This window comes from Lissotriton vulgaris, chromosome 1_1 (assembly GCF_964263255.1).
Source record: "Lissotriton vulgaris chromosome 1_1, aLisVul1.2, whole genome shotgun sequence".
NCBI classification, from domain to species: domain Eukaryota; kingdom Metazoa; phylum Chordata; class Amphibia; order Caudata; family Salamandridae; genus Lissotriton; species Lissotriton vulgaris.
Genome location: NC_141685.1, coordinates 1,160,372,772 through 1,160,444,860, shown reverse-complemented (window position 1 = coordinate 1,160,444,860; position 72,089 = coordinate 1,160,372,772). Strand labels below are relative to the sequence as shown.

General features: G+C 47.1%; 1 non-coding gene across 1 annotated transcript; it reads right to left on the bottom strand.

Moving 5' to 3' along the window:
- Positions 1-35,723: 35,723 nt before the first annotated feature.
- On the bottom strand, positions 35,724-35,795 carry TRNAC-GCA (transfer RNA cysteine (anticodon GCA)). The gene has a single exon. It is a non-coding gene; the product is annotated as a tRNA-Cys (tRNA).
- Positions 35,796-72,089: the final 36,294 nt, after the last annotated feature.

Genomic DNA, 72,089 nt, shown 5'->3' with positions numbered 1-72,089 from the left:
ATTTGGTAAGTAAGTTGCATGCAGAAAAAAAATCCTCTTATTAGCGACACTCCTCCATTGCAGCTGACGCTTCGTCCATCGATGTTGGTCACCACCAGAAGACACCCTGTAAAAAAAGCACAGCATGGACAAACAATTGAACATAAACAAAGCTTTGGGTACAAACCTATCCTTCAATCTTTGAAAGTGCATGCACTAGTGCATGCATGTCAGTGAAAAGTAAGTAGTACTTTCGACAACTGTGGGAGAAAGAATGCGACAGTACAGGGCGTGTGTGGAATTATTGATAACTATATTCAACATAAGGTCTCTGTTGCCAGATACCTGAGAGCCTTGCTGGTCACTATAAATCCATTCACAACACTCAATGGGGTTGGTCTGGAAGGTGTAGTAGATAGAAAAGGAGAAATTGCTCTTTTTCTAGGTGTCCCCTCACTCACCAGGGTTGCCCCTTGGTGACATGCTTCATCATTGGGGCCATCCCAGTCCTCTACGGGCTGGGGCGTGCTGCGACTTGCGAATTACGTAGGAGCACTTACAAATGACTATGTGTGGTGCAGATGTGATAGTGGAGGGGACTTAGTGATGTGTTAAAGGATCAATTTAGAAGCAGAGAGAGAGACAAGAAATGCAGTCACAGTCCTAGAAAAACACAATGGATACTGTATCTGTATGTTGTTGTAGTTGTCCTGTGGAATTTGGTAAGTAAGTTGCATGCAGAAAAAATCCTCTTATTAGCGGCACTCCTCCATTCCATCTGACGCTTCGTCCATCAATGTTGGTGACCAGAAGACACCCTGTCCACTCCCTGCCTGGCGGATGCTGAATTGCGGCTCGCTAATGTGAAGCCTGACTCCATCCTTTTTTCCCCATTGCACAGACTGAAACCCGGCCTGTAATTATTCAACGAAAAACAGGAAGTGATATAATATTACAACACCACTGATAAATAAATATAAGGTATGTAGGCTGTGGAGTGCAAAAACTCACACTTTGATTTTCCTAGTAGACAGTACAATATTTTTGACAGTGCGTACTCTGTCTGAGTCACCTTTTGAAGGATAAATAAGTATGGGCAAATTAATGTAGCGGATCTTTCCCCTCAAGCTAGGTGTACTGTAAACTGTGTTTTAGAACAAAATTAGATCTTCCCTGCAGTGCGCCCACCCAGACCCTTACTAAATCCAGTCGCAAAAATGTAGAAGACCCCCAATCAAATCGCAAAAAACGAGGCCTAGCAGAAAACTGGTGACAAAACGTACTTTGAAAGTAAAAGTAGGCCCAAATACCCCCTTACCCACCGTGGATTGCATTCAAACCACCTGCAAGCAACCAAGAAAAAGTATCCATAGCCAGCATCGCTCCAAGACTCGAAACCCCCCCCCACCTAAACACATGCAATCGAAATACTGCTAACCCTAACAAACCCTAAGTTAAGAATAGTGGCAAAGGATTTCTTTAACTATGCCAAATCCCCCCTTTCTCACCATGGATTTTCTTCAAATGACTTGCAACCAAAATTACACATTCTCACGAGTGCTCTAAGACCCCAGAACTCAGTTGCAAAAATGTAGAACACCCCGAAACACATGCAATCCTGCTGCTAGGGCTAACGAACCCTAAGTTACAAAAAGTGCCAAAAGGCTTTTCGGAGTGGATTTTGTCCCAACCACTTCCACCCGGTATTAGCACTTCCCAGGAATGGCCCAAGACCCGCCAACCCACCCGCCAAAAAGCATAACACCCCCAAACAGGCCAAAAGCAACATCTCCTACTTACAATATTTCTCGGCCTTCGGTCTAAACGCGCTGCGTAGCTAGGCCATAAGTCCGGTTTGCCACCACAGATTTCCTGAAAAGCAAATGCAATCAAGATTAGAGTGTCCCAGCAGTGCTCACGGACCCCGAAACTCACCCACAAACAGACGGAACCCCCCCTAAGAGCACCTCAAAGGCAAGCAAGTCATCAAAAACACAAAAAAAATTCCGCCTGGGATTTGGTCCAAACCACTTTTATCCGGTATTAGAGCTTCCCAGCAATGGCCCCAGAGCCGTCAACCCAGGAGAAAACGAGTAGAAGACCCCCAAACAGCCAAAGAGCAAAAGTACAAAAATGGGGACTTAGTCATTTTTTTCCAAATTTCCCAAATCACTCCGCGCGCGCTTTGCAGCTAGGCCCTAACTCCCCTCTGCCACCATGGATTTGCTTCAAACCTCTTGCAAAGTAAAGTATCCATAGCCAGCAGTGCTCCCAGACCCCGAAACCCACCCACAAACACCAGGAAGCCCTCCAAACAGGCCCCCGAAAACGCTACATTGAGCAAAATGTCAGAAATAGCAACAACAAAAAATCGGCGTGGATTTTGTCCCAACCACTTCCACCCGGTATTAGACCTTCCCAGGAATGGCCCAAGACCCGCCAAGCCACCCGCCAAAAAGCATAACACCCCCAAACAGGCCAAAAGCAACATCTACTTACAATATTTCTCGGCCTTCGGTCCAAACGCGCTGCGTAGCTAGGCCATAAGTCAGGTTTGCCACCACCGATTTCCTGAAAAGCAAATGCAATCAAGATTAGAGTGTCCCAGCAGTGCTCACGGACCCCGAAACTCACCCACAAACAGACGGAACCCCCCCTAAGAGCACCTCAAAGGCAAGCAAGTCATCAAAAACACAAAAATTTCCGCCTGGGATTTGGTCCAAACCACTTTTATCCGGTATTAGAGCTTCCCAGCAATGGCCCCAGAGCCGTCAACCGAGGAGAAAACGAGTAGAAGACCCCCAAACAGCCAAAGAGCAAAAGTACAAAAATGGGGACTTAGTCATTTTTTTCCAAATTTCCCAAATCACTCCGCGCGCGCTCTGCAGCTAGGCCCTAACTCCCCTCTGCCACCATGGATGTGCTTCAAACCTCTTGCAAAGTAAATTATCCATAGCCAGCAGTGCTCCCAGACCAGGAAACCCACCCACAAACACCAGGAAGCCCCCCAAACAGGCCCCCGAAAACGCTACATTGAGCAAAATGTCAGAAATAGCAACAACAAAAAATCGGCGTGGATTTTGTCCCAACCACTTCCACCCGGTATTAGACCTTCCCAGGAATGGCCCAAGACCCGCCAACCCACCCGCCAAAAAGCATAACACCCCCAAACAGGCCAAAAGCAACATCTCCTACTTACAATATTTCTCGGCCTTCGGTCCAAACGGGCTGCGTAGCTAGGCCATAAGTCCGGTTTGCCACCACGGATTTCCTGAAAAACAAATGCAATCAAGATTAGAGTGTCCCAGCAGTGCTCACGGACCCCGAAACTCACCCACAAACAGACGGAACCCCCCCTAAGAGCACCTCAAAGGCAAGCAAGTCATCAAAAACACACAAACATTTCCTCCTGGGATTTGGTCCAAACCACTTTTATACGGTATTAGAGCTTCCCAGCAATGGCCCCAGAGCCGTCAACCCAGGAGAAAACGAGTAGAAGACCCCCAAACAGCCAAAGAGCAAAAGTACAAAAATGGGGACTTAATCATTTTTTTCCAAATTTCCCAAATCACTCCGCGCGCACTCTGCAGCTAGGCCCTATCTCCCCTCTGCCACCATGGATTTGCTTCAAACCTCTTGCAAAGTAAAGTATCCATAGCTAGCAGTGCTCCCAGACCCCGAAACCCACCCACAAACACCAGGAAGCCCCCCAAACTGGCCCCCGAAAACGCTACATTGAGCAAAATGTCAGAAATAGCAACAAAAAAAATCGGCGTGGATTTTGTCCCAACCACTTCCACCCGGTATTAGACCTTCCCAGGAATGGCCCAAGACCCGCCAACCCACCCGCCAAAAAGCATAACACCCCCAAACAGGCCAAAAGCAACATCTCCTACTTACAATATTTCTCGGCCTTCGGTCCAAACGCGCTGCGTAGCTAGGCCATAAGTCCGGTTTGCCACCACGGATTTCCTGAAAAACAAATGCAATCAAGAATAGAGTGTCCCAGCAGTGCTCACAGACCATGAAACTCACCCACAAACAGACGGAACCCCCCTAAGAGCACCTCAAAGGCAAGCAAGTCATCAAAAACACAAAAAAATTTCCGCCTGGGATTTGGTCCAAACCACTTTTATCCGGTATTAGAGCATCCCAGCAATGGCCTCAGAGCCGTCAACCCAGGAGAAAATGAGTGGAAGACCCCCAAACAGCCAAAGAGCAAAAGTACAAAAATGGGGACTTAGTCATTTTTTCCCAAATTTCCCAAATCACTCCGCGCGCGCTCTGCAGCTAGACCCTAACTCCCCTCTGCCACCATGGATTTGCTTCAAACCTATTGCAAAGTAAAGTATCCATAGCCAGCAGTGCTCCCAGACCCCGAAACCCACCCACAAACACCAGGAAGCCCCCCAAACAGGCCCCCGAAAACGCTACATTGAGCAAAATGTCAGAAATAGCAAAAAAAAAATCGGCGTGGATTTTGTCCCAACCACTTCCACCCGGTATTAGACCTTCCCAGGAATAGCCCAAGACCCGCCAACCCACCCGCCAAAAAGCATAACACCCCCAAACAGGCCAAAAGCAACATCTCCTACTTACAATATTTCTCGGCCTTCGGTCCAAACGCGCTGCGTAGCTAGGCCATAAGTCCGGTTTGCCACCACGGATTTCCTGAAAAGCAAATGCAATCAAGATTAGAGTGTCCCAGCAGTGCTCACGGACCCCGAAACTCACCCACAAACAGACGGAACCCCCCCTAAGAGCACCTCAAAGGCAAGCAAGTCATCAAAAACACAAAAAAATTTCCTCCTGGGATTTGGTCCAAACCACTTTTATCCGGTATTAGAGCTTCCCAGCAATGGCCCCAGAGCCGTCAACCCAGGAGAAAATGAGTAGAAGACCCCCAAACAGCCAAAGAGCAAAAGTACAAAAATGGGGACTTAGTCATTTTTTTCCAAATTTCCCAAATCACTCTGCGCGCACTCTGCAGCTAGGCCCTAACTCCCCTCTGCCACCATGGATTTGCTTCAAACCTCTTGCAAAGTAAAGTATCCATAGCCAGCAGTGCTCCCAGACCCCGAAACCCACCCACAAACACTAGGAAGCCCCCCAAACAGGCCCCCGAAAACGCTACATTGAGCAAAATGTCAGAAATAGCAACAACAAAAAAATCGGCGTGGATTTTGTCCCAACCACTTCCACCCGGTATTAGACCTTCCCAGGAATGGCCCAAGACCCGCCAACCCACCCGCCAAAAAGCATAACACCCCCAAACAGGCCAAAAGCAACATCTCCTACTTACAATATTTCTCGGCCTTCGGTCCAAACGGGCTGCGTAGCTAGGCCATAAGTCCGGTTTGCCACCACGGATTTCCTGAAAAACAAATGCAATCAAGATTAGAGTGTCCCAGCAGTGCTCACGGACCCCGAAACTCACCCACAAACAGACGGAACCCCCCCTAAGAGCACCTCAAAGGCAAGCAAGTCATCAAAAACACACAAACATTTCCTCCTGGGATTTGGTCCAAACCACTTTTATACGGTATTAGAGCTTCCCAGCAATGGCCCCAGAGCCGTCAACCCAGGAGAAAACGAGTAGAAGACCCCCAAACAGCCAAAGAGCAAAAGTACAAAAATGGGGACTTAATCATTTTTTTCCAAATTTCCCAAATCACTCCGCGCGCACTCTGCAGCTAGGCCCTATCTCCCCTCTGCCACCATGGATTTGCTTCAAACCTCTTGCAAAGTAAAGTATCCATAGCTAGCAGTGCTCCCAGACCCCGAAACCCACCCACAAACACCAGGAAGCCCCCCAAACTGGCCCCCGAAAACGCTACATTGAGCAAAATGTCAGAAATAGCAACAAAAAAAATCGGCGTGGATTTTGTCCCAACCACTTCCACCCGGTATTAGACCTTCCCAGGAATGGCCCAAGACCCGCCAACCCACCCGCCAAAAAGCATAACACCCCCAAACAGGCAAAAGCAACATCTCCTACTTACAATATTTCTCGGCCTTCGGTCCAAACGCGCTGCGTAGCTAGGCCATAAGTCCGGTTTGCCACCACGGATTTCCTGAAAAACAAATGCAATCAAGAATAGAGTGTCCCAGCAGTGCTCACAGACCATGAAACTCACCCACAAACAGACGGAACCCCCCTAAGAGCACCTCAAAGGCAAGCAAGTCATCAAAAACACAAAAAAATTTCCGCCTGGGATTTGGTCCAAACCACTTTTATCCGGTATTAGAGCATCCCAGCAATGGCCTCAGAGCCGTCAACCCAGGAGAAAATGAGTGGAAGACCCCCAAACAGCCAAAGAGCAAAAGTACAAAAATGGGGACTTAGTCATTTTTTTCCAAATTTCCCAAATCACTCCGCGCGCGCTCTGCAGCTAGACCCTAACTCCCCTCTGCCACCATGGATTTGCTTCAAACCTATTGCAAAGTAAAGTATCCATAGCCAGCAGTGCTCCCAGACCCGGAAACCCACCCACAAACACCAGGAAGCCCCCCAAACAGGCCCCCGAAAACGCTACATTGAGCAAAATGTCAGAAATAGCAAAAAAAAAATCGGCGTGGATTTTGTCCCAACCACTTCCACCCGGTATTAGACCTTCCCAGGAATAGCCCAAGACCCGCCAACCCACCCGCCAAAAAGCATAACACCCCCAAACAGGCCAAAAGCAACATCTCCTACTTACAATATTTCTCGGCCTTCGGTCCAAACGCGCTGCGTAGCTAGGCCATAAGTCCGGTTTGCCACCACGGATTTCCTGAAAAGCAAATGCAATCAAGATTAGAGTGTCCCAGCAGTGCTCACGGACCCCGAAACTCACCCACAAACAGACGGAACCCCCCCTAAGAGCACCTCAAAGGCAAGCAAGTCATCAAAAACACAAAAAAATTTCCTCCTGGGATTTGGTCCAAACCACTTTTATCCGGTATTAGAGCTTCCCAGCAATGGCCCCAGAGCCGTCAACCCAGGAGAAAATGAGTAGAAGACCCCCAAACAGCCAAAGAGCAAAAGTACAAAAATGGGGACTTAGTCATTTTTTTCCAAATTTCCCAAATCACTCTGCGCGCACTCTGCAGCTAGGCCCTAACTCCCCTCTGCCACCATGGATTTGCTTCAAACCTCTTGCAAAGTAAAGTATCCATAGCCAGCAGTGCTCCCAGACCCCGAAACCCACCCACAAACACTAGGAAGCCCCCCAAACAGGCCCCCGAAAACGCTACATTGAGCAAAATGTCAGAAATAGCAACAACAAAAAAATCGGCGTGGATTTTGTCCCAACCACTTCCACCCGGTATTAGACCTTCCCAGGAATGGCCCAAGACCCGCCAACCCACCCGCCAAAAAGCATAACACCCCCAAACAGGCCAAAAGCAACATCTCCTACTTACAATATTTCTCGGCCTTCGGTCCAAACGCGCTGCGTAGCTAGGCCATAAGTCCGGTTTGCCACCACGGATTTCCTGAAAAGCAAATGCAATCAAGATTAGAGTGTCCCAGCAGTGCTCACGGACCCCGAAACTCACCCATAAACAGACGGAACCCCCCCTAAGAGCACCTCAAAGGCAAGCAAGTCATCAAAAACACAAAAAAAATTCCGCCTGGGATTTGGTCCAAACCACTTTTATCCGGTATTAGAGCTTCCCAGCAATGGCCCCAGCGCCGTCAACTCACCTGCAAAGAGGTAGAACAACACCCCCACAAGTGCTGAGTCTTTGTTCATTGGGCGTAAACCAGCCCTCTGCTTTGATGGAAATAGGAGTCTGGAGGAGGACGATAGAGGAGCATGTTCTTCTGAACTTGTGAACCTGAGGAATGCAGACTGCGGCACCTTCAAATCAATTAGCAAACAAGTGAAGACAGTTCTGCTGATGGGCTTGTTTTTGTGATTATCTGATTAAAGTTTGAATTATATTAACTGTGCACAACAAAGAAAGACAGACACACAGGAATAAAAGTGAATAAGGACGAAAAAGAAAGTTAGTGATTCGTTGTCTCATTTTCAGGGCTCGGTATCACGGTCCGTGAATAAGAATAAGGCTTCGTCATCATACTCTGCGAATTCAGGCAGGGTGAAGTCAGTGTCACCTGACAGAGTAGAAATTCCCTCATCTATGTTGCTGTCCACCTCATCTTCATCCGGCGCGCTTTCTCGTACTCTGAAATCTGGTGGTATGAGGTGCTGATTCATCTTGATCATTGTTAACCTCTACACATTTTTGGGCGAGAGGCGGCTCCGTTTGGAAGTTACAATGCCACCAGCAGCACTGAAAACACGTTCAGAAGATACGCTTGCGAGTGGGCAAGACAAGTAGTTTAAAGCCAGGTTGGTGAGCTGTGGCCATAATTCTTTTTTCCCATGCCAATACGCCAATGGGTCAGCATTAACATAGACCTCTGTTGAGTCATTCAGATAGTCCTTGACCATCGAATCAAGGTTCTCCTTCAAGGTTCCTCCTCTTTGCTTAGCTGTTGCTGTGACCTTTTGAGAACCAAACCCAAGCCGAGCTAGCCAATCCTCTTCAGCCTCCAATGTTACTGTTGCGTCTGGTGGTGCAGATGATCCGGTTGCCGGTCTCTTTAACGGCTGAGAGATCACTTGTGCCGCAGCCACAGGTGCAGAAGAGGATTGTTGTGACTGGGGATGGCCTGCTGATGCTGATGTACTGCCTTCTCCTTCAATTTGCTGCCGTTCTCTTTCAAACCTCTTGGCTGAGGAGGCTATCCACCGTTTGTAACTTGTAACATCTTCATCAGCAAAAGGAAAGAATGCTTGGCCTGCCAGCGCCTTTTTGTAGCGTGGATCCAGATTAGTAGCACAAATGTAATGCTGGTCTGAGTGGATCATTTTAAGACGTTCATCACCTTGTAGGTGCTCTAATAATTTCTCAGCCAGAACAAAAGAGTCTTGGTTTTTTTCATCTTTTTCAAACACAGAACACACCTCCTTCAGTTGGTGCTCCAGCATGTACAACAATGGGATAGCTTTTCCCAAATTACAGTCCTCCTTGCTGACTGCACGCGTGAAGAACTCAAAAGGACGAAGCATGCGTGTCAGGCTTTTAACTATGTTCCATTGCGCCGCACCCATCCTCAGGTCCTCCTTCTGAGCTGTACCCTGTGTTAAGAAATAGTGATCAAGTACCGTATACTGCTCATACAGACGCTCAAGCATGTAGAAGGTTGAGTTCCAACGTGTTACCACCTCCTGGATGAGTGCTTTCACTGGCATTTGATGTTGATATAGCAGGCTCCTCAGCTGCTTCCGGGCCTTAAAAGAATGGCTGAAATGGTTGCACATTTTTCGGCAGGTGTCCAATACTCTGTATGCTGCACTGTCTTTATTACCCAAGAATTTTTGGACAACCAGGTTTATACAGTGCGCCAAACACGGCACTCTGAAATAGTCACCCAGCTTCATGGCCTTAACTATATTGGCGCCATTGTCCGTGGAAACATAACCAACCTGGCGTTTTTTTGGGGACAGCCAGTTAAGGACCTTTGTGTTAAAGACATCCAAAATGTTTTCTGCTGTGTGACGTTTCTCCAAACCAAACATGGCTAGTGTTGCATGTTTCCGAGCAGCTTTAAAAACAAAGTCCGGGTCAACACCTGTGTTTAGCTTTGCTTTAGCCCCTGAAAAAAAGACCCAGTGTGCAGTGATGCACATGTAATCAGCGCCTGCGCCACTGGTCCACATGTCTGTTGTCAGATGTATAGTGTGAACAGCACTCTTCTGCAAAGCTGCCCCAATCACCTTCAGAACATCTTCATGTAGTGCTGGAACCGCAACTCGGGCAAAATAGAACCGGCTAGGAACCTTCCATTTAGGGCAGAGCGCTGCCACTAATTCTAGAAAACCAACCCCTTCTACAAAAGAAAAAGGGAGAAGGTCCAGAGCTAGCATTTTAGCCAGCTTAGTGTTATACAGACGCGTCAGTGGGTGGTTGCGTTCATATTGCGCTTCTGTAAACAACATCTTTTTAATGTTGCCCTGGACCAAGGATTTACGGGATGATGATGATATCTTTGACCCAGTTACGCTCGCTCGCTGATGAACTTTTTCGCATTGATGTCTCACTCTCTCCCACACTCTTAGTGTGGCTCACATGGGGTGTGCTGCTGACAGGGGTACTGGGTGTAAGTGAAGTGTTTGAATCGTCTTCTTCCTCCTCGTCATCATCAGATGAAAAATCAACGTTTTCATTACGTGCAATTCGGGCTTCCTTGACCGCATCTAGGTGCGCAAGCCATTGGACAGCGTGCGTTCTCTTAAGATGACCTCTCTGGCCTCCGGTACCATAGTTGGTACCAAACTTACCACGACTAACTCGAAGCTTACAAATGCTACAAATGGCTACGTTTTCCTTTTTTGGGCAAACACTAAAGAAGTCCCAAACTGGAGACTTGAAATGTCTTTGGGGGCCGGAGGAGGCGGCGATACTGGTGGTGGTGGTCCTGCTGCTAATGCCAGATGAAGTGGAGGATGTGGTTTGCTGAACTTCAGTACGTTTTGCACTTTCACCACCACTAATTGAGGTCGAGGTGGATGGAGGTCCCTTCTTGCGAGAAAGAAATATGGAAGCGGTAGGTGTTGGTGTACTAGTTAACTCCAAATCTAATGATTGTTGTGTTTCCATTTCCATTGCCTCCTCGTCGACATCATCATCACGCTCAGCAGCTTCTCAGGATAGGGTCAAAATGTCTCTTTGCTGCATGCCCGCTGGGGCTGCAGTGACCTTTATGATGACTGCCTCATCGTCGTCATCGTGAGAGGCTTCACCAGCAGAAGTATCCGTCACTTCTTGTTGAGCCTCATCACACTCCATAGCTATGAGTTTTTCGACGACCTTCCTTTTACGCTTAGGTACCTTTGTCAGATCATGGTGTGCCTCACTCTCAGACGGCAGTGGTGCTGGTTCCCAATTGGGATCCATTTCATCAGAAGGAGGTGGGCTTGAAGAAGATGTAGACACCAACCTTGATCTTTTCCTTGCTAGGGATGTGGAAGACAATGAATGATCATCAGGAGGAGTGGCTTCCAATGATACCTCGGCTTGATTGTCGATTTCCTGATGTGCCCCTACTTCGGGAGGAACAACTATTGTGGGCACTTGTGACCCTCCATGCACCTCTGCTTGCGCATCTCCTTGCGCTGCCTCTCCTTCCACATGTACTTGGGCTTGTACTTGCACATGGTGTTGTTGTTGCGGCTGTGGTTGTTCAACACTTGTCAGATGAGTTACAACAACCTGTGTTGATTCAGGGACATTGCTGCTACTTTCTTGCGATGAGCCAACATCACTGGTCGATGGTGATTGGAGAAGTACACTGACTGCCTCTGAAGCACTCAAGGGCTTTGACTTAAGTTGGCGTGGTGGTGGAGGCACTGAACCCAATGGAGCAGGGGTGCTGCTCCCAGCTTGGTCCCCAGCAGATCCTGCTGCTGCTGCAGGCGTACTTTTTTTTTTGCTCCCAAAAAACGCGGCGGCCGACACACCAGCCTCCTTGGTAACTTGCTTCTTCTGCTCCTTACTAGCAACTTTCTTGCTAGAGGAGCTACGGAGACCTTTTTTTGGGGCCATCTTCTTCAGAGCAGGTCAGACAGCAGGCCGCAGTTGCACGAATTGTAGAGTTGTCTGAGGCCAGACGTGACGTCGCGTGACGTTATGCTGCACACACACACCGCTGCAGGACTTCTTCCTGGCACTGGTGGTTCTCTTGAGTCTTGTGCACCTAAAAACAATGGAAGACAGAGGAACATCAGTTCAGTTATACACCCAATTTTTTTTTAAAAAAAACAGAAAAATCAGCACAATCCCATGCCCTCCATGATGCTTAAATTCAAGACACCCCACAGAAAGACTAGGCACATGCAACACTCACTAGTCACTACCCCTGGTGAAAAGGCCACTACAACAGGCCAAAAAACAAAAATCACAGAAAAATCAGCACAATCCCATGCCATGATGTTTAAATTCAAGACAACCCACAGAAAGGCTAGGCACATGCACCACTCACTACCCCTGGGCCCTGGGCATAATGGATGAAAGCTAGGCAAAATGGGTGCAGGCCTGAGAACACTCCCTGCATTCAAAATGGCCCCCTCCATCACAGCACATGGCCAGGGTCTGTAGCAGCACTCAAAATGGCCCCCAACCACATGGCCTGTCCATCCACAACAGGCCCAAAAAACGAAAATCACAGAAAAATCAGCACAATCCCATGCCATGATGTTTAAATTCAAGACAACCCACAGAAAGACTAGGCACATGCACCACTCACTAGTACTAACCCTGGGCCCTGGGCATAATGGATGAAAGCTAGGCAAAATGGGTGCAGGCCTGAGAACACTCCCTGCATTCAAAATGGCCCCCTCCATCACAGCACATGGCCAGGGCCTGTAGCAGCACTCAAAATGGCCCCCAACCACATGGCCTGTCCATCCACAACAGGCCCAAAAAACGAAAATCACTGAAAAATCAGCACAATCCCATGCCATGATGTTTATATTCAAGACAACCCACAGAAAGACTAGGCACATGCACCACTCACTACCCCTGGGCCCTGGGCATATTGGATGAAAGCTAGGCAAAATGGGTGCAGGCCTGAGAACACTCCCTGCATTCAAAATGGCCCCCTCCATCACAGCACATGGCCAGGGCCTGTAGCAGCACTCAAAGTGGCCCCCAACCACATGGCCTGTCCATCCACAACATGCCCAAAAACGAAAATCACAGACAAATCACCACAATCCCATGCCATGATGTTTATATTCAAGACAACCCACAGAAAGACTAGGCACATGCACCACTCACTACCCCTGGGCCCTGGGCATATTGGATGAAAGCTAGGCAAAATGGGTGCAGTCCTGAGAACACTCTCTGCATTCAAAATGGCCCCCTCCATCACAGCACATGGCCAGGGCCTGTAGCAGCACTCAAAGTGGCCCCCAACCACATGGCCTGTCCATCCACAACAGGACCAAAAAACGAAAATCACTGAAAAATCACCACAATCCCATGCCATGATGTTTATATTCAAGACAACCCACAGAAAGACTAGGCACATGCACCACTTACTACCCCTGGGCCCTGGGCATAATGGATGAAAGCTAGGCAAAATGGGTGCAGGCCTGAGAACACTCCCTGCATTCAAAATGGCCCCCTCCATCACAGCACATGGCCAGGGCCTGTAGCAGCACTCAAAATGGCCCCCAACCACATATCCTGTCCATCCACAACAGGCCCAAAAAACGAAAATCACAGAAAAATCAGCACAATCCCATGCCATGATTCAGCCCCTCCATGATGTTTAAATTCAAGACAACCCACAGAAAGACTAGGCACATGCACCACTCACTACCCCAGGTCCCCAGGTGAAAAGGCCACAACAGGCCAAAAAAACGAAAATCACAGAAAAATCAGCACAATCCCAAGCCACCCAGCCCCTCCATGATGTTTAAATTCAAAACACCCCACAGAAAGACTCAGTGCACCCACCACTGAGTACCCCTGGGCAAAAGGCCCCAAAACAGCCCAAAAATCGAAAATTCCAAAATTGTACTTGCAGCAACTGTAATGCCCCAAACAAACTTACTTGTGAAATTTCTAATCCAAAAGTGATCCAAAGAAAGTCAAAAAGGCCTCAAATCCAAATATCCAGCAGCATCCACAAAAAGTAATCCTTCCAGCTCCAGATCCAAATGAAAAGTGACTAGGAGATGGACAAAGCACTGGGAGGAGCCTGCTGGACAGGAACAGGAAGTTGAAGACTGTGGGGCACTTCCTTCCTCCCACCCCCCTCCCCAAAATGGACTCCTCGCAAAAAAAGTGCAGGCAAATGCAACCTAAGGAGTTATTCAGATAAAAATCAGCATTTCAAGAAGGTTTATGCTACTTGCTGGTGGATTTCTTGTGCAGAATTGCAAATTTTATATTTTCGCGTGTGCGAGATTGTTGCTGCTCGCCGCATCTCAAAGCTCGCAATTGCGAAGTACCGCGATACGTGATCACGGCGTACTCGCGTTGACAAACGGTCGCTGTAAAAGTTGGCAAGCCGCGATTACGTAATCGCGCTTGCCAAATTCCCGCGGGATCCCGCAGCAAGATCCAAAATGGCGCAGCACTCGCAAAATATCAAGAAAAGTAACTCGGCAAACGATGATAAACGCCGCGCGCCGCAAAATTGTATCACCAAGAAAAAAAAAATCCGCTGCGTGCGAATTTGCGGATTTTGCGGGAAATTCGCAAATCTCGCGGATTGCGAATTTACCAAAAATCCGCAAAATCCGCGAGCGTAACGGATTTTCCGCCCATACTTAATAGTGTGCCGCCGGACTTGTATTTTGCTGTTTCTGTCATTGCATCCAAATATATGATACATCATACCTACAACAAGACGGGACTTTCGGCATTGTCAATGGTTGTTAATTGCATAAGATAAATAGCAGCAGTTAAAGCTTGTATATAATATTGAAAAAGCTTCCACTTACAGCTCTGCTGACACCATGACAATGTTGCTGCTCCTGCGTTTCAAAAAGAGAAGGGAATTCCAGAGAGAAAATTACTCTCTGTAAAGGTTGGTTGGTTGAAAGCTTTTATTCGATATGCAAGATATCTTGAAAGCATACATACAAGTAAAACACATTTTTAAAACAGTGATATGTATGTCAACATTTAAGTAATAAGACAGATAAAATGGGAATTACCCCAAATGAATTAACTAAAAGTGAATTAAATTGAAACTGACAGTCTCTTGCAGCGAATCAACCATGAATGTTTTAAAAATTTAGAAACACCACAAACTATTAAAGGGGCGGTATCAGTCAATAAGATACGTAGTGCAACCAAGTGCCTACGTGTTCCCAGGCATTTAAAAAGAGGTTTAAGCCAATGCCTCCTAGGTTTAGTATAGTCCGGACACTCAAAAAATATATGTGCTATCGTTTCTGGCCTAGATGGACAAAAGGCACAGAAGGGGGATCGATGAGCACCATTCCATTTTGATACAAAGGCCCCGGTCGGAAGCGTGCCTACCCTGAGTTTAAAATACAGGGCCCTATCGGCTGGCAAGGTGATTAAGTCCAGAAAGGGTTCGAAAACAGCCACATCCTTTAATTCCAAAAATGATGCAGTCAGATTACAATGGTGTTGGTTCCTGATGAGTTTGCCAGAGACCCAGTCCCAGTAAAGTTTTTTGAGGTCAGCCTTTGGTGGAGCAGATTTTGAAGACCAGCAGTCCCCCAGGCCCAACTCCCCCAAAAGATTTTTAGTGTCCCTCAGCCACTTGATCTTGGCCCATCCTCCCATGTTCATTACCTCTGCCAGGCCGTCGGCATAGGACTTTAGCTCCGGGACCCTCCATATGCGGGACCAAAGAAGCAGTGGTCGAAGGCGAGCCTGGTCTTTGATACTCTTACAACCAACGTCCAGGAGCACCGGGACTGTCGGGGTACTCGAGGGAAGGGCTAGGAGATCTTTCAAAAATGTATTCTCTGTAAAGGATTTCCATTCCCCTACAACGCTCACCTGCCATGACGTCATGCTGTAACTTCTCCACTAGTGAGACCTGAGCTGTGTGGGCAGGTGCACTTTGACGTGACTGCTGTCACTGTAGTCCGGAAAAAAACGGACCGCTTATGCCAGGGCACAAAACAGAGGCCTATAGACAGGCTCCCATTGAACTCAGTTGGTTGGACTTGCACAACCCAATAGTTTGGAAATACTTCCAAAACTGATTTGGTGGATAGAATTGGTCGGAAGAATTTCCTAACGAGATCGTAATCAGCCCTTAAGTGCTTTTTGAGTCATGTTTTTTAGATACTGGTTAGTCTCTTGCTGGCGAAGTTGAACACGTAAATGTAGGGCCAGATAGGTACCTGTTTTAAAGTTAGGGGCATATTTACAAGGGGTTATCGCCAGCAGAACGTCACTTTTTTTTTGTCATTTTGGTAGAGATAACCTCTTTGCCTTATTTACAAGGCTTAACTTGGCTTAACGCCACCTTGTAAATAATGCTCCTATTCACGCACAACTTAGCGTGAAAGGGGCAGGGATAGGGTGTTGCAGTGGGCATTCCGCTGAAACACCCATCGCTTTTTAACGCTGCCCCATATTTCCTGGGCTGGCGTAAATATGGGGCAGCGCCAAGAATGAGACCAGGGAAAACCTGGAGTTAAACTGGCATAGCGAGGAGAAATTATTAATTTTTACTTGTTTTGCTGTTCGTGTGCTGCATTCTGCAGCATACATAGAAAGAGCAAATCGCCAGTTGTGATTGTTCGTGTGCAGGAAGGTGTCCCTTCCTGCATATAAACAATCATTAAATAATGACGAGTTGCAACTTCTATATGTGCGGCAGAATGCAGTACACATAGAAGTTACAAATCACCATTAGTAATAGTTTATGTGCATGAAGGGACACCTTCCTGCACATGAACATCATTTCCAGAAACGCAGGCACTCTTGCACTATGGCGCTAGGGTGCATGCGTTAGCACAAGACAGCTAAATTTTGCGTTTAGCGCTAAGGGAAACGCAAGGGTGTGCCGTATTATTGTAAATATGGCGCATTCCTGCTTTTCAGAATGTCAGAGCGCGGTGTTACCAATTGTGGTGTAACACCGCGCTTCGCCATTATTTTGTAAATATGACCATTAGTTTGTAATTACTGCTAGGTCTGATTCGAGGCAATCTGAGATGGAGGCGACACTGCCCACATACAGCCCTGGCCTGAGGGAATCCCCTTGGGATGTGCGCGTGTCTTGGTACAGGTTCGAGCAGTGGTGACGCAGGCAATCTCCTGGGTCTGTCAGCAGCTGCACATCTCACCAGGACACAGGAAGCGATGAGTCAGCTGAGCGCCCTTTGAAGTGAGCGCTCAGATGGAAGGAAGCCATCTCTCCCAATAAATAACAAGAGGAACATACCACTGTAACAACCGAAAATAGCAACAGAAGGCTGAACTAGAGGTCTGAACAGCTTATTGGCAAAAATGCCTCTCTGGAATGAGCAGTGCATGCAATAACGAGTCTTTGTCACGAACCTTGGCGCCTTAGGGACCACGAAATAAACACCACCAGGACCAGGCAGGCAGGCAGGCAGCAGAACAACACGCAATGAGGCCACGTGGGAAAGCTGTGATTAGAGGATAGAAGCCCCTGTAAGTGCGTTTTGAATGTTACTGGCACATTTAGGAAAACAGCAGTGAGGTTATCCTGCTGCCTTTTACTGAAGGGCCAATGCCTATCAGCTTGTGAATCACAGTTGCGTTTTGCGCCATCAGTGGTACCGTATTATATGCAGTGCTTAATTTGTAAAATATGAAGTGCAGGTGCTCAAATCTTTGTCGGAGTCCACACCTACTTTTTTCTGGCTCCACCCACTTCCTCCGCTGGCTCCGCCCACTTCCTCTATTAGCTCCACCCACATCCTCAAATGGAACTTCAAAAAGTCAAATGAATTTCAGCAAGGGAGCCTTCCTTCCTCATAGGAAGGTTTTGATAGGAGGTTCCCCTGCCCTGTGAACATTTTGAAAAAGATGAAATCAAAATTGCATTTAAAGCACAATTTTGGAATACATTTGCTAAAATCACTAATGCATTGAAAAGGGACAATTCCAGTGCTCTATGTGCAATGTCTGATACTTCTATGTTTCTCTCGTCTTCATTGCTTGATTTTGCTCGCCAGAAAGTTTCATTCATAGTTGTTGAAATGCCACTCATAATTACACTAAATTGACTGAAATTATGAAAATGGCACTCATAGGAATCTGAAACCTTGGCTGCTATAATAAAGCTGTTAGAGCAGTATTTCCGCCCAATGATAATATGATGTTCTAAAATAAACAAGGGGAGGAAGGAACAATAGGCAAACACTGGAATAGTGTAAACATTGGAATGTTGTAGATCTATACAAGTCGTTACTAGTCATCAGCATTCAATTGTCCTAAAAGGAGCTCCGCCCAATGATAATATGATGTTCGAAAATAAACAAGGGGAGGAAGGAACAATAGGCAAACACTGGAATAGTGTAAACATTGGAATGTTGTAGATCTATACAAGTTGTTACTAGTCATCAGCATTCAATTGTCCTAAAAGGAGCTCCCGGTATTCCAGTACATGGAATTTCATTGTATTAAGAGCAAGCTGGGTCAGGATTGGAAGAAAAACATTGCACCAAATAAACAGAACATTTTAAATGCCACAGTGTAAAAAAAAGGGCTCTATGGAAATTCGAGGCAGGCAGCAGAACTGCTGGACTTGTGGGAATTCGATATAGGTTTTAGTAGATTTACCTTATGCCCTCTTTAAACTTTCAGCTTCAAAGTACCCGAGCCAGACACAAAGCAACACACACAGGCAACACGCACAGACATTCACACAGCCACCTGTACACACCGCTGTGTGTGCGGGAGAGAAACCTACCCATATTTGTACACGTGCTCCACCTCTTTGCATCCCCGCCCCGGCGCACCCCTGGGACCTTTCCCTCATGGAGACTGAGTCAATCATTTTGGCTTCGGCAGCATATAACACAGGTATAGCTTTGACAACAAGAGCGCAAGCTTCCCTAATGCAAAGAACAGTTACACAACAAGACTCAGAGAACGCAATGACAGCAGTGCAAGATTCCCAAAAGTGAATTACAAGCTGTGGCCTGCCCCCACTGCCATATGCTGCCATCACCTTATGTGCATTACTTGCGCTTGCAAACTTTTAAAAATTATAAATCAATGATGAACATTTCCTACAAGTTTGTACATAAATACTGCTGCTTGCTGCACAGCACTAAACAACACTGCAGTCTTCTCTTGACAGACTACAAACGCACACATGTATGGCTGAAGCCACCAGGTTATGTATTTCATCAACTCAGTGGAGGGCATTTGCTTCTGCAGTAGACAATTCAGCTATGCCAGCCTCCGCCAAAAATAAAGAAACAAAGAAAGCCAGTGGCAGGAAGAGTCCACTATCCACATGGCCTCCTGTTTAATCAAATGCTGTTATGCTCAGGTGGCGCGCAGTATTCATTAGCCCCCTAGCATGCCCCACCCCACCTACCACTAGGGCTAGGGCTGGAAGCCACTACGTCGCACAATATAACTAATTAAGTTAATGCAGGACATTGCATGCTGACTGACGGACCTACTCCGGTCAGTTGTTATTGCACATTGTCTTCTTTAATACATATGAAGGCACAAATACAATACTTTACAAGCACAAATAGCATTTATTATGTGTGCCAGCCGGGGGTTGGCGCTACTACTTACTGGTAGAAAAGAAGGCAATCAACCAGTTTATTTAACATCTTTTCATGGCACATTTGATTTACTGGGCACTTTAAGTTAAGAGGAAATGTTAGGGAAGGAATGGAGCTGGAGGAGGATACTTCGAGCCTAGAGCAGGGCCTTTAACTTCTTAACTCCACAGAATCCCGGCTGCAACACTACCAGTCATGGTTAATTGCCCATTGTGAATAATTTTGCACAAATTAAGTTTTGAGCAAAGGTAAATTATGTCAGTGTGCAGCTGCCATTTTACGGTATAAACTTGCATCTTCTTTTCGGTGCTCAATATTTTTGCAAGCAAACGTTGTTCGGCACCGCAGCAAGTGTATCTGCAGTTCTGCACTGACGAAAAAGAGCGGTGTAAATCTGACCCTAAAGAATATTCCAGAGCTTTGATAATTATAGTGTGTGGATCAAGCAGGGTATTGAAACGGAGATCACACCCAGTGGCAGAGAACATGAGGACACAAGCAGGATAGGCAAATCACATAGCATGCATAAGGGCAATAAAACAGAGGTACAAACAGTGGAAGTAAAAAAAAAAGATAAGCAGGACAGCAAACACTAGCAGAAGGAGCAAATCAGAGATCACAGGCATGGATCGAGAAACAGAATACAAGTATTGGCAGTGAAACTGAAGTTCACAAGTTGGAGAACAGAAAGAGAGTGCCGAGGCAGAGTGGGTGAAAGATCACCGGCAGGTGTGGCGAAACAGAGAATAGAGGTAGGGATAATGAAACAGGCAATATGAGGACAGTGAGGATAAGACCGAGCACAGGCAGGCAGGAGCAGAAAAAAGAGCATATTCAGTGGAAGTGAAAAAGAGCACAGACAAGGGGAGAGGAACATTACACAGATATAAGAGAAATAGCACAATCTGGAGAAGAGAAGTAGAAAGCACGGTTAGGGGCAGCAAAAAGTCGAGCACATGTATTGGCAGTGAAATAAAGAGGCTAAACGTGCCAGTGAAACAAGACACAAGTGGGAGAATTGTGACAGATTAACAGGCAAGATCAGTGAAACACAAAACAATCTAGGGCAGTGAAACAGAATAGTCAAATGTATCGAGAGAGAAAACAGACACAGGCAGTGAACCAGAGAGCAAAAAGTGGGACTAGAAAGCACTGGCAAAGGTGAATAACACATGGCATGGGCAAGAAGCAGTGGGTCAGTAAGCTCATGTAAGAGGGGGCAGTGGAACCAAGAACACAGTACGAGGAAGGGAAATAGACTGCACGGGTAGGGGCAGTGGGACACAGAACACAGGACGAGGAAGTGAAATAGATTGCACGGGTAGGGGCAGTGAAACAATTTGCGTAGAGAAGGTCAGGGGAGAAGAGGGGCATGGCAGTGCCACCCCTATCACATGCATCACACCCATCAGATGACAAGATTACAGAGGGGCAGACCACCTGCAGCACTCCATTTCATGCAGACAAATGTGCCGGCCAAGCTCTGCCTGTGTGAAGGGCACTCACAAAAGAGATATAGTTTCGATCTGCCACGTTTATCTAATATTCAAGACAATATCATACAAGGGCTTTTCATGCCTGACTTATACACACGCATAGTACCCACACATGAGTGATGATAGTGTAAAATCAAGGGCCTTCTCTCGTCACGGATAGACAATATGCATCATTTAATGAATAATAAGATGTCTTTCAACACGTATCTTTTATTAATGAATAGGCCATTAGCAAACAAAAAGCAGCGTTGGTTTGGAATGGGCATGAAATGACCTGCTTAGTTAGTAAAGTAGAATATTACTTCTCATGGTATGGTGGCCGGGCGTCCGGGGCGCTGCCTTATTTATTACACTGACTGAGTGGATTATATAGCAAGGTAGGCCTGCCTGGTGGTGCTGCTGCCTGCCTGCCTGGCCTGCCCCACGTCGTGGGGATGATGATGGCTCATGGGGTGCGGCGGGGGTGACAGCAGGGCGAGGCAATCAGAAAAAATCTGTGCGCACAGCGCAGCCTGCCCTACACAACATCCTGCTTTTCAGGACATTATTTAGTAAAAGTGGAGCCACTGTTAAGCACCGAGGGAGGATATCATAATCATACTAAGTTCAAACAAGGCAGGGCCCCGCCGCCGCCTTTAACTTTAAACCCGCCAACTCGACCGACCGACCGCCGGCCCTATATCGTTATGATGCTACGTAAAGAATCCTTGAACACCTTAGCCTCAGCCAGCCGGCCCTGGCCTATTCTGCTAATATATATACAAGTATTAGGTGTACTGTTACCGTACTATCGTGGGGCAGCTGCAGGCCAAGCACACAGTGGTGCGTCATCGAATCTTGCCCGGCTGAGTCCGACACGCCACCACGCTAAAATAAAAAAATATGGAGGCATGGCATGATGATGACTGATGCTTATGGAGTGTGTACTACTTACGGTTACGCTCCTGGGGACTGCCTTTATTAATTACTGTGCCCGCCACCTGGTGCTACTGCTGCGCTGCAGCCTATCTCCAACGTGGTTCCTGCTGATGACTCGTGTGGGTGAGGGGGTGACGCCGGGACGTTGGAAAAAAATGTACGTGTAGCACGCATAACCAAATCCAGCCTAGGCCCAGCCCAAATTGTCCAATCAGTGTCTGACTCCCGCCCACCACCCGGCAACACTGAAGTAACAGCCGCCATCACCATGACGCGCCTACATCACACATTTATGATTGATGCACTGACTATCGGAAATTATGCAGTATTATTTGCTCAATCAGTCTCCGGGACTCGGGAGAGATCGAGAAGTTACAACAGCACTCTGCGCCGAGTCAGTAAGCTCTAACACCATACAAAATGTGACATCCTCTCGTGCAGACTCGTGACCTCGTGTAGACCCGGCCCTGAAAAGTAAGTGCCGGTGCTAAGCACCGGCAAGCCCCGGCACAAATTAAGCACTGATTATATGACGTTAAACGCATTGCTACTGGCAGAAATTGAATCCCCTCACGTAATCTCCGTTGTCGAAAACATGGCTGCTCAAAGATAGTGGCAATTACTACCGAAAATGAAAATAGGTAAGGTCTTCTCAAAGGGTAAAAGCATAACCTACTGACAAAATTTGAAACTGAGATATAAATGCATGGCACTAAACCCTCCGGTGATGACAAAGGAGAGGTTGTGTCGCAGGGTCCTTCTTTTGCCTGATTAATTCAGTTCAAATCACTTAGTTCTCATACATTTTCAACTACATTTTAAGAGGAGACCCTAGCAGCACATCAAGTGAGCAATGTCAGTGTTAAGGCATAGTTTCTGCGAAGGTTTGGGCTGACAGGTGTCTTAAACAGCTTGAGCAGTATTGTATAACCTCAAACAGCAAACAATGGTTGCTTAGAACAAATGTGTTACTTTTGGCAGGAAATCTAGCAGCCTTTGTTGCGATCTCTAAAATAAACCGCAGAACATAACACAAAAACTCACACTATGCAAGCTAAACACACAATTAAAACCTTACTGGCCACTACACAATGCAACACAACACAACACAACAAAACAGTAAAAACAAACAACCCAGCAACCACAGGTCTCCACAACACATTGCAATAGTATTGATCAAAAACAACACAAAAAAACAAACTATATCACCACAACAAAATGCCACACAACAAATATTCACGAGACTGTTTTGTCACACATTAACACCTCAATAAACAGCTTTTTATTATGCAGTGGTAAAAGTGGCTTGGGGCAAGCACTGCCTTAGCTTACCACCAAAGACGTGCAATAGAACCAGTCAAAAATGTTTTGAGCGTGTTCTTAATAATATTTAGTTTAGCTGATTGAAGTAATGTCATATTAGTAAAGGAAGCATTGGTGGTAAATGCATTTCCACCCCACCTCAGAAGTGAGGATATGCTAGCATCAATATGTAATTTGCAATACCCTTGAAAGTGTTGACTGACAGTAAAGTAACTGGCCACTAGTGTTAGTTTTTCTGTAATGGACCCTGATGTTCAGGACTAAACCATCATCCTTTAGCAGTAAGACTGGCTTTTCTACAAGTCGAAGATAATGTTGAGCCAACTTTGAAGTCGTTATTCCACTTGCTCAGTTTTTACATCTGGCTTGATAGTGCAGCCTAAAAAAGCGCTTTCAGTAGTACTACAGAGAGGAGCTCGCCACCATGTTTGTAAACAGGACTTCATGTTTTTATTGGGCAGAAGTTGTGTGCTTCCACGGAAAAAGACCTTCCCGTCCATGCAGCTGTGATTCTATTGTTTGTTTTCCAGGCGCATGAGCCAACAGTGGTATGGTTGCCTAAGGAAAAGCTCACAAACATGCATAATGCATGAGGCTTATGGAGCTTGAACTTCCGGAGGTGCGCACATGGCTCTGTAATGCTATTCAAGTGTCTTAGATAAGTGGAGTAGCTCTGGCTAGTGTGCCCCTTGCGCCTTAAAAGTGTTATCTTTGGACTTCTGTGGACCACCACATAATCACTGTTGGAATCAAGGGACCCCCACTGAATCATCATTGGAATCCAAGGACCCGCCCTTCCCCCACCACTCACGAGTCATTTATGGACGCCAGGGCCGTGACATAAGCAATTTCACATTATTTGAATCGCGAAACAATACAGAAAAATACAGAAACAAGCATTCATCAAACAAACAAATACTCAAATGATAAAATATTTAATTATTTCACAAACAAATTTTAAAAATCAACATTTTCATTTTAACAGGAAGATTGGGGCTTTTCTATATTCACCTTAGACCACACATCCTATATACTATATACAGTTTGATGCATTTACACTGCTCCCATAAAGCAATCTGAGGACACCAACTAAATATTTATCCTTTAATTTCAAATACTTTCACTTTTATGGAGCATTTTGAAAATGTAACTTTTACATTCTGCTTCTTTATTACTCTCTTAATAATAATTAATTTTCTGAGCAGGGGCCATGGACCACTAGGTGTCTCTGGACAACAGGTTAAGACTTTTTGAGGTAGAGACTGCAGGAAAGTAGTATCTGCTTCTGTGGTTACCCCCACTTTATGCTGATGCCACACTGTTTTCGACCTAGCCTGACTGGGATCCTGCTATCCAGGACCCCAGTCTATCTGCTTTCTCCTTTAAATTGATATGCATGTACTTTAGGTACACTCCAGATTGGATACTGGGGTACCCTTATCAGTCCCTAGTATATGGTACACCATGTACCCAGGGCATAGGTACCCCAGAGGTCTCCCATGGACTGAAGCATGTATTGTGCCACCACTGGGAGGCCATCGAAATTGACACAACCAGCCTGCTACAGCAGATTGTGTAAGCTGGTGCTTGCACCACTTACGTAAGATATAGGTTCACTATATCTATTTAAATCACTATACTTAAATACCTATCAGTCACCCCTTAGGCAGGCCTTAACAATCCAGAAGGCAGGGTGCTGGGTTTTATGTGAGAGGGTGCCCCTGCATGAGCAGAGTCCCTCTGCAGCCTTCGAATACCATTCTCCGGGGTTGTCTGTGATGCAGCCAGACATAAATGTTTAAGTCCATTATAACCTTGCGGTAAATGCTACATTTAATACAGCTGCTTAGAAACATTTGGTGTGAAACACCTTGGAATCATACCTGCAAGCCAGTAACTAGCGTGGGAGGTATGATTCCACCCTTCCAAAGGGACATATGTGGGTTACCGGTATACCCGGTACCATCATTCTCGACCTGGGCAGCACAAAATGGATGCTGCCAGCCACAGACCCGATTCTGCTCTCCTGTTGCTGAGCCAAGCTCATGAAGAGGAAGGCATGACAATAGGCATACTGTCACAGGGAGGTGTAACCCCCTGCCAGACAGGATTTAGCATATTGGGGCTTGGTGGGTGCACTCTTAGAGTGCCAGAAAGTCTGCACTGGGGGCACATTTGGTGTCCCTGTGCACAGTCCAGCTCAAACCATATCTAGGAGCCATTTGCTCCTGCTCTGGTGCAAAACTGGACAAAGGACATGGGTGTAGCCCCCTTTCTGTCCTGCCCCTACCCTAGGAGGGTCCACAGAATCTTTCCAACCCCTTCCGAGGGGTATAAAGTGGGTTACCTGGCTACATGACTTTAGATTTTACCTGGACACGTTTCTGCTAAGAAGAACCCAAGTACTTCGACTGCCTGCATGATGCTAGACAACTGAAGAATCTCCCATGGAGTAAAGGAGTTACTCCCCTGCAAAAGCAGGCACATAAACACATCTGACCAGTTTGCTTCTCCGGAGCTTGGAGGACTCCAAAGATTTCAGCAAGGAGGTGGGTTTCCGAAAGTCCCTGTGGTTGGTCTGCCCTCTCAGCGATTCTGAGACCAGTATGCCTTGTGGGGACCGTGCAACCCGAACCCCTGTACACCTTTTACAATTACAGTTGCATATGCTTAGTGATAATTCCTGTGGCTGTGCTTTGAACTCCATGTAGTACTGACCCGAGCAGTATTTGCACTGAAGATTTCTGATCTGCACTCCATGAGTGTCCTATGGGCTGGTACTTAGCTAGCTTGCTTGAAGTCTCCTCGTGATCCCTGGTCCGTTGGCCTTTTGGTCCTGCTGAGGTGTGGAGAAGTGTGGCTCAGGGGTTAGAGGCGGCAGACCTGGAAGCTGAGATCGGTCCTGGAACAGGGTTCAATTCCCCGCCTCGGCGGGTCTTGCGCTCAAAAATTCCACGGACTCGATAATTCTCGTTCCGGTGCCTACTTGACTCACGGGTTCACACTCTGCGACTCTGGGCAATAGCTTGCTTAATCTCCACTACGGCCCCTCGTGGCGGGATGCCTGGCTTTCACCTTGTAGATACCCTGCTGGGGTTATCTCACAGGGGAATACCAGGACGGGTTCCCAAGGCAAGCGCCTTGATGCCTTCGGGTGATACGTGCGCTATATAAATCGCAATACATTTACATTTACAGGGTCACCTCGTTAATTCTTGGGCTTACCTGGTTGCTCTAGATGTGCCCTGACTCACTGTTGCTTGGAGAGCCCCCTGGACCTTGCTGGTCCTCACCGTAACTTGTTACCTCTGACGCCATGGGTTGCAGTTGCCAAGGCTTGTTGGTGCTCCAGCAGGATATCGACCCCTCAGCTCTCGACATCCTTTGTGGCACAGCTCCCCTCAGGACTTTGGTCATCCTCGACATCTCCTGGTCCCTGTGGCTGCAGAGTCAAGCAACCCTTCTTTACTCCTGAAGTACTCAACATCGGTGGGCATTCGACAACCGAGCCCCTGGTCACCTGAAGTGACCCGGACTCTGTCCCTTCTGCTTTCAGGTTCTTTTCATCTCAAATCAAGGCTTGGATTCCACCGGACATTCTCACCCTCATGGCAGCAGGACTTCTTTGCAGCTCTCCATTGAAAATGACGAAGGTTTCCAACACCACCTGACCCCTTTGCACCCAGCTCCTCTGGAATAGGTAACACGGGTACTTTGGTAATCACTGGTGGGTTGGCCTTAGAACCTTCTAAGTTTTAAAGAGTTTGCTCGAAGTTCTCTTAGAAGTGTCTTTAACTTGTAAATTTCCAACCGTAACTTTCCCATAGAGTTGGACGGAGCACTTGTCTGTGTTTCCTCACCTTGATCCCTGTGTCACTCCTCTGGGGGGTTCCTTGGGGTCCCAGCGATTCTACGTGCTCTAGGCTCTAGTCAAGTCATTGTTGTTATATCATTTTTTTAGTACATGATTCAGTCCCCCCCTGAGCCCACTGTGTATTTTGCTATTTAAGAATGTTCTATTGATTTAGTATTGTGTGCTTTGTGCCCTAGTCTCATGTAGAGAGTAGTAGAGACTGTTATATTAATAAATACAGGCCATACCTGTATTTATTATACCAGCCCATGATGCACTCTATGCTAGGAGGCCAGAGGTCTTTTGTGGAAATACTGCTCTGGATCAGGACTACACGGAGTCCAATGCACAAGCTCAGGGATCGCCAACAAGCGTATACACTTGTAAAAGTACACAGTACACAGGGGTTCGGGTTATGTGGCCCACACGAGATACTGGCCTCAAACTAGGTGAGAGGGCAGCTCGACCTCAAGGAACTTCGGAACCCATCTCCTGTGCTGCTGTAGTCTTTGGTGTCCGCAGGAGTTCAGGATCAGCAGGCCTGTCAGTTGCATTATTGTGCCTGCGAATGCAGGGGAGTGACTCCTCCACCCCAAGGGGAATTCTTCACTTGTCCTTAGTGCTCCACAGGTCCTTCATGGAGCCTGTATGGTGCAAGGGCACAGACGATGTTTTGGAAGGGGAAGTAGATGAAGTCGGGCACAGTCAAAGTCCAGCAAAGTCCAGAGTGTCAAGACGGTCGAAAGTCAGTGGTTTCTTGTTTCAGAATCTTGTCCACATAAAATCTTGAGTCCTACAGCCAGGTAAGCCCTATGTACCCATGGGAGAGGGTTGGATAGATTCAGGAGACCCTCCTAGGGGAGGGTTAGGACAGGGGGGAGGTTACTCCCATGTCGTTTGTCCAGTTTAGGTGCCAGAGCAGGAGCCAAAGGCTCCCAGAACTGGTTTGAGTTCGACGATGCACAGGGACACCAAGTGTGCCCCAGATGCAGACATTCAGGCACTTTGGAGGTGCACCCACCCAGCCCCAGTACACTAAATTCTGTCTGAGAGGTGGTCACAGCCCACTGTGACAGGATGCCTAATGTGCTGCCTTCCTCTGCTCGAGCTTAGTTCAGCAGCAGGAGGGCAGAAATGTGTCTCTGGTTGGAAGCATCCATTTTGTGCTGTCCAGGTCAAGAAGCCTGGCACCGGAAGACCAGTGATCCCACATAGCTCGCTTCAGAAGGGTGGAATCATACGTCTCACACCAGTTACCGGTTGGAGGTATAATTCCAAGGTGTTTGATACCAAACACAATATGTTTTGTTTGAGCCGTTTTCGAGATAGGATTTACCGCGAGGTTATAATGCACCTCTACCTATATGTCTAACTGAGTCACAGACAACTCGGGAGAATGTTCTCCGAAGACTGCAGAGGGGCTCTGCTCATGTAGGGGTACCCTCTAATGTAAAACCCAGCACCCTGCCTTCAGGATTGTTAAGGCCTGCTATAGGGGTAACTTATAAGTTTTAAGTGAAGTGACCCATAGATATAGTGAACCTATATCTAAACTAAGTGGTGCAAGCACCAGCTTACACCGGCTGCAATGGCAGACCTGTAGTTCTATTTTGCATGGCCTCTCATGGGTAGCATAATACATGCTTTTGCTCAGGGGAGCCCTCTGGTGTAATTATGCCCTGGGTACATGTGTACCGTATACTAGGGACTTATAAGGGTACCCCAGTATCCAATCTGGAGTGTACCAAAGTACATGGCATAACAGTTTAAGGAGAAAGCAGATAGACTGGGGTCCTGATTGGCAGGATCCCAGTCAGACTAGTCATACAGTGTAACATCAAGCAAATAGTTGGGGTAACCATAAGAAGCAGATCCTTCTTTCCTTCTCTGCGCCCTGTAGTTTAAGATTTTTTTTTTCTGGTGTGTGATGTCGCTTCTTCACTTGATATAGATATTCAGTCGATGTTCCACGGGATGAACATGATTTTTGTTAACTTACATTTGTTTTCTTTGGAAATTGTTAATTATTTTTGGTTTCAAGTATTTCTCCTATGTTAACAGTTGCGAGTTAAAGACCCTCCTGAAGGATGATTTGTACACCTCATTGGGTAGTTTTAAAAATTATTTTCTATGCCTGTCTTTTGGATTACTGCACAGGAAAACCTACAAGGGTTCAATTCCTGTTCTGTTGTTTGTATAGGTTTTCTGAAAGAATATATCTTTTTAGGGAAATATGTTAACATATTGTATTTTCATCCCACGACGAACATTCTGGACACTAAGGGGCTCATTAGTATGGCGGGCCCGCCATAGCCTCGGGAAATGGGACCGCCCGCAATGCATGCGGCGGTCCTGCAACTCCAATTAGGATGTGCCCGCCACACTGGCGGGCGCATCCCGCATTTTTAACATTGCAGCGGGCGGTGCTGAAAGCACCACCTGCCGCAATGCCAAAAATGCATGTTGTGCATTTCAATACACAACGTGACAGGCACCGCTCGGTGCCTGCCACGTTGTACATTGAAATGCAGGGGGTACTATAGTTACCCCCCATGTGCAACCCCCACCCCCCAGAATCCCTGGGGGCCCGCTACGGTCCTCAATGTTGAAGACTGCATGCCTTTCTGTCGCGGGTTGCCGCCACGGAAAGGCAAAACCCTGCATGTATCTTAATAAGGATGGCGGTGTCTACCAGACACCGCCACCATATTAACAGCTTTTCAAACCGGTCGACTCATCGACCGGGTGGAAAACCAGCGGACGGTCTTTCCATCCGCAGGGGGCCCCCCCACCATAGTAATATGGCGGGGGGATTTGCATGCGGGCGGGAGGAAATGTCAGCCAGATCGCCTCGGCCATGCGGGCGGTGGCAATCTGCCCGACATACTAATTGGCCCCATAGAGTGATTGGGCCTTTTGCATTGTACAATGGTTCCATCTTAAGTTTCGTCTTTACAGGTAAAAGAGTATCCTGTTTTGCCTCGGTGCAAAAATGTAGCAGTGGCAGAGAACCCAAGGTTGCCGATGCTTACCAGATACTGATCAGCTGCAAAGTTGTCCTTCAGTGGTATTCTCCCTTCAGCTCCCTACCTAACCCCAGGGGCGGATTGGCACTGCGGGCACTCGGGCATGGGCCGAAGGGCCCGTGTCTCAGTGCTCTCTGTGGGCCGTTTTTCCCCTTGCCCAGCCCACAGAGAGCACTGATAGGTATAGGAAAGCAGCTTCGCTGTGCGGCCAGCTGTTCAGCGATGATCAGCTGTGGCCTCTCCTTGACCCCCTGCCCTGCCAAGCAATCATGCTGATGGTGGGCTGGGGAGGGGTGATTATGTGCCAGAATCGGCATCCCACGGGGCCAGGTATTGCTCAGGCCTATGACACATTTTCACCTAGGCCCCCCTGGGGCCCACACAGCCCAGAAACAGTGTTTGCATTAACACCTCACCCACAGCCCTTCTCATTCAGGGCATAGTGGGTGAGGAAGAATGGGGGCAAGGTGATGTTGGGCACTCGCATCATCTTCACCTTAGTCTCCCCCCCACTCCCATGGATGGCCCAGCAGCAGTTTTTTTCACTTTATCCCCTCTCGTGCCACTCCATTGTCCTGAGGCACTGAAGGACTGGGGAGGGCTGAGTAATTTACAAATAGCTGGGGCTTCGCTGTTTTCAGGTGCTCCTGTGCTGGAGGGCTGGGAAATATTTTTTTTAATAGAAAGAGGCCTCGCTGTTTTCAGGTGCCCCTGCGCTGAAGGGCTGGGGAATTCTTTCTTAAGAGAAAGGGGCCTCGCTGTTTTCAGGTGCTCCTGCGCTGGAGGGCCGGGGAATGATTTTTTAATAGAAAGGGCCCTCGCTGTTTTCAGATGCTCCTGCGCTGGAGGGCTGGGGAATAATTTTTTAATAGAAAGGGGACTCACTATTTTCTGGTGCTCCTGCGCTCAAGGGCTGGGGAATCATTTTTTAAGAGAAAGGGGCCTCGCTGTTTTTAGGTGCTCCTGCGCTGGAGGACTGGGGATTAATTTTTAAATAGAAAGGGGCCTTGCTGTTTTCAGGTGCTCCTGCGCTCAAGGGCTGGGGAATAATTTTTTAAGAGAAAGGGGCCTCGCTGTTTTCAGATGCTCCTGCACTGGAGGACTGGGAATCATTTGGTAATAGAAAGGGGTCTGGCTGATTTTCAGGTGCTCAGCTTGTAGGACATTGTCACCTTGGCCTTGTGTCCTTCTCCAGAACAATATCCTCCTACTTACATTCCTTGTCTGTTTCATGAAAGGGCACGACCGCTAATGTGGGCCACACCCGTGAATGTGGGCCACTTTTTTCATCAGTGCTTGGGCCAAATTATGATCCCAATCCAACCCTGCCTAACCCATACCGCTTACTTTCCTTTGTCTTGAATTCTCTCACGTCACTTGTCACATGAAACACTCACAATCACTATTTTAAACAATACGCAAAATTTCATATAATCGGTCATGCTGCTGTTTTTCAGCGATCTCTGGAGGGATACCCACCGGTCTTCAATGGCTGCACCTGCACTTTGATGATTTGCTTGGTGCTCTTTCAATTTGGAAAGTATTCTTTCTTCATTGTGCCCGTGTCAACAAAAGGGTGCAAAAAGAGATTACCAACAGCTGACTGATCTTCTAATTTGGTATATACGCTCAGCCTCCTGCATTGGGATCCCATGAACTTAGTGGATTTTGATATGTGCAATCTGCAAGAGAAGGAAAAGACTATTAATGGATGTTTATCCTGCTAAAACTCAGTGATTGAGAGCACAAGAAAATTGTTTGTTTTTCAGAGACTTTTGCTGGCGCTCCTCAGGACATATTCGATCATTTATTTTCTATGGATGTTGTTTGAGAGTCTTTTAAGGAATGATGTGTTTTGGTTTTATGTTGCTCTCCCTAATCCCCGTCACTTTAAGTGTTTATTTGCTACTGGGCAATGCAGGTGGGTCCTAGAGGTAGGAACATCCATTTTTTTAAATTCAACATTATGTATTTATTATCATTCTTTCAAGATTACACTACATTAATTGGTTCCAGACACTAGGAACAAAGTGGGAACTTGGAAGATATTAGGTAAGAATGCCTTATTACTTACTGGTAATCTTCATTTCTCCTGGTCCCATTGTCCTCGTACCATTCATGACATATAGAGATAACGTTTCCCAGACAGAATTAAGAACAAAATGAATGCTAAGACTCTCTACCCCCCTTCCCTCCCCACCACCAGGACTGCTTAACTAGTTCCTTATCCAGCATTCGTTCTGAATTACCAAGACACCAAGACCGGCGGTACAGAAGGGTTAGCAATTCCTTCAAGGGTAAAGAAGATTACATGAAACACAAATGAATCCTAAATTTAAACTAATAAAAAGTTTAATAAAGGAATATCACACTCTGTGTGATCCAAAGATGACGGAGGAACAATCTTCATCAGTCAAGGGAGATTTTGGGCATCTATAGAATATGTATCAATAGGAAATCAGTTGAACCTCATACAAACCATAAGACAGTTCAGTAAGTTCCAAGTAACCAGTTCCTGTTCATTAAAGACAGTAATCTGTCTGTCGGCTGCTGTAACACCAGAATATAGCAGTATGACGCAAACCCTTCAGCTGAAAAGGTTCAACTGCACTAGCACACCAGCCAGCAGCAGATCCCAGTATTGTGCCACAGTTTGTGTTATCCTCAGATGTCTAAGCTGTCAGTCCCACCACAGTCAAGCTGATCACAGCTGACTGTGGTGGTGATACCAGATAGCCCCCGCCTTTCCTTATGTTTTGCAGTTATGTCGCCATTCCCTAAGGACTTCTTCGCCAAAGCGCCGGGACACTCCTTCTGGAGTAGCCGTTGCGCTATAGAAGAATCCGATAACATAACATAACGATAACATAACAAACATGCTGTACACCCAGTTCCAAGATCTGAACAATTATACTCCAAAGGTTTCTAGAGTGACACCACTTAACATCATCAAGAATGTCAGACCATTCTGTCCCATTGGTCGTCTTCAATAGGATGAGGATGATGTAGTAGGTAAAAAGTATACAACCCGGAAGTATTAAGTAATTCAACTTACGTAGTTTCTTTAAATCATTTAAAGCTCAGTCATATGAACAATGAGATATTCAGAGAGTAAGCTAAAACATGCTCTTGAATTGTTGACAGTCCTTTCTCAAGGTATGGTAAATTGCCGAACCACCAACATAATATATATCATCATGTGACCCTGCGGACAGTTCTATGTTGGAGAGGCGCGAGTGCCGTATTCGAATTGGGGAACACAAGTCCAATATTCGGAATGTAAAAAGCGGGTCCCCACTTGTAGCACATTGGATATCGGCCAAGCACTCAGAGAGTGACCTTAAATGGTCTATTCTCGAAAAAATCCGGAACATCCCTGGCAAAGACACCACACTACTGAGAAAGAAACGGGAGGTGTTTTGGATATACTTTTTGGATTCTTTGAAATCGGGTCTGAATGAGTGCTGCCCATGGGAGAATGCAATTTTGTAGCACTACGCCCATCCGCTTGAAATATCTGATGCCTAGAAACTCTGGAATTAGTGTTGTGCATATACTTCTAGCATTTGGCTCGCTAATATTCTATTGCTGCTACTTTTACCATCTGTGCCCATTCCCTTTAACATATACACCGCATCGATATATGTATCGTGTATGATGCCTGCTCCCCCCCTGCAGGGCCGGCTCTAGGCTCATGGTGGCCCTGTGCAGGGAGCGTAGGTGGGGGCCCCGGGAACTTTGCCATTAACCAAGGCGTATCTCGCTGCTCGTATGTCACCCTTCAACTCAACAAGCACGGCTAGTGCATATAAAAGGCAGCCAGAAACAAACACTCACGCAAATAACCACACATTCGCGTGCTCACGAACGCACAAATGTGCATGCACGCACACATGCACTCACGCACAACAGGAACACACACACACACACGTTGAGGAGCACACAGACGCATGCATTCGTGAGTTCTCGGTTATGCACAGGCACACACTCAAATGTGCATACACACGTGTGTCGTGAACATGCATAATGCAGACAAACCATTCAGTATTGACTACGCTGCGCATCTGAGGCACCTGTAATATTATCATTTTGAAACCGTTGTGCGCATGAACAGGCAGTGCACCCGAGTCTAAACTGATAAAAAGCCTTCAATTTTCAACTCACATAACTAGGCAGCTCAACTGGAAAGACAGGCGATTACATTATAAATATTTTGTGAGCAGTCTCGTCTCAGAGACAGAGTCAGACTCTCACCGTTCCATTGGGGAAGAGGGTTCACACTGAGAAAAAAAATCACCAAATTGTGGCTTTTACAGCACACTTGTCACATAAATGTTCAACAAAAATCCAAAGGTTGTGAAGGGGCGCAAAGGAAATATTCCCAAACCTTAGTGGTGCTCTACGGAAGGCCTTACACTGGTCATTGATGTTGGTACCCACCTCCCACTGTCACGTGGCTGTCACTGATCGGAATACACAGAGCATTCTTCACCATGCTTTGAACCTGCTCTAGATCCAGGGAATGTAACTTACAGCCTTATTCATGAAGGGGCCGTTTTGCGAGCCCCTAATAGCGAATCATAGCGATTCGCTATTAAGGACTCGCAAAACGGTAATCATGTAGGAATCGCATAATAAAATGCGATTCCTACTGATTCCTTATTTGCGATTAGCAAATTGCTAATCGCAAATAAGGAATAACTCGCCATTCATTCCTATGGGCCAAAAGGCCCATAGGAATGAATGGGGAGTATTCCTTATTTGCGATTAGCACATAAGCTAATCGCAAATAAGATTGCGATTTGAAGGGTGCCAGGGGTGTCCACAGGACACCCTGTAGCACCCCTCAAATGAAATTTCACACAGGTGTTGCACACACACATGTCCAAAGGACATGTGTGTGTGTAACATGCAACACAGAAAAATGCATTTAAATGCATTTTTCTGAGTTATCGCAATTTACCGCGAGGTCTGACCTCGCGGTAAATTGCGTGAAGAAATTGCGAATTCGCTAATTTAAATTGGATGTTGAATTGCATTTAAGGAATCTCTAATAGAGATTCCTTAAATGTAATTCCTCGCTCATTTGCGACATCGCAATTAGCGATTTTTGCATTTGGGATGCTGAATCCCAAATGCAAAAATCGCACTCGCAAAGGGCCGGATTCTCAGAATCCGGCCCTTTGCGAGCCGATTTAGCCTTCATGAATAAGGCTGTTAGTCTTAAAGGGGAAAGGTGGACATTTCACAATCTCTTGCTGTAGACTGGGAGCCTCACCGCTTACTTTCAGAACCAGTGCGAGCCTCTTTCTAAATTTCTGTTTATTAGATTAGATTTCTCGTAGTCTATTAATCAGCAAACCTACACCTTTCACAAACTTTGCAAACATTGGAATAGGGAAGTCTTACATTAAACAGAAACTTCTGTCTTTGGTGATGTAAAAGGGTGCGTCCACTTTTAAAAGCTTGTGTTAGGACTTAAGAATAGTATGAGAGAGCTCACTATACTGAGCATTACAGCTTCAACCCACAGAATGCCAACTTATCTCTTCATCCTTCTGGGAGTGATCACATGCTTCCAAACACTTGGGGATCTCGCTTTCGCTCCCTTTGTGTCTCGCTCTCTTTCACCTTCTGCGTTTCTCTCTCTTTCAGCTTGTGTATCTCTCAGACAAAGTGCCTTAGCTTTAGTCAACTTGTCAGTATAAAGTTAAATGTTTGAATCGTTTGCTCGTTTCTAGGAAACATAATCCAAAAAGCGTGTGTTATTTTAATGTTGGTCTTTTTCGCATCAACGAACTTCTTTTTAGGCTTTGCACAAAATATTGTAAAAAGGATTGAAAAAAAAATCTGAAGGGGACACCCGGATTTCAACCAGGGACCTCTTGATCTGCAGTCAAATGCTCTACCACTGAGCTATATCCCCGCCTGTTCCATCTCTCTACAATAAGGAATATATTTGTTTTCATTGGCCCTTCCTGTGCAATATCTTTTAGTTTTACATTTCCGTCTTGTAGTTCGTTTTTTCCGCTCAGCTCTATCCTCAAGCCATTGGGGGTTTTTAGCACTGAGCTACAAACATGTCCTCCAATTCTGTTCCTGTCTTTCACCTCTTTGGTGTGCCTGACCTATATTCACCGGTCTTGTTCTTTATTTCTCCACTGACCTACGTGGCCCTGCTTCAAGGCGCGCCCCGAATATGATGACGTTTCACCTTCTGAATGCGGACAGAAAGCCTTCTTAAAAAGGATTTTTTTTATTTTGCCTCCGCGAGACGCCATGGAGCAGCACCTGGAGTCAGGGGCCGCGCCGGGGATGGCACGCAGGCCCTCTGGGGGCTTCTGCACAAGCAGTCAGGACAAAACCCTGCCAGCTGTCAAAAACGGCGCCTCAGTCAAACAGTATCTGTAAAGCGCACTAATCACCACAGCAGTGCTTAATTTGTAAGATTTGAAGTGCAGGTGCTCAAATCTTTGTCGAAGGCCACACCAACTTTTCTCTGGCTCCACCCCCTTCCTCCGATTTAACCAGGCCTGGGATCTGTAGAACAGGAAAAGTCTTTTGTCCAAGATCACACAGCATTGGTCAAGTGGGAAGGCATTATTTGAAGGACCGTCTCCTTGTGCCACGATCGTCAAGCAAATACAGGCTGGATTGTCTGTAAATGAAATCTCTCTTCAGGGATAGACTACAAATTTATAATGACATCCGGGGAATTTAAGGTGCATGATAAAGAAAACTAAAAGTACCAGGATGCATCGAGAAAAACAGACGTGAACGACCTGAGCATGCCTGACACGGGCTAACTGCCAGTGCTCGAGGATCATTTGTAAACCCTGTCTCGTGCACACAGAGGCACCGTATCTGAGCATCTCGCATAATTCCCGCTCACAGCATATACCTGCTATGGGCTCGAATACAACACCGACGCATCAGCCAGTGCATGGCTAGATGTGTGAGTGAAATAAATGTAGAGGTGGAACCGTGTCAGCTGCTCTGGACACTGGTAGACGAGCTGACTACAGTGCAGATGTAATCTTCAGTATGCAGAAGTCTAATAATGCACGCTTCAAACACTATAAATAGCAGGTGCTTCTTTTAAGCCAGTTGAATCTACGCATTTCATTGCCTCTGGAAGGATGAAAAGTAGCTCAGGAGTAGTCTATTTCAATTTAAACCTATGCATTTCATTTAAGAGCCCCGAGCGATGCTCAGACATGCTGGAGACAGTAGCCTTGTGCCATTTTATTACAAGCAACCGGACGGATGCATTGCACCAGACCACAACCTTAAATAAAATGAAGGATGGAAGGCGTAGACACGTCACGAACACTTCTATCAGTGGGCCGACTGGGACTTGAACCATAACTCGAGACCTCGGCAGTAGCACATTAACCCTCAGTCATGCATGCGTTTTGAAACTACTAGCAGTGCACACTCATCCAAAAGGAATACTATAACAAGAAACATACACAATTCATATAGCTACAAGCCAGGTGAAATACTGCAAACCCTGCAAGGCGTTAAATACCTCCAATGCGGCAATTCATATACATCGATTAGCGATTTATCGCCATGAGGTCATGAAAGTAGTAACAGGCACTGCACTAACAGAGACCTGCCTAATTTAACAAAGGTATATAGCGACGAGTCGATGTGTTAGAACCTGCATGCGTGGCATCCGCAACCCAGAAGGAATGGAACACGACCGCGCGTCTTTTAGACTGGTATGGCGCCCGAACCGTGCCTGCCAGATAGGCCTGGCGCAGTGTGTGCGCTGGGGACAGTCTGATACAGGAGTAACTCTGTCAGCTGGAGGAATGTGTGTCTGGCAAGAAAGATGGCGCATACAGCCTGGGCCTTACCTGGGCTGCCTGATGAACTGCAGTGCAGACTCGACTCCTGACTAGCTGTCACGGGTCGGGACTCGAGTGAGAGTAAACTCGTCTCTGCAGTCTGTCCGTGTTAGCTCCAGGCCCTGGGAGTTGATGACACAGTGATGGCAGGCTTCCTTCTTCCAGTACGTTGTGAGGTCCACCACCACCTCCACAGAATGCAGGCACACGCCGACTGGAACTGTGTCTGTCACCGCGGGATGGACTGATGATGACTACGGAATGGTTTCTGTTTCATTCATCGACATGCCACTGCTGTGCTTCGGAGTCTGTGGAGAGCTGCAGGTACACTTTGGCTTTGCTTGGACAAGTTTCTCTAATCTCTAGTGGTAGTACATGGTTGGTCAGTTTCGTGGAGATTCTGGAGTGCATTTGTTTACCTACGTTTGTGTTTGCAATTATCAGAGCGGCACATTTCAAAATGAGTCAGATTTCTCATGAGATTCTCTTCGTATGAGGTTGAGTCTGCGCAGACTCGAATCCTCGGCTTCCGACGTCTGCCAGACCCGACGCCCTTGGTGAGAAACACCGCCACTGCCAATCAGGGACGAGAGCCGGAGGCCGCCAAATCCCAGCCAGGGGCCACCACGCAAATATTGTATCCATCCTCGCGGCGGCCCCTGGGGTTTGGCGGCCCTGTGCAGGTGCACAGTTTGCACATGCCTAAAGCCGGCCCTGCCCCCTGAATTATTCCGTCTCCGTCCGCTCCGGTCCGGGTTTTCGATTGGGAGGGATGAAGGGGGCAATCAAGACCGACTACCATTTTGTGTGTAAAAGGCCGCTTTATTTGAAACAGGTGCACATCACATGTATTAACCCCTGGCAACCGCCTCACAAAACTAAACCTCTCTAGACATCTAGTTACCTGACCCCTTAGGTTTGTGTCTCCCTCCACCCCTACGATCCCCACATGATACAATCCCCCCACCCTGCATATCCAGATATACAAATTCCATAACATCGTCATGTATCATTTTCTCCCCTACATCTTAACTCCAAACCTTGTAAAACCTGCAGACCTATCTGCCTTATTGCAACTGTAACTAACCCCTCTAATGTTACTCCACAACTGTTTTCCCTTTCCCCGCTCCCGCTCCCCAAATCCCCAAACATCAATATAAAGACCCGAACTCCAGCCAAACTTGGCCAACATCAACCCAAACTCCGCCTGCACCTGCTCCAAGCGACACAACCATACAGCAAAATTTTCCCTGCGCACCTGTCCCAAACAAATGCCACCTGCCCTAAATTAACCGCCGCCAAATACCACCCCCCCCAAAACCCTCACTTAAGGGTGGGAGGGTGGGACAAGCTAAGAACTACACACCCAGCCACCAGGTTACAATACCTAAAATGGTGGCTGGGCGGAAGCGGGTAACCTATAAAAGCCGTTAATTGGGCTTAATTGGTAGGATTTGGGCTGCCTTTGGGCTCTCCCAGGCAGCCCATCCGGCGACAAAATGGCCGCGCCCATGAAGCCCCTTCCCCCTCCCAAACCTGCCCGGGGGGCAGACCTCGAGGCTCGGCTGCCCCCCAAATCCCCCTTGGGAGGGATGAAGGGGGCAATCAAGACCGACTACCATTTTGTGTGTAAAAGGCCGCTTTATTTGAAACAGGTGCACATCACATGTATTAACCCCTGGCAACCGCCTCACAAAACTAAACCTCTCTAGACATCTAGTTACCTGACCCCTTAGGTTTGTGTCTCCCTCCACCCCTACGATCCCCACATGATACAATCCCCCCACCCTGCATATCCAGATATACAAATTCCATAACATCGTCATGTATCATTTTCTCCCCTACATCTTAACTCCAAACCTTGTAAAACCTGCAGACCTATCTGCCTTATTGCAACTGTAACTAACCCCTCTAATGTAACTCCACAACTGTTTTCCCTTTCCCCGCTCCCGCTCCCCAAATCCCCAAACATCAATATAAAGACCCGAACTCCAGCCAAACTTGGCCAACATCAACCCAAACTCCGCCACCCAGGGAAAGTGGGGTAGGTGGTTACACCTCATCCCCCCTTTCCCTGCCCCCCCACCCCCGCCCCTTCACTTCTCTGCCCGTCACCAACACCTTACTCCCGTCGTACCCCCAACAACTTCGCCAACACTTCCCGAAGCTCCAACAGGTATAGATCCATTCCCATCCGGGACAAATGTACCCCATCACCTCTAAACATCTCCGGCGCATCATATTTAATATCTCTGTGCCATATGCGCGTGAAACCCACATGACGACAAAAGCGAACCATCTCCACGTTGACCTTCCGCCTCGCCTTGTCCACTGCCTGCGGCTTCACCGCTCCTCGCCATACTCTGCGCGGGACCAACTCAGTCCACACCACCGTACACCCCGACCAACACCTGCGCAGCTCTGCCAGATCCCGTCGCATTGCCCTCATCAGCACCAAACCTGTCTCCCGTACCAAATCGTTCTCCCCCAAATGGAGGACCAACACGTCGGGGCACCGCCCCCCGCACACTAACCCATTCAGGGTGGTAACCAACTCTTTCCATCTCATCCCCCCCCTCCCTGACCAAAACACCTTGAACAACTCAGGATTGAACCCCAAACCATCCCCAAAATAGCTGTCTTGCGCTTGCAGCTTCGCCCTCTTCACAAACGAGTGACCCACAATCCAGATCAACATCTCACGGGACGAGGGTCCCGCCACCGAACCTGGAATGAGAAACATATGTCAATCAACACTGTCCCCCCAATGCCAAAACGCGCGCACGCGCCGGGTCAGCTCCGCGCACGTAGCGTTGATAACAATCAGACGTCCACCTACCCAAGCGCATGATGGCCCCCCTCCCCTGTCCCTGACGGTGCGCCTCGGATGCCGCCCCAATCCGAAAAGAATGCGTGCCAAATTTTCGCCCATCCACTCCCAATCTCGCCAATGCCTTCCGCAACACTCCCAACAGCTGACGCCCCGTCGCCCCCTTCCCATTCGCGTGCCGAAACACCAGGCCATTCGCATCCCCCACCGCCATCCATCTCCTGCCCCAAAGCACCGGGCACTCACCGCCCTCCCCCCTTTTCACCATGGTCACCCAGGCCCCCACACTCCTCTGGTCTGTTTTGGACTTTCGTAGCCACAATCGCACTTCCGACTGGGACACTCGGACCTCAGCCCAATCCACGCCCCGCTCAGCCTTGGAGCCCAAAAGCTCCGACACCCGAAAGGCCCCCGCAAACATCCACACCATTAGTGTCCCAAACAAGCATGCCTCCCTGTCATCCTTGCACACACGCGGCAGCATCAGCACCACTCTGCCTAACATTTCCACTGACACCGGCCGCCGCACTTCCCCCCCCCGCCCGCATTCCCGCGCCCAACCTTCCAACATCCTGGACCCCAATTCACCTGCAGTCGGGGCGTATCCCCACAGTAGCTTACCCATGAAACCGATCCCTGCCAGCTTACCCGCTATCGTCACTCTCGACAACCCCCTTCCAATCAGTTCCAGCAAATATTGCACCACCTCTTCCTGCCTGTCCCTGCCGGGCGGCCGCCACCGCGCCCCATTCGCTACAAACTCCCCCCAGGCTGCCACATACGCTGTTCTGGTTGACTCTGCCAAGGATCCTAGAACCAGCTGCAACATCCGGTGTTGCCTATGTCCCACATCTGCGCCGGCAGCGGAGTCAGGTCCCGTTCCGCGTCCTTGGCTAACCCACGGAATCTCCCCCACTGCGAACGAGATAGAGCGTCCGCAATGTCATTGTCAACTCCTGGGACATGTACCGCGCGAAAAGCAATATCATGCCGCAAACAGCCCAGCACAAACACCCGCAGCAGCTTCAGCACTTGTTCATCCCTGGCGGACTGGCGATTTACCACCTGCACCACTGCCATATTGTCCACATTGAATGTCACTCGCCGATGCGCCAGCACTTCTCCCCACAGCCAGATCGCCACAATCAAAGGGAAGAGCTCCAGAAACGCAATGCTCCTCCCGCCTCCCGACCACTCCGGGGGCCACCTCTCTGCGCACCACTTCCCGTTCCAGTAGAGCCCGAAACCGTCGCTACCCGCAGCGTCCGAGAAGATCTGCACATCCCACACCAAGTCCACGTCCCGCTGTAAGGGCACTCCGTTGAACTGGTGCAGGAAAAAACGCCACATCCGCAAATCCTCCCGCACCCCCGCCGACACGCGCACGCGATGATGTGGAGGCCTCCTCCCCGCCAAAGCCCGGCCGAGGCGCCTGCAAAACGTCCTACCGACCCGCACCACCCTGCACGCGAAGTTGAGGTGCCCCAGCAGCACTTGAACATCCAACACCGTCACCTTATTCCTGGCCACCATCATCTGCAGCAGCCCCAGCATCTGTTGCTTCTTGTCCGCCGGCAGCCGTGCCTCCATCCTTTGTGAGTCTATCTCAATGCCCAAGAAAGACAGCGCCGTGCCTGGCCCCACTGTCTTCTCCGGTGCCAACGGAACCCCCAGGTCCACCATGATCTCCTGAAACCTGTCCAGAGCTACCTGGCAGTTCGTGGAGTCCGGCGCCCCGACCAAGAAAAAGTCATCCAGGTAGTGCGTGACTCCTTGGTGACCCGTGCATTCCGTAAAGAACCACTGCAGGAACGTGCTGAAACATTCAAAGAGCGCGCAGGACATCGAGCAGCCCATCGGTAACGCCTTGTCCACATACCAGCGGCCGTGAAACTGGATCCCCAGTAGGCCCCAGTCGTCTGGGTGAACAGGCAGTAACCGGAAAGCCGACTTGATGTCACATTTTGCCATCACTGCGCCTCTACCCTCCTTCACCACCAAAGCCATTGCCGCCTCCACCGAGGAGTACACCACTGTGGCCTCACTCTCGCTGATAAAATCATTAACAGACCCTCCGTCTGGCCACGACAAATGTTGTATGAGCCGGAACTGTCCTGCCTCTTTCTTGGGCACCACACCTATAGGGGACACTATCAAGTCCGTCATTGGCCAGTCCTCAAAAGGCCCTGCCATGCGCCCCTCTTGAACTTCCTTGTCTAGTTTAGCCTGTATCACCTCCGGGTGCTCCCTCGCTGATCTCAAATTGTCCGCCCACCGACGCACCCGCGGACCTTCGTAACCCAGCCGAAAACCGTCTCGAAATCCGCTCCGTAGACGTTCCGCAGCCCCCGCGTCTGGATAATTGCGTAGGGCCGCCGTCAACTTGTCCACTCTAACCGGCGTATGAGCCCTTCGGCCCAGGTCCCTTTCCACCCCGACCGCCCCCATACTGCTGCCCGCCCCCGGGTCGTGTTGCTCCCGCCGCCGTGTGTGCGCCTCCATACTGCTGCCCGGTCGGGCCCCAGCATCGCGTCGCCGGGTGCCCATACCTCCCGCACGCTGAGCATTCATGTCGAAAACGGCAGTGCTCCCTGGCACACGCCCCTCTATTAAAATCCCAGCAGGGCCCCGCGGTCCCGGGCTGGCTCTTGGCTCCCGCCCCCACCCCTCCACGGGTGGGGCGCCCTTGAAAGGGCTGATATATGATCGGGAGCCCGCTGGCGGTAAAGATAGTTTTGCCCGATCCCGCCAGACCCATCGTGTGCTGCCACAAATCGGAATCCAGTTCGCCCCACTGTGCCTCCGTGTCCCACGCCATTCTCGCCCTAAACTCCTCGTCGTACTGCGCCCACGCATATCCCCCCCCAGTAATCTGAGCCTTCCTGATAACGTCCATGTACTTAAACAGGGACACCGACCTCTCTGGGAATTTCTCGCAATACACGCTCGCGAAAATCAGGAATGCCGCTGTCCAGTTTTCAATTGTAAGCGGCACCCTCGGGCGCTTCTGTAGTTCGTACTCCTCCTCCTTCGACCCTTCCTTCGACCGAACTTCCCTATGTAGAAGCTTTAACATTTCCACATACTCTCCCTTCCATATCTTTTCTTTAGTAGCCGCCATCAAATGCGCCCCTAGCGGCTTCGTGACCCCCATATACGGAAGTCGTTTAAACTTTAACTCCTTGCTGTCAGGTTTCTTCGCGCCCTCTCCTTCTGCCGGCGCGCCGCCCGCTGCTGCGCTGTCCGCTGCTGCGCTGCCCGCTGCCGCGCTGCCTGCCTTGCCCCCTACCTCCGGCTTCTCCACCTTACCTTCTGGCAACCCGGTAGTGTCCCCGCCCGAACCCCCAAGCGCAGCCACATCCGTCCCCACACCCCGGTCCGCCACATACTTCCCCTTGCATAACCGATCACTCGCCCCCACCTCCCCTCCCCCCCTACCCCCACCGACACCATCCGTGGCGTCATCCCGCTTTTACCTGCAAGCAACGTATCTCCTCGTCGATCCTCGACTCTCCAGTCCGCCGATCTACCTCTCGCCCGTGTCCGGGCCGCCGCAGCACCCAGGCCCCGTGACACCTGTAACAAAGCACCAACACCATTACCGGACCCCCGTCCGCCCGGCCCCTCTCTCACTTCACCTTCTTCTGCACTATTCTCTCCTTCTACCAACTCCACACCTCCCCATCTAGACTCCCGGCGCGCCACCGGCGGCGCCGACCTAAACCTGCCAGAGGCCCTCTCTTCGCCCCTGCCCCTGCTAAAAGTAAAAAAGTCCTCCTTGGCGTTGCTCCAGGTATGCTGCTGTTCCCCAAGCCGCTTGGGCCCTGTGGGTGCTGGGACCGGCGAGCCCGCCTGGGGCCTTCTTGAGCCAGCCGCGCCGCGATCCCGCGTGGTCTCCAGGCTCGCCGCCGGAGGCTCCGCCTTCCCTTCTCCTTGGCGTCGCTGGGCCGCCCCAAGCCGTGCCAAGTCTGGTTCCCCGCGCCGACTACCTGCCTGTAATAAAAAAGGTATTGCTGGTGTGCTGGTCCCCTGCCACTGCTCCGCCTCATCTGCCCAGCGCCACTTCCCCCAGCTCACCCCTGCCCCCCCCTCCTCCTCGTCCTCGCTCCAACAAAGCCCGCCTACACCTGCCCCTGCGTCGCCCGCGGTTTCTTCCCCTGCCCGGTCCCCGCTGCCAACCCGCCCATAGACCACCCCTGCCTGCCTTGACGGACCTGCCTCCTCCACCACCGTCCCCCTCCCTTCCGCCGCCATGCGGGCCTCCCTGATCCCTTCCTCCCATGACGAAAACACATCCAGCCCCTCCCACTCTCTTTCGCTTTCCTCTGACTCCAAAAGAATCGGGGACCCCCCCCCTCTATGCCCTTGTTCACTCCCCAGCCCCCCCACAGCCGTCCTCACCTGCCCCCCCCCCTGCCTGCGGCCCCCGCCCCTCCCCCTTTCCCTCCTCTCTGGGCCTCGCTCCTACCCCTCTCCCCCGCCCCCTGCCGAGCCGGCGAGGGGCTCTCAGTACGCCTCCTCATGGCCTGGCCTCCCTCCACTCCTCTTCCACGATCCTGCCTTTCCCCCCTCCCCTCCCGCCCCGCCTCCGCTTCTCCATCCTTAACCCCCGCCCCCCCCTCGCGCCTCACGGCCCCCCCGCTGCCTGCACCAACGCCCGGGCGGCCGCGCGACTCCCCGCGCATCCGCTCGTCAGTTACCTCCCGCCGCCCGCCCGCTTCCCCGCCCCCTACCGCCCCTTGGAAACACGGCGAGGCGCCCTTGGCAACGCGCCTCGCACGCGACCCTCCGTCATCCGGGGCCGCGCTCCTGACATCGGCGCGGCCCCGAAGACTCACCTGCAATTTTTGCGTTTTCTTCGGTGGTGAGCAGGCCAGGACGGCCGCCGCCACCCCGAACGACGCCTGCCTCACCGGCCGCGCCTCACGCGGCCCCACCAAGAGGTCCATCCGCCCTGCTTCACTCAGCAGGCGGATGGCCTCGAGCACACGAACATCCTCAGCTCCCGACATCGAAGCAACCACCGAAATCACCGACACCGCTAACCCTAAATTACCTCACACGACAGACAAGCTAAGAACTACACACCCAGCCACCAGGTTACAATACCTAAAATGGTGGCTGGGCGGAAGCGGGTAACCTATAAAAGCCGTTAATTGGGCTTAATTGGTAGGATTTGGGCTGCCTTTGGGCTCTCCCAGGCAGCCCATCCGGCGACAAAATGGCCGCGCCCATGAAGCCCCTTCCCCCTCCCAAACCTGCCCGGGGGGCAGACCTCGAGGCTCGGCTGCCCCCCAAATCCCCCTAGGTATTTGACCTTGTGTTACCCGCCCCCGTACCGCCCGAAGTGGAATGGGAAGACGTGAGAGAGAGGTGTGGCCTGTACCTTGTTTAAATTCAGCGGGAAAAAGAAGAAAAAAACGGGACAGCTGCGAACGCCCGGACCGCTACGGCTGGAGACAGAATATCTGATACGAAAAGGACTGTTTAAAGGTAAGCGCCGAGATCCGTGAGATATCAGTTTAGGCCTGTCTATCTTCTTAGATCCCTCAGTGTATTATTCCCCTGAGGTACTAATAACTTGCAATTCTACCTTTTACAAGCATTCGTACTTTAGACCAAGCCACGGCCTGCTCATTACAACGAGCCGCCAAATAGGGGATTATGTCCAAGCCACGGCCTGCCCTTTACAACGAGCCGCCTAATAGGGGATTATGTCTACGTCCCATAGCCATAGGGACTGCTGTTATGCCAAAAAATTGTTACCTCCCTGAAAGATCTTAGGAATGAACGTATATTTACTGCGCAATCCATTTAATGCACCATATGTAGCTTTTCTTTTGATGGATACTCCGAGGGACCCGTGCCTCGTTTTATGATTGCAATTCCACCACGAGCCTCGACTCGTTCTTGTGATCCCGAACAGCTCTGAATTACGAGCTGCTAAACAGGGGATTGAACCACCATCCAATCCTTATCAAGACCACTCCATGTTGTGTTGTTTATTGCCCCATTAAGATCGTAGAAAACTATCTCCCTGAATTAAACCACAACGCTTAGCGATCTTGCTGAAATATATTACCCGGTACTGTTTATGCTTTCAGAGTCTCGAGTTGAAACGAGGAGGCCGCTCCTGTTTGGCCTGTCTTCTGGACTGTATGCGCGACGATTAGCGCAGGAAAGATATAAACGCCGAAGTTTGAAACAGCATTAAACAGTAAGTGGTTGACTATAGTAGCAATTTGTAAGAGGAGGATAGTGAAGATCTGAGTTATATCGTCCCTCTAGCCTCTCTAAACTAGTACTCCTATGTCTATCCACAGGTTTTTACCTTGATGTGGTACCAGTCATCGGTCATGTAAGAATACAGATACATACAGGTGGAAGGTACTTTAAGAAGGCAGCCCGTATCCCAGTAGGACCCTTAGGTAGGATCCTGCATAATTAGTTTTTTTAATGTATCTGCCCAGCTCATTAACTTTGGGAATTGAGTGAAGGGGATTTGAGAAAACAAATGCTCCCTCCCTGTCCCTCTACAGATTGCCTCCCCCCAGCCAATTTTCTCGCTTGACGAAATTCACGAAGGTATCATAAGAAGCGTGAAGGGTATTCAGCCTGCGCCGCCTGAATGTAAGATTTGTGTTTGATCCCCTGGCTATGCAAAGTTAGTATTGTCAAAGCATAGTTTTAACACTTGAGTGGAAGTCTATATTTTAGCACGTACCATTATTTAACCTTATCTCTCCTCATGACTTTTCCTAATATATGTCCTGATTGTCTTATGTGTATTGTTTGATGAATGCAGGGATTCCCGCTCCATATGACTCTTTGGGCTTTTTATATATTATAAACGGCATTGGTTTGAAAATGCCTGAAAGCATATGATGTTTTACACTACTTTGAGCTCGCTGAAATCTTCTCTGTGAAATAAATTGTATATGTGGCTAATATGACTGCAACCATGATAAATACAGAATTCTAAGAGTATTACTATGTATAACTTAAAGGAATTATATGTCAAAAAGTATATGAAAATGTAAACGTACAACATAATTCTAAAACAACCCTCTTTTTCACAGAGTGTCCACGGCTGCAAAACTGTGTTGCCCCCGTTGAGCCCCCCCTCGTGTACATCCCCTGATGACGGTGCCGCCGTAGATCAGGTGTGGCACCGAAATGCGCGTTGGCGTAGTGAACATCTGTTCTGCGAATAACACCGTATCTCCCCCCAGCAAGTTGCTGAGAGGATATCGCAGAACAACATCAGTGCATCTTTATTTGAAGGATGTTAAAGTTGATTGGATTGTATAAATGTGAATGAATGGACCGAATGTGAGGTCTGTGTGGAGTGGAATGAGTCTGTCTATTTGAGAATATTGAGAGGGTGCCTAGGGGTTATATATCTTTTTAGATTGTGATCTTGTTATTGTATTGTGTATATATTTTTAAATAATGAGGTTTTTGCACACTGTTTTCATCACATGTATAGTTTGAAAAATGAAAATAAAAAAATATATTTATTCTAAAGTCTTGTGGAAAAATTGAATGTGCAGTCTGTGATCTGTGAGCTCAAAGTTGTGCATGTTATTATTGAAGGACTCCTGATGAGTCTCTAAATTGAAACATATAGGGCAGACGCTTCCTTTTTTGTTTTGGATCTTTTTGTTTTGGATTTTTTGAGTCCTTTCTCAAGCATCTGTTTCAAATACAAGTAGTAGCTTTGCTAAAAGTTCCCACAGACTTCAGACCAAAAGGGGTAGCAAGAGTAGAGGCCTACGTGAAATACAGCATATTCACGATGAATTATGCTAAAATATGAATCTCTCATTGAATAGCAAAAAATATTAATCTCACAATTAAATGATTAATAGATTAATAAACACTTCAATCATATCTAGCCTTAAATATGTGGGAGATAAACACATTGAATGGAAAAGGAAAGCACTCAAATCCTTAGATTTATGAGATACCACATAACTTTGGTTGTCTTTAACGGGAGAAATCCTTCACAACACAGGCATTACAAAGCAATGCCTTTACAACACAACCATTACAACGCAGATACAAGTACAATGCATGCTTTTACAACGCATTGGTAAGTCTTGTATGGTAAGTGTTTGTTTAACTTTTTGTGAATGTATGTTTTAAAATATAGCAAATATTAAATCATAAATATTATTTTTTATTTATGAATGTTATTGTTGTTTAGGTATTATTATTGTTATTAAATAGTTAATATTTCTGATTATGAGAATACTATTTTTTATAAATGGAATAGGTATACTTTTGGGTAAATTAATATTAATACCCCAGTTTATTAATATGTACGTATTAATATTGTTATTAAGTAGTTATTTTTATGTAATATGTTGTTTTTTTGGTACATTAATACTCAGGTATTCATATTAATGCTAACCTGTTATTAAATAGGTAAACGTTGTTAGAAAATATTAGATTTCTTTTTAAGAAAAAGATTAATACTCGGGTATTAATTTTGGTATTAAATAGTTTTTAATTATGATAATAATGCTACTAATTATTTCATGGATTAGGTATTCTTTTGGGAAAGTTAATATTCAGCTATTAATATTGATTGTAAGTAGTTATTTGTCAGGTAAAAATTAATGGAATTTTTTTTAGTTAAAAAAATAATTGTAATATTCTGTATAAGAAAAAATTGTCATGAAAATATAGGTATTGGAATATTGTATTATTATGATGGGTACATTTTAAATGGGAAAATAAAAAATAAAAATGAATGTAAAGTACGTTTAATTTTATAATTTTTCTATAGCGGGAAAATAGCCCTGTGTCAACTTGGAATTCACAACGCGGCGGTAGCATGCGATAGACACCAGACAATGAGTCAAATGTCTGTGTGAAAATAAATGCCACACCGCAAAAATGCGATATGCGAAAGCTAAAAAACATGCGATGAGGCCAACTGCGGTACAAAAAGTTGTGAAAAGCAGCCACAGGCCTGCAAATCCCACGTGTCTAGCGGGACAATGCAATGTAAAAACCACAGAAAAACCACACCTGAAGCAAGACAAAGCACGTAGCAACATGGATGCACCCTGACCCAGCGCAGAGGCCAACTCGAACCCCACAACCCCCAAAGACCACCAGCAAGGAACAACTGGGTTAGGGAAGGCCTGGGAGAAGAGGGATAAGAAGAAGGGGTGCAGACCGCAGGAAAGCAAGACCAGCGTCATGGAGGTGACAGAACACTACCAGCAACTGACCCACTAGCAGACCACCTGGAATGCAGTCGGAGTGCCGAGGAGGCTAATCGAGGAGGCCAATAGGTGCGGGCATGGTGTGACATCCTAAACCAGGCACAAACCCGCTGCCAATAGGAATGCTGCAATGGCAACAGGAGGTGGCAGTCCAGTGCCACATAAGGAGCTGGAGGAAACCCAGGCCACAGTCATCAGTGTGGAGATGGTGTAGGGAGTACGGACACAGCTCTAGAGGACCTGACAACATCAACAGGGAGTGCAACGAACAGGGACTGGGGGGATGGGGGAGATGGGCACAATGGCACACATGCAGAACAAGGTGTAGCACACTGCACACCCACAATCACCCAGGATCATGTCCCAGATACCCTTGTCCCACTGCAGCACACACACATAACAAGAACAGCACACCCACACTGATGACAACATGGTACAATGCGCATAGTCGACACTGCAGAACAGAGGACACAACTGGCTCCGCACATGCACAAAAACATGCCTACTACATCTGATAGAGCCGAAAACAGTGAAATGGAAATGTACATCCGTCATGTAGTCAAAATGTACACTGTCCCGAAGAAGAATCCAGCATCCCCCAAACATTCACAATGTACATTGACATCCAGTCTGCATGCAAACCAGCACAATGCGCCAACATACATGTCAACACAAAGTCAACATGCATCTCCCCTTCGCATCGCAGAGGGGGACATAACACCTTCAGCAGAGCACAGAATACAACACACCTGTGATGCCGGAGAGGACCACCACACCATCGACACTGACGCCCTGCAACAGCCTACGGATATCCCATGCAACCCCTCACCAGGACCCGGCCAGCCAAGCCACTCAGAAGAGAACACCAAGCCTGCAACAGACCACACAGCAGGAAGCACCCGCAAGCACAGCTGGCTCACAACACTTCACCCACCCACACATGGCACCCCAATGCTATGTGTCAGCACACCAAAAAGAGGTGTCCCAATAGGTGTTGGTGGGGGCCGAACCCATGTAACGCGGACTAGGACACATACGTAGGTGTCTATCACCCTTCAGGGGCCACCCACACCCCACTAAGGAGACCCACACTGCCATAGAGACACATGCAGATGCACATTCACAGTACAGAACCACAACCAGGGGCATTCAAATAGCAGTCACACAGCCATTTTGGCTCTGCATACGACGGCCATGGCCCCTCACCTTACAAATTGAGTGGGTGACGACAAAGCTACATGTCCAAGTTTCAACCAAATGCCTGCGGTGACATGTCTGCATCCAATGTACACAGCACAATTAATGTTGTAGGGCCCTGGGCCCTCATGCATATAACAAGACCACAGGGACACACGCATATATCATGTTGAACTGGCTACGGGCACATGCGCCCAGCCCCTTTATTGTCAGGTCCACATGCACAGTGACGCCTGTGCTGAATGTGTGTGCGGTGAGTGTAAGCCATTCCACACGGAATGTCTGGTGTTGGCAAACCACTTGAACATTGGACACCAGTGAAACGGAAACAGAATACACATGCATAACAGAGTCAACTGCTGAGCAACATGGAGTGATCCGGAGAAAGTCCAGAGGACAGCCAACATGCATACAGAAGTGTCCGTGAGTTGCAGTGCACTGGGGTTGGGACACTAGAGATCAGCGTGCTCATGTGAAGAAAAAGTCTTGTATTGTGTCCCTTCGAAATATATTCCGGATGAAGATGCAGTGGGGTGTGTTAGACCTGCATCATCTTCCCCCATCAATGTGTTAGGGCACCCACACTGTTTGAGGTGACATAGCTGCAAAACCGCTTCACAACACAAAACACAATCAGCAACGGACAATGGCCTGCGGTGCACTGAGTCACTGGCACCTGGAGTGCTGAGCAGGGTATCAGGCCAATGATGGCATTCACGACAGGTATGAGCAACTCCGTAAGTCTGTCACGACCACCGTTTTGACTCTGGCAGATGGCGGTTGGAGGGGGTCCTTGCGGTGGTGGTGTGTGCCACCTGCGGTGATGCAACGTCCGGGCCGGTCTGGACTTGCTTTGGTGTGTGAGCCCTGATGGGCCGCATTTGGGCAAAGAGGCTGCGTAGGGTTCAAGGCCACAGAGAAATGACGTTGATGACCTCAAGGCCAACGCTTCAGGGGCCATCCAATATCTCAGGAGATGGGGTCCCTGCCCGGACCAGCACAGAGTTAGTGGCCCCGGATGCAATGCAGCTGGCACAGGCACCCAGCCACGGGATGATGACTTGCGGTGCAGTCAGATTGGCCATGTGACCTGAGCGGGTCTTCATCAATGTCCAAGGTGTATGTTGCAGAGGGTTGCGGGGGACAGTGGAAGGTGTCCTCCAGGGCAAGATGCGGAAGGTACGATTTTATCCAGAAGCAGCAAATTGTGGGTTGGAAAGCGCAAGCCTTGTTTTCACCACCAATTCGGTATCAGCTACATGAGGATGAAAACTAGCCCCTAGTCCATAGACTCAGATGCCACCAATGTACGACCAATGAGTGTCCATAAATGTCAAGGAACAGACTTAGTGGTACTGGGGATGAGAGGAAATGCATTCTGCGATGATGCCGCTACACTGATAAGAACTCTGCCATTGCTAAAGCAGGACTCTATGACCTACTGGACCGCAGTGTAGGCCGGAGGCAGCAGTCAGCACAGGCCATTAACCAAGTGTCGCCGGCATAGTTTGGTGGCCCCACCGGCCTGCGTAGTTCAGTGGCACCACGTGTTCGGTGACCTCCGTGACTGTGAGCCGGCTTTCATCCGGACTGAGCCACATCTTCCTCTTACTTGTCTATGTGCGACCACAGATGTGGACTCTGCCATTTGTGATTCGCGATTAGGTGCTGGATGTGAGACCTACTGGACCTCAGGGTAGTCTTGATCCCTCATCCACATGTCGCCGGCTGGTGTTGAACAGGATTTGTGGCAGCACGTGCCACCGGCTGGCATGGAACAGGGTTTGTGACACCACGTGCCACCGGCTAGCCCATATGGAACTATGCCTCACTGATTGGGGGGTCTGGTGCTGTGGTGGCTGGCCCGGATTTGGGGTCACTGCCATTCAGGACCCAGGACACAGTTTCACAAATGGGACCTACTGGGCCACAGAAGATGCCGGTGGAGTATGTTAATGAGGAAGGAGTAATGTGGCCAGCGTCAGGGGGCCAGCGATGGTCTGTGAGGCTGGCAGGTTCACAGGCCTCTGACTTGGAGCTTACACAGGCATTTGGTGGGCCCTCCTGGACACACGCGGGTGTCGGTAGGTGGTCAGTGTGGCCTGGCTGCGCAGGGGCGGGCCTGAAGTGCTCGTGGACCAGCGGGCCGGGGTTCAGCAGGCGCACAGGATCGCAGGTGACTCCGCTCACGAGTACGGCATCGGCCTCGTAGCGGGGTGGGAGGCACTGCCCTGGCAGAAATGTTGGAAGGGGACCACGCCCAGGGCTACGTGCTTTTTATTCACACCCCTACCCTGGCCTGGCATAGGCTGGGCCATCCCACTCTGCTCACGCTTACGTAACAGGCAACATTTCCACGAGGATCCTCACTGGCTGGGGTGACATGGTTGCGTCCACTATCCACTAAACTCCATAACCAGAGGTCTATGTCGCCGTGGATGTGGGTGTGTTCTGCATGCTGCAGTCTGTCCAGCACATCACCGCCACTCTTGGCATTGTGTACTTTCTCAATCATGGTTCTACTGCATCCTTCACACATGCCTGGTTGCCACTTCTTCCCAATTCGGCTATTGTGTGGCTGAGGTGCCATGCCGTTGATTGGTCATGTTCACGGCTTGCCCAGGTTACCATTGTAAGTTGTTCTGTCATGTCTGGTTGTGCATGTTGGTTGTGATTTTGTAACGTGTGCATTGCCAGAGTTGTGGATTGCATGGTTGTGGAGTTGAGGTGAGTGGGGTGTTAATTTGGAACTTGCCAAGGGGCTGTGCATTTCCCTTGGTGCCATGCTGGGAACGCTGGTTGCTGATGGACTGTTAGAGGGTGAAGGGATCATGCACACTGGCTGTGTATTTGGAGGCGATATTGGTGACAGTCCCACGGTGATCTGATGTTGCCTGCACATTGATGTGTGACGTGTGCTTCTTGGTGCGATAATTGTGTGCTGTCTCACCAGGGGGCACAGGTGGGACATGTGTGCATTAGATAGCCCCCAACAGGTGCGTGCTTCCGGCTATGGCGTATGGTCCTTGCTTGGTCTCCAGTGGTTCCTGTGCATTGTGTTGGACGTATGGGGATTGGGGTGCCAGGGTGATGGTGCTGTCCAGGACAGGTGGGAGGGACTTGGATGTGGCTGGCTGGGAGACTCCACCAACTATCGCGGTTGTTGGTTGGGGTGTGCCAGGGGCCAACAAGTACAGCACAGCCAGCAGCTTGGTTTGGGGTGGGACGTATGTTGTCTGTTGTGTTGGTGCCATTGGCCTGTTAGGCGATGATGGTCAGGATGCGTAGGGCCACTGTCTTTGTTTGCGCTGCCTCTGTGGTGGTCCTGGGGGGTGCCGGGTGGGTGTTGTGGCCCTCTTGGGTGTCCGGGCTGCATGATATGTGGCTCCATGGCATCTGTTGCCCTTCCAATGACGCCCCGGGCTGGGCTCCCTTTTGTGGTGCAGGCTGCTGTCCGACTTTACACCAGGTCAGAGCAGGTCTTCATTTCCTGCTGCTAACGCGCCCTATCGCGTGTTTAGTGTTCTTATCGCAGATCTGGCTGGTCGTTGTGAATGTTGAGGTGTCGTGTTTTGCAGCTTTTTGCACAGGAACGCCTACTCTGCATCTAATTAGCGATAACTGCGGAGGTCCTCTGTGGTGATGTTTTTGGGGGCTGCGATCGCGGGTTAACTGGTGCTGTGAGCTGTTAACACCAGCTTGTGAATGGCGAGGTAAATTTATCACGACTTTGGCTACGATAAAGTGCCGTTAATTCGGTGATAGCTCCTTGTGAATATGCCCCATAGTGTGGTGGTAATGTGTAAAGTAAGGAGAGAAGAGGGAGGTAGATAGATGTAACAAATGTGTTTTGCTTAGTTTTGTTGTGTGTTTACGAACACAGTAGTAGGCCCACTTCGGGTCTCTTTTTTAAAAGAAATTGTTTTTGTTTCATAAAGTGGTTAATGGTATATATATTAAACACTTTATGAAAGGAAAGTGTTTGGAAAGGTGTGCTTTTTTAGTTTAGCGGCACGCTTTATATTAACAAATATATTTTTATCATTGTCGCGGTTAGGTATTTTTACAATGTTAGTGAAAGTTATATCTTTTGGATGTGTTTATCAGTATTTTTCAAAAGGATTTTTGGGCTCAATGGATTGAATTTATTAAAATTGTTGCGTTTTAAAAAAAAAAATGTTTTGTGTTGCTTCATATTGGATTTCTATGGATTTCGAAAATGTATTGGCTTTTGATCAGAATTGGATTACAAAGTTGGAATTTGTTACGTTTTTTGGAGCCATATCTTTATTTTTATGGATTTTTTTATTGGGTACAGTATTTTTATATGCACAGTTTTTAGTGTGCATATTAATATTGTTTTTCATTAGACTATGGATTTTTCAAATGGATTTTCTGTTATTTACTGTGGATTATAAAAAAAACAGTAAAGGACTCTAGGTGCAGTAATGGATGGGATGCCAGTCCAAGAGTTGAAGAAAGAAAACATCTTGGGTAAAGAGACCAGACTTTTATTATTAATTTAAATATTTTTGGGAAAAAATCAATTGAATTAGTGGGAGTTGTTTTAGGGAAAAAACAGACAATTAAAACATATTTGTGTGTTACAAATGTAGGATGTGAGCAAGATTTATCAAGGTAGTCAGAAGCCACTGTCAACGTAAACTGTTGAATTACGGCCAATAGTCTTTCTGACATTTCCTTAGTTCTGGTAGAAATCAGCTGGCCGTAGCGGGCATCAGGCAATCCCCCGGTGCGCCGCACGGGTCGGAGCTGGTTTTGGGCCCCTGTGGGCCGTTTTTGTTACAGGGCCGTTTTTGCAACATAGCTGCAAAATCGTCCCTGTAACAAAATCCGCAAAAAATGGCCATGGCAAAGGGCTTGGCGGTACCCCCAACCCCCGCAGGGGAGAGGGAGGGGCGACCGAGCACTTTGCCAGGGATGGTTTTGGTTCCCATTCTGGCCCAGGTAGAAATATGTGGGTTCAGACTACCTGATAACGAGAGCGACATTCTCATTTCTTGGAAACATTGCTCCTTCTTCAAATTTTCCCAAAAATTACAGAAGTTAGGATGAGGTTTGCCAATTGATTTGTTGAAGGAGTTGTGCCATCCCTCTATGGCATTGTTTGTTTTTGCTCCTCTCTCTAAGCAGGTTGAGTAACAGTTCCACCACTCCACATGGAAACGTGGTCTCCTCCTGTGACCCGACCTGCTTAGATGGCCAATCGATGTGTCATCAAAATAATTTAGTCTGGGAGCCAATTTTTCTTCATTTGTTTGAAAATATTCTGATTCTGTAATTGAAGTGTAGTACTCATCTACACTTTCAGGAGGAACAAAACAAAGGGTGGTTAGTTTTTTTAAGTTCAAACTGGAGTTTGCTATCTGATATATAATGCTCAATTAAGGATGTTATTTGTAGTTTACGCCAATATGCCTGAGAAAAGTGAAAGAAACATCCTTGAATTTGGGTATCTGGGTATGTTTTTGTTATTGTATTAATCATAGTTCATTCAAAGTCAATCAGTACTTTTCTAGAACTTTTGTTGGATGGGAAGTGCTTTTAACCGTTCCATCCATCATCCAAATATCACTGTTTTCTGATCTTACTCGGTTATGGGGTGTGCTAAAGATTATTATTCTCTTTTGAGGGTTTTCGTTGTCATGCAAGAGAAAAGGTTTATTAGAATAAGTTACAGAGAGTTCAGGTGGAATTGTCAGAGTAGGTTTGGGGAGTGACTCTTTGTGAGTTACTTTTCTGTTTTTGACGTTGAATAATTCTTCTCAAATTAGGTATGGTGGGCATACTACTTGCAACATGTGGGGGAATGTGTTGGGATACCTCCCTTAAAACTGGACCACAGGTTTCATTGGAGGTGGATGCAACATCTTTTATTTCATTAATTATTTCTCTAACTTCAATTTCCATTGCAGAGGCAGAGTGGTTATAGTCTGTGGTTTTTAAAACTGTGTTACCAAGAGTAACCGCTCCGCCTGTGCAATGGGTTGAATAATATTGCACACACCTCCAATGACACTTGGGTTCAGATAGTCTCTCCTTACAATAAACATATCCGCTATGGTTTAGTAGTCTGTTCCCTCTTTTTGATGTCAAGTATTTTGCTTCTTTGGATGGGGTAGTCATTATATTTTCTGAAAAGGGAAAACAAATGTTATTATATTTAACATTTTATTGTGTATACCTGTTTAGAGGGCAAATGACAGTACATTTTATATAAAATATTTGCCAGTTTACAATTCATGCATTTTCATGTTATGTTTAATGTTTTAAGTTTTTTTTTTCTAAATTAGTTGGTTTATTACATAAAGATTCCTTCTTTATTGGGAGAATTCTTTTTTTATTTGTTGTATAGAAAAATAGTTTAATTTTTCTTACCAATGAATTAGCTGTGGTTTGATTCTTCTTATTTGGTAAATGTATTGATTTTCTTTAATGTTTCTGAAATGAAATATATTTTATGGGTTGTATTAAATATATATTGTTTATTGTAAAGTTTCCTAGGGAGAGAAATATAGTTAATATTGTTTTAATGTTTTTTGTTTCTAAAATCTTACCTTTATAATATTGTTGGTATGAATTAGTGTGGCCCTGAACTGGACAGTGACTGTGCACACCTTATCTTCTCAGGACATTCTTCACATTACTGTCAATGCCCCCAAATGTGGTAGCTCAATGGAGCTATTTGATGTGTACGCTGGAGGGTCTCCAGGAGGCCAGACCTCTCCCACTTTGGGGATCCTGGATGCAGAATTAGCGGCCATTTCCCCAAAATCTGGAGTAATTGTAGGGGGAGATTTTAATTGTACATATGAACCCCTTAGCGGGGAAGATTTGACAGGACATAATGAAGAGGACTCTAATCAGTCTATCCCGTCCTTATCACTACCGCCTATTCAAAAATGGACACCCAGAGTAACTCAAATAAATGCCCTGACACAAGAACATAACTTACGTGCCCTTAATGGTAGAACAATCTCAGATCCCATCGGTGCAATGACGTATAATAAACTCAGCTGCCCATCTCGTATTGACTATATTCTACTTGACATCGGTTCATGGAGCAAACTAATTGACTTGGAATAAGACAGACACATGATAGTGACCACAATCCGCTCTGTATGGAATTTAGTTGGGGTAATGAAAGGGCAGGAATTATAGGCCCGCTAATGACCACAAAAGAGATGACTCTGTCTAATTGCAAGCGCAAATTAAAATGGAATAAGGTGGTATGTCAAGAAGAGAACCTAATTCGTATTAAAGAGCTAGTAGAAATAGGAACAATGCAACTCACATCCTGTACCCTGCTGCACACCAATGGAAAGAGTGCCAATTTCAAGGACACCTACAAGGATCTAACAGAGAAAATAGGCTCATTTTTTGTTATGGGAAATACCAAAGGAGGCAACAAGAAGAATATGATTAAAGCCGGCACACCTTGGTATACAACAGGATGCAGAATAAAGAGGCAGGCTATAGCAAATGCTATCAGGAATAATGACACCACTGCTGTGCGGATGGCCAGAAGGGATTATAAAGTCTGCATCATTAATGCAAAGAAGGAATGGGAGGAAGAATATTGGCAGCAGCTTAAGGACGCCGCCACTATGAAGAATTCTACCCAGTTCTGGTCTCTGTTAAATAAGTACGATAGGACAGGAGCTGAGCCACTCCCGAATCACATAACTGAGCACCAATGGCACTCCCACTTCTCTAGTCTATACTGTGTAGAAGAGGAGAAATTCCAATCTTGGAGAGAACCATTGGTTCCCCTATCCAATGAGGAGCTAGCATTAACAGAGCCCTTTATAGCACAGGAAGTTTCCGAGGCAATTAGGACTATTGTCCCCTCCAAAGCCGCTGGCCCTGATGGTCTACCAGGTGATCTTTATTTGCACGATCCTAAACTGTGGTCCAATTACATTGCCCCGCTAATGAACCTAATAATCCATGGTTACCCTGTCCCAGATTCATGGAAGGGGGCTGAAGTTGTGACAATCTACAAAAAGGGCGACGGGGAGGACCCCGCAAATTACAGGCCAATCAGCCTAATCGATGCTGTTCAAAAAATAGTTGGCAGGGTCATCATAAACAGAGTAAACATGTGACTAGAGGAGGGAAATATTTTGTCCCATTCCAGGCGGGGTTTCGAAAAAATGTCGGCACAATGGACCAGGTATTTAGGTTCTGGGCAATTTATTGGAAAACTGTAACCATCAAGAAGGGGAACCTATACCTGGCCTTTATTGATTTAAAGGGTGCTTTCGATCTGGTGCCCCGCGATAAACTCTGGAGGGTGCTGCTGGACATGGGGTTCCCGCGGTACCTACTAGAGTTTACAGCTAAACTCCATCAAGATAACTATGCCAAGATTAGATGGGGTAGGCAGGGGCAGCTAACAGAGAAAGTACCTGTGAATCAAGGAGTACGCCAGGGCTGTGTGATGGCCCCGACATTGTTCTCCCTCTTTGGTAATGGGGTGGTAGACCATTTGAGGGAGGACAATGCCGATGCCCCGGTCCTGGCGGGAGAAAAAACACCTACACTCCTCTTCGCAGACGATATGCTTTTGCTTTCCAAAACCCCTTCACGACTCCAGAAACTGTTGAACAGATCCAGTCTGTTCAGTGAGGAACGTGGGCTGACCATTAACACATCTAAAACTAAGCTAATGGTCCTGCCCCCTTCAAACAAGGCAAATAAAATTAACATTACTCTTGATGGGATACCCCTGGAAGTGGTGGAGAATTTTGACTACCTGGGAATTAGGTTAAATAATAACATGAAATGGGACTCGCACATCTCCAAGATGCTGATTTATCTGAAGAGAGTGTCTGGTGCTATTCTGAGGAGCCAGCGCATGTCTGCAAGCAGGCCCACAGCCCCTGCGCTTGCAGTTTACGAAGGGAAAGCACTGACATCTGCAGTTTATGGATCTGAACTTTGGGGTAGTAAAAATGTAATAGATCTGACCAGAGCGGAAAATAAGTTTCTAAGGGACTTAGTCTCTCTCCCCACCTCCACCCCTTTGAAGCCTCTTCTTTATGACATGGGCAAACGCTCGATATTAGATATAATTCGTCTACTTCCTTTGCTGTTCTGGGTGCGCCTGCGGAGGACCCCAGAACTCGCAAACTACGCCTTGGTAATGGATGAACTTATCGCATTAAATGGTGCCAACAAGATCCAGTGGCTAACCAAACTCAAACAGATAGTCACAAAGCTTGGTTTGGCGGAATTTTGAACTACACAGTCCCCTCCGCCAAAACAAGTAATTAAGAAAATTTATCGGGAGTGGTGCCAGACTGAGGAACTTAGGAACACACAGGGAGCTCTAACTGCTCAATTCCTAGAGCATAATCCCATCATGAGATTTGAACCCCTCTTAGATTTCATCGAAAAACCTAAAGATAGAGCCTTTTTCTTAAAAATTAGATACAGGACACTTCCACTCAACAAAATTGTGGAGGGTTGGAAAGGAAGGCGGGCCATAGATGGCACTTGCCTATGCTGCCCATGTAAAAACGAATCCTTACCGCATTTCATGTTTGTATGTAAGCATACAAGAAGGCGAGAGCAAAATGGTTGAAACCGGTATGCTTGATGTTGGGAGTCAGAGACTTTAGAGCTACTCTTCGCATCCTCCTAACCGATACAAGTTCTCTAGTTGTTGTATGCAGAGTAACTAAATATTTATCGCTAAACTACAAAAATGCTTGGGCCCACTGGAATTGAATCTTTGTATTGTACCATTGCTAATAATTGAGAGATGCCTAAATACCCTGTTTTTAACTTGTATATATGTGCTTTTTATTGTCTTTTTAATTGTGTATTTTTTACTGCATGAAATAGCTACAAATCGTCCCTTTTAAATATTATTGTTTCATTGCAATAATGTATGTATATGTCTGTACTTTAATGATATTTATATCGAATAAAGTATATTGATGATGAGGAATATTGTTTAGGTCGTTTCTTGATTTTGTGAGTGAGTTTTCGTTGAATTGTGTTCTGAAAAAGCAGAAATATATTTATTGTTGGTATATTGAAAGTATTTTTAAATTGTTTGTCTGAAATATAATCATATAATTTTGGATAAGGAACAACAGTTTCAGGTTTTATAATTGGACCACAGTTTTTCATTTTTCATTGAAGAAATACTTTTGGGAATCTGCTTTTATTTGTGCAACGCCACGGACCTTGGACCACGGACCTCTGCCGAATCCCGCCTGCTAGCCGCTGCTGCTCGCCGGACCCGCTGCGCGGGTCCCGCTTCGCGGTTTAGCAGTGTGTGGAACTTTGCCTGGGGCTAGTTGGGACACCGGCAGGGCTGCGAGGGTAGAGCGGGTGGACTCTGAGTTCCAGGAGTCCCCGCGCGCCCGTGTCAGCTGGGCTCCTCTCCCTGCCGGCCGCGCCCCCAACCACAGCGGTATTTAATTACCTTCATCCTCCACACCAGCGGGAATCTGCTTTTATTTGTGCAACGCCACGGACCTTGGACCACGGACCTCTGCCGAATCCCGCCTGCTAGCCGCTGCTGCTCGCCGGACCCGCTGCGCGGGTCCCGCTTCGCGGTTTAGCAGTGTGTGGAACTTTGCCTGGGGCTAGTTGGGACACCGGCAGGGCTGCGAGGGTAGAGCGGGTGGACTCTGAGTTCCAGGAGTCCCCGCGCGCCCGTGTCAGCTGGGCTCCTCTCCCTGCCGGCCGCGCCCCCTAGTTAATCTTAAAAGAAGCAGCCGCCCCCGCTGCGCGGGAGCGCGCGGGAGGGCGCCGGGAGAAGCCCGGGACAAGGGCGGGACCGTCTGTGGCCGTCCGGGGCCGGAGGAGGCTGGGCTGGGCCCGACCTCGTTCGTTTATAGTCCGGAGGTCACTGTTCATACATATGGACATGGCAACAGAAGAAGAAACCCTGGGGAAAAAATCTAGATTACGTAATGGATCCCTGGAGAATTATTTTCCCAAAAGGAACGAGGGTGAAAAGGATTCCATCCTAGCGGAGCGTAGGGCAGAGCGGCGCCGCTCTGTTGAGAATATGAAACAAAGACCCCTCTCTGATAGCCTACTTGAATTGAACAGGGAAGGTGATTTGATCGGCTTAAGTGAGGATAACGTAAGTCAAGATGGAGTCCCCTTATTGTTTCGTGACTTTGTAGCCACTCCTTGTTTGCCTGTGGATAATATTATAATTGTTTCACCCACCCCTAGCGGTAGTCGTGTGGTCGACAAAACTAAATCTAGGAAGCAGAAAGTTAATAGTTGTCCTGTAGTTCAGATCCACCGCCCGCCCCCTAGTAAAAAAAGAAGGAAACAAAGGGTGGTATCAGGTAAAGCAAAAATATCGCACACTGATTTTGGTAAAGGGACAAAAACCCCGATTACAACTGTGACTCCCACAGTAGTAGAGCAGGAACACACTCCACAGGTAGTTACTTCACTGGGTCATTGCCCACCCTTAGTAACCATACAAGATGAGGTTCCTGATAACAACATTAGAGCCACCCCACCTATTACTTCACCATTTCTTCCTTCCTCAGTATCAGGGAATCTGGAATTTTTGTTAAGATCTCTCCTTCTACCCATTAATGAGTCAATTAAAAAGGTGGAAATTAGATTAACCATATTGGAAGCCGCCATAACTAGTATGTCTACCCATACCAAAAATAAAGGAAGTGTGGTGGTACACCCCACACCCCCTCCTACCACACCTCAAACCAAATCTAGAATTCCTCCCACTCCTGCTCTGGCTAAGCAAACTTACAAGCCTCCGGGGGGAGCTGCGCCCCCAACTCAAAGTAAATCTAGAATTCCTCCCACTCCTGCTCCGGCTAAGCAAACTCGCCAGCCTCCGGGGGGAGCTGTGCCCCCAACTCATAATACACCGCCGCCGAAACAACCTAAAGCACCAGCTACTGAGTTGGGAGTGGGCCCCTCCAACCCATCCTTGATGGCCCCGACGAATAACAATCAGAGTGCTCACGGGGATGATGGAAAAAGCAGAATGCCTCACAAAAGGGTCCCACAAGTAGAGATTCCCCCAGAAGCTGTGCCTTATGGGGTGATTCTAACGGGGGTCCCGCAGCTAACTGAAAACAAGAAGGAGGGATTTGCCGACCTTAAAAATAAAATTATCCATTGGTTGCGGTTGCATAGGCCGATAGCACCTAACATAGATGGGGACATAGTTCATGTTAGACGGATCAATTGGCTGGGGAGTAGAACTAAAGATATTGAGGGGGACCTAGTGGTGGTCAATTTTAGAGACCCTCGGGCAGTTGATTACATCCTAAACTGGCCACCTGGGAGTGGGGAAACTTGTGTCATCCCACGGTCCTTAACATACTTTTATCCCAGGTCAAAAGTTACCAACTCTAAATATACAAACAGACTACAATCTTATAGGCCGCCCTTTATCCCGCCCTACATTAATAATCAACCTCAGTATGGTCATCAGCTGACTAGGGTGCCTGATCTACACTCCGCCTGGTCCACGGTCCCTTATGGACATAGGCAGAACCAGGGTTCCAGTATGCACCATCTGATGCCCTTTACCCCGTTGGATACCTGCAATCGGTTCTCTCAGCTGTCAGGGCTGGAAGACTGCGATTGAAGTTGGGGGCAAGGGGGGGGGGAAACTGACAATGAACCTCCAGGGGTGGAGGATTCTCGTCCACGCGGGGGTAGCATTGGTACTGAAGACGTTAGTCTATCTACAGACCACATGGTGACCACCATTGACATAACTGAGGATTCTAGGCCAGCTGGGCCCGTGATGAGTATGGTTGGTAACTTTGCAACCCTCACTTCACTGGCCCAGGAGGGGGGATGCCCTTTGACTAGGGTGGTTAATGAGAGGTTGCCCGAGGTGGGTTATACTTCTATGCCTAGAGGAAGGAGGGTAATAAACCTCCTTTCCTGGAATATTGCTGGGCTAAAGAGGAAGTTGGATATCCCAGAGTGGCACACACAAATTGAGCAGTTTGATGTCTGCCTGTTTCAGGAGACATGGAGTTTTGTTCCACTACATAAATCGGGGTATACCACCCATTGTGTGCCCGCAGTAAGTAAGGGAAAGGGCAGACCATCGGGCGGTCTCATAGTCTGGATAAAAATAGATCTGAATTGGGTGGTTACAAGACATATTGTGGAGGGTAATGATATACTCCACCTCTCGGCAAAAGGAGGGGAGGATGGTGTCAGGCTTGATCTTTTTAATGTTTATGCAAGAGGGACACAGGGTGATTCCCCCTCTTTGACCCTAACATCCCTGGATTCGGCCTTAGCCAACTGCTCCTGCTCAGCTAAAATTCTGGTGGGGGGTGATTTTAATTGTACCTTTGAACCCCTTCTCGGAGACGACCCTTTAGGTATCGAAGAGGAGGATTCAAAATGGTCCATTCCAACTCTCTCCCTGCCCCCTGTTAGGAAGTGGTCGCCTAGGGCCATACAAATTAATGCACTGACAAGGGACCATAAACTAAGAGCCCTTAATGGTAGGACTATATCAGACCAGTTAGGGGCATGGACCTTCAATAGACTTTCGGGTCCGTCCCGAATCGATTACATCCTAATGGATGTTGGACTCTGGCCGGACCTGATTGATATGGAGGTCGTCCCAAGCCAGGATAGTGACCACAATCCCCTGTGTTGCAAGTTTCACTGGGGCGTTCTGAATGTCAGGCGTGCGATGGTCACCCGAAAAACAACTAAAGAAGTCATCCCATTTAATAACAACCGTAGATTGAAATGGGACAAGGCTAAGCTTAATGAGGGTGATATAGGAAGCATTAAAGCAATCTTTGAGGGTTTGTCTTCCACCTTAGAAATATGGGTTGGTGAAAATCGGACCGTCAATCTCCAATACCCCTCCCTTGACTCTGCCTATAAATCCACAATAGATCAAGTTGGCCAATTTTTCATTTCGAAGGGGAAAAGTAAAAGGGCTCCTGCTATACCCTCTACTCTTAGCAAAATATGGTACAATGATCTTTGTAAAAGTAAAAGGAAAAAACTGACAGAAGCCCTGCTTTCAGGGGACCCTCCACTGGTTAGAGCGGCCAGGAAGGATTATCTGAAAGAATTATCATTGGCCAAACGGGAGTGGGAGGAACAGCATTGGCAGGATCTTTCCAACGCAGTGAGTGGCAGGAACCCAAACCTCTTTTGGGAATTGGTCAATAGAACAAGGCAGAGAAAATCGCAACCATTGTCTGATCATATAACTTGTCAGCAATGGTTTACACATTTCTCATCCCTATATGGAGACTCGGAAGAAACAACTAGTCCTGGGGTGAATAGCCTGGGTGAAGGGGTCCCCGTGGATGACACCGATCTTTTGTTTTCAACGGGAGAAGTAGTATTGGCGATTAGACACCTAACCCCAAAAAAAGCAGCTGGGCAGGATGGGATCCCTGGGGATCTATTGTTGGCGGAGCCGGAGGCCTGGGCTAAATTAATCGCGATTATAATGAATCTGATCACGAGGGGACACCAGGTTCCAGACTCCTGGAAAGGGGCTGAGGTAGTTACTGTGTATAAGAAGGGGGCTAGAGATGACCCTGCAAACTACAGACCCATCAGTCTGATAGATATAATCCAAAAAGTGGTCGGCAGGGTCATCATTTCAAGAGTAGGCGATTGGATAGAGGAGGCTAGTATCCTCTCCCATTTACAAGCGGGGTTCAGAAGGAAGGTAGGTACGATGGACCAGGTCTTTCGTCTCTTTGTCATCTATTGGAAGGCGGTTACTATCATGAAGGGCAGTTTGTATATGGCCTTCATTGATCTTAAAACCGCATTCGACCTGGTCCCTCGTACAAAACTTTGGGGAATTCTAGGAGAGATGGGTATTCCCAGTGGTCTTCTGAGCCTAATCGTAAAGCTGCACGAGGGGAACTACGCGAGGGTGAGATGGGGATCCCAGGGTCAACTGACAGATAGGATCCCTGTGCGAAGAGGAGTGCGTCAGGGATGTGTCATGGCTCCGACCCTCTTCTCCCTATTCGTAAACGGAGTGGTTGACCATCTAATGGGGGAGGAGTCGGATGCCCCATCCCTGGCGGGGGAGAGAATCCCCACACTTCTCTTCGCTGACGACACCCTATTAATTTCTAAATCCCCGGTGGGCTTGCAAAAACTCTTGAATCGGTTTAGCTCCTTCTGCACCAACCGAGGCCTAACCATAAACACATCGAAAACCAAATTGATGGCTTTTGCTCCCTCAAAAAGATTTAGAAATAATTTTGTGCTTAATAATGCCCCTCTTGAGCTGGTTGAGTCTTTTGATTACCTTGGTGTCCGAATTAACAGTCACATGACCTGGAAGGATCATTTGTCTAAAATGCTATTAAACCATCAAAGAGTATCCGGGGTGACATTGAAGGAGATCCGTGAGTCAACCAGCAAGCCGGTCTCCCCAGCTATGACCATCTATGAGGGCCAGATCCTTCCCGCAGCACTTTATGGCTCCGAACTATGGGGGTTTGAAGGGGTTTCTGACTTGATGAGAGCGGAAAACAACTTTTTTAGGAAAGTGGTAGCTCTTCCCACTTCCACCCCAATGATCCCTTTAAGATTAGATTTGGGCAGAAAAACAGTAAAGGACTTGGTGAGGCTTCGCCCGTTGTTATTCTGGTCCCGACTAAGAAGAACTGAGGAGCTTGCAAAGTATGCAGCAGGGCTGGATGAACTACTACTACTGGACACCTGTAAAAAAATAGGATGGTTAAATAAATTGAAAGATTTGGTTTGCAGCTTGGGTCTTAGAGAGGCATGGGAGTTGCAGTCACCACCACCGAAAGATGTTATAAAAAAACTATACTGGGACTGGGTGCAGAATAACGCTATGAGGTCTATGAATTTGGGCTCACTCACTGACCATTTTTTGTCTATTAAGTGCGTGCGTGAATTGGAACCCTTTCTAGACTTAATAACCAAACCATTGGACCGAGCACTGTACCTAAATTTGCGATATGGGACGCTCCCGGTGCATGAGTTTACGGTGAGATGGCTGAATACAGAAGCCTGCTCGCGTGTTTGCCCGGGCTGTGCGGCCCCTAAGGAATCGGTGGCTCACTTGTTCTTTGCCTGCCCTGCTTACAAAGGAGCACGGAAATTCTGGTTGAAACCCGTCTGTAGGGAATTAGGGCTGAGGTGCCATAGCCAGGCATTACGCGTCCTTTCTACAGATTCCTCATCTACCAGTATGATCTGTGGGGTGGCTAAGTTTTTAGGAAGTGCGTGGATAACACGTTCTCGTTTACTGAAACTACAAATGGGAGGTCCCACTAGCTGAGGACGATTTTATTGCTAGTAAATTGACGAATGATGTGCCCATGCTTTTACTGTATTTTATAATCTTTTATTGGGATTGAAATGTTATGTATTTGTATTCTTTTATGGTGAAAAATTGCCGAATAAAGATATTCAAACAATTTTGTGCTTATTTGTCTATATTTATTTAATCAAGTTTAAACTATCTATTTAACTGTTCTATGTCTTTTTCTGAGGAAGAAAAACACCAATTTCTTTATAATGATAGAAGTACCATTTTTAAAATAATAATTGTTTGATAATTACCTTCTTATGTTTTTCTTTTAAATGGTGGTTGAAAGTTTTGAAAGCTGAAAGAAAAAATAATATGCTTTTCTCAAATTTGTGTGGATATTTCGATACGTGTTCTCTTGAAAATGTTCTGGGTATTTTTTTTTAGGATGTAGTAGTAACCTGTTGGTATATAAAAAAGTATAAATATGTTTAGTTTGTGAAAACATTTTTATGTAGTTCAAATTACAACATAATGTTTTACTGAGATAAGTTGGTGTTTTAGTCTGATTAGCAATTTTATTTTTCATCAATATACTGTATTTTTACAGTTAGAAATCCTTTATATTAGAAATAATAATTTTATCTCAATCTTTATTTAGTATTATTTTTGAGGTGTGCATGTTTTAGGGTAGGAATATAAATTTAAACCACACCACTATCCAGCTTTTTCTCTGAGGCAAGCACCCTTTGGAGTAGAAGTAGTAATTTTAACTTATCACTATCCTGCACCTTTTCGGAAGCAAGCACCTTTTGGAGTTGGAATAGTAATTTAAACCCCATCACTATCCAGTATTTTATCTGAGTTAAGCACCTTTTGGAGTTGGAATAGTCATTTTATGCACAACACTATCCAGCATTTTACAGGAGGCAAACATCCTTTGGAGTAGGAATAATAATTTTAACATACCACTATCCTGCACCTTTCTTGAAGCAAGCACCTTTTGGAGTTGGAATAGTAATTTAAACCCCACCACTATCCAGTGTTTTCCCTGAGGTAAGCATGTTTTGGAGTTGGAATAGTAATTTTAAATTAACCACTGTCCCGCATTTCATAGGAGATATATACCAATTGGAATTGGAATAGTAGCTTAAATATACCACTATCCTGCACTTTTTCTGAATCAAGCAACTTTTGGAGTTGGAATAGTAATTATGTGCACAATACTATCCAGCATTTTAAAGGAGGCAAACACCCTTTGGACTAGGAATAGTAATTTTAACATACCACTATCCTGCACCTTTCTTGAAGCAAACACCTTTTGGAGTTGGAATAGTAATTTTAACCCCACCACTATCCAGATTCTTCTGTGACTTAAGCATCCTTTAAAGTTGGAATAGTAATTCTAACATATCACTATCCTGCACCTTTCCTGAAGCAGGCACCTTTTGGAGTTGGAATAGTAATTTAAACCCCATCACTATCCAGCTTTTTCTATGACAAGCATTCTTTGTCGTGGGAATAGTTATTTTTAAGATATCACTATCCTGCACCTTTCCTGAAGCAAGCACCTTTTGGAGTTGGAATAGTAATTTAAACCGCATTACTATCCAGTGTTTTCTCTGAAGCAAGCACCTTTTGGAGCTGGAACAGTATTTTTAACCCCATTACTATCCAGATTTTTCTGTGACGTGAGTATCCTTTGGAGTGGGAATAGTACTTTTTACATACCCCTATCCTGCACCTTTAATGAAGCACCTTTTGGAGTTGGAATAGTTATTTTAAACCTACCATTATCCAGCATTTTCTCTGAGGCAAGCATGTTTTGGAATTGGAATAGTAATTTTATTCACAACACTATCCAGCATTTTACAGGAGGTAAATACACTTTGGAGTAGGAATAGTGATTTTAATTTCAAATCATTTTTATTGAGAATCAAGACAATACAAAAGGACATACAAAATTATAAGGTTAAGAAAAATACAGGAATCATGAGAAATCATCAAGATGCGATATTCACAATAAAATACAGATGAGACAAGGTGTAAGGATGGCATGTCAAGAATTGGGTACAGAAACAACTGAATATTGCATAGTGGCGTACATATATCACTTAGTTGAGAACCAGTATAACAACATACTGTAGTAGCCAAACTGAAAATGTTGTTGATCATTAGTAATATACACCATCCGCACATATCATATTGGAGCCAAAGGATAAGGATACGGAAGGAAGGGAGGGGAGAGGGGAAGGGAGGGGAGAAGTCAAGGCAACAATACAAAAGACAGTAAATAGATAATATCAATAATAGTAATAATAATAATAATAACAACAATAATAATAATAATAGTAATAATAATAATAATAAGCATAAGCATAAACATAAGCATCCGGTAGGGCAGCGAGCTCTTAAACAAGAGAGAAGACATGCAGTTTACTGACACAGATATAGTGTGAGGGGAGTCAGCTTAAGGCGGATCATAACAAAGCTCTAAAGAGTCAAGCAGGCTCCATAGCTTGGTGTGAGGTTTTTGCCAAGGGATTGAATGAAGAACATCATTATCAGCACCCCTCAAGGACGCCAACCACTCTTGCCAAATTTTGAAGGTGACGTCGGAAGCACTCTTCCATTTATTAAGGACAACTTTGCAAGCAAGAGTAATCATAGGATCTAGAAGGTGTCTATCATGGTCTTTTATTATATTCGGATCTATTGCCCCCAGAAGTACATAGCTGAACTCCCTAGGAGGCCTGTAGTGGAAGGTACGATGGATATAGTTATAAACATCATCCCAAAATTTTTGTAGTAGTGGACAGTGGAAAAGCATGTGTGCCAGATCACCAACTCCTGATTTACAGTTCCAGCAGAGGGGACTATCGATAAGTTTCAATTTGAAGAGTTTTCCTGGTGTCCAGTATGTTCTGTTTATCAACATAAATTTGGTTTGAGGCAAAATTGGTGATATTTTGTAGTAGAAAGGAGTGAGATGTATTTTGTCCCAGTCAAAGGTTACCTTGGATGTGTTCGGTTCACTTTCCCAGTCACGTTCGCACTTCATGTGTGCTTTCTGAGGCATAGGGGATAAGATCTTATATACCTTTGAAACCATGTGTCCCATGGACATAAGATGGATTAATTTAGAACACATTAAAGGGTTTTTAGGCGAGATATCTCTAGATGTTATTAGTGCTTTGAGGTGTAGGAATCTATAAAAGTCAAGTGGCTGGAGGTCGAACCTTGTTTGTAAGGTGGCAAAGGGTAAAGGTGTGGATCCCTCATGAAGATCTTGTAGTAAATTAATTCCCTTCTTGGACCAGTCCTCCCAAAACAGATGACGACCATCATCTTTTATGGCTGGATTAAACCACAGTGAGGTCAGATTAGATTTGGAAAACTTTATTTTAGCTTTACAGTGTCTTTCCAGATTTAAGAGAGCCCTTTTAGTGTTGAGGAATACATACTTAGAGTGAGGGAAGGCTGAGTTGTCCATAGTCATTATGGCAGGAAGCGGCAGACCCTTAATAATAGATTTTTCGACCTGGATCCATATAGGAGTGTAATCCTGAAATTCGTGGAACCAGTTAGCACCTTGCTTACAAAGAAATGCCGTCTGATAACATCTAAAGTTTGGTAGACCTACACGCCCCTTTATCTTTTGGCAATTGGAGTTTCCGTAAGGATATTCTCGGTTTTTTATTTTGCCACAGGAAAGCATTAAAGGTCTTTTGCAGTTTGGTGAGGAAGTCATCAGACAGTAGCATTGGCAACATGCTTATTAAATAATTGATGAGTGGTGTAATCATCATTTTTAGGGTTTCTACTCTACCCCACCAGGACAAGAACTTTGGCGACCAGCCATCTAGCAAGGAAGAAATCTTTTTATGAAGGATGAGTTTGCTGATTTTGAGAGTGCTAATCAAGTCTTTCTCGAATTCTATTCCAAGATACTTAAAGCTCTTTTGCCAACATAATCCGGAGTCGCCTAGTATACCCTTATCACCTATGTTGTTAAGTAGCTTAACCTTCGTTTTTTCTTTGTTAAGTTTGTACCCTGAAACTTCAGCAAAGTCCTCTATTGATGACATTAGAGCTGGAATTGCTAACTCCGCATTTTCGGATACCACCAGTACATCATCGACGTAAGCCGAGATTTTGACTGTGACATCGCCAAACCCAATGCCTTTAATGAGATCGTTATGCCTCAAAGAGTATAAGAAAGGTTCAATCGCTAGCAGGAATAGCGAAGGAGATAGGGGGCAGCCTTGTCTCGTACCTTGTTGGAGGTTAAATGAACCTGAGAGGCATCCGCCCGCCCTAACCTTCGCTGATGGATTAGCATATAGGGCCATCACCATACATATAAAGTCCTTCCCCAGTTCAAATTTATGCAGGGTTGCTTCCAGATAAGCCCAGTCAACCTTATCAAATGTTTTTTCAGCCTCTAAGGTCACTGCTACTGTGGAGAAGTTAGTTGACTTTGCCTTTTCTATGATATGCGCCAAGGTTCACATGTTGTCGCTAGATAATCTATTCTTAAGAAACCCCACTTGTGACGGATGGACCAATTGGGGTAGCACTTTCTGGATTCTATTGGTCAGGATCATGGCATAAATCTTACAGTCAAGATTGAGCAGGCTGATCGGTCTGTAGTTTTTCGGAAGCGTGGGATCTTTACCCTCCTTAGGGAGAACTGCGATGATGGCCTCTGCAGGTGTGCCGTGAATTTGCCCACTCGTGGCAAACTGCTCATATAGATCTTTAAGTGGTTCTGTGAGAGCGGTCGAGAATCTTTTGTAAAACATTGCACTGAATC